Source organism: Lycium barbarum, chromosome 3 (genome assembly GCF_019175385.1).
Source record: "Lycium barbarum isolate Lr01 chromosome 3, ASM1917538v2, whole genome shotgun sequence".
Taxonomy (NCBI): Eukaryota; Viridiplantae; Streptophyta; class Magnoliopsida; order Solanales; family Solanaceae; genus Lycium; species Lycium barbarum.
Window position 1 is genome coordinate 17622864 of NC_083339.1, and position 72089 is coordinate 17694952.

The window sequence follows — 72089 nt, forward strand, 5'->3', positions numbered from 1 at the left end:
ATAGGAAGTTTGATTTAAGCTTACGTATTGGTACTTGTATATAGAGATGCCAATGACTACGAAGACTATGGCTAGTCAAAGGGATAATGTAGCAGCAGGTGAGAGGACCAGTAGGGTACCCCCAGCAGATGGGGCCTAGTCTCAGGCCTAGGGTGAGATACCTTCTCGGCCATCACCAACTCCTCTACCACCTGAGGAACTTTTGAGGGAGGCAACACCTCCAGTTACCCCTTCTGTGCCATTTGATCAGGACATCAGGAGTTTTGTACAGTTGCTGACAGAAATTGTTGCCAACCAGAGGCAGCCGAGTGCACCGGCTAGTGCAGGACCTTTTGAGGAGCCTGGTAGTTTGAGGGTTTATGAGTTTCTAGATTTAGACCCTCCAAAGCACACCGGGGCTAGGCGAGATGAGGACCTACAAAACTTTATTGATCAGCTTCACCGGATCTTCATAATGATGCATGCTTTGGAGACCGAGGCAGTAGAGTTAGTGGATTTCAGGTTACGAGATATAGCCATCCTGTGTCATGAGGGATGGGAGAGTTCGAGGGGACTTGAGGCATCTCCCGCATGTTGGCCTAAGTTTTCAGAGGACTTCTTAAATCACTATCTGCCGCTAGAGATACGGGAGGCTCGGGTTGATCAGTTCCTATCTGTTCAGCATGGTAATTCGAGTGCCCATGAGTATTGTCTCCTATTTGATTCCTTGGCCAGATATACTCCATCTCTGGATGATACAATGAGGGCAAGGATCCACATATTCATAGCAAGACTGCACCTAAATTTTGTTGAAGCTTGCACCACAGCCTCACTTAATATGTTCATGATATTGATAGCGTTCTTATGGTTATTCCTTGTCGATTATCATATCGATGGGCCGCTTGTGGCAAGTGTAAAGGACTTCTACGAACAAGGTATGTAAGGATTTCTTTTCTTTCTTTCGACATGATTCCGTAGGTTATGTTGCCCTTATAAGAAGTTCAAGGGGACGAGTTAATGTATACGTTCCGATCGATGGTGGAGGTACGTCTACGAGTTTATAAGAGTTAGTACATAAGGCTGAAATTGTCCTTAGTCGTAATCCTTGAGTACTACCCAGAAATGAGTAAGACTCTCAAAGGATTTTTACATTAAGTACGACAACGGGGCTAGTATCTGATTAATGGTTATATAAGCACGAGTTAACGAGCTAGAAGTGGCATAGAGTTATAGAAAGATTGAATCTGATTGTAAAGCTCTAAGGAAGGTATTCGCAGGTTCCCAAGGGTATCCACAAAACTCCTTAATGTCAAGGAGTTCAGAAATAAGGTAAGAGGTTTAGCGGGTCACTTAACCGTTAAGTACTAGTTCCAAAAGAACAGTTGAGATGCTTCTTTCGTGTATTAGACAGTTTCATAAATTTTTTCCAGGCTTCATATATATATTACCAGTCTTGTGCCTTTGTCAGTAAGCATGTTCGAGCCATAATGGCTCCCTTGTAAGAACTTATATAGCATGACAATTGTAGCAAGAGTTACCGTTACTCATGTATAATTCCTTTGGTAAGATTATAAGTTGATAGAACATAAGCTCTTTGTCTATTGCTCTGTTGTATGATGATTATACGAGCCCTATGGATGGAATATGAAATGCATAGAAGCACAAAATAAGTATGAACCCAACAGACTATCTATGCACGTGTAGGTGTACAGTGAAGCTTAGCCTAAGAAGGTCTATGAATGCATAGGTATAGATGGGGGTTAGTTATGGACGGCCTCAGTTGCACGCATAGTCCAATCCGAATATTGTGAGTTGTCGAGACGGTCTGCTTTGCTACGCGTACGTGGCACTAGATATTAATATTGTAGTGCGCCTTACGGACGGTCTGCCTTACTATGCGTAACAACCACTTTAAGTTCATCTTGTATGTATAGATGATGGCATAATAAAAGATCAATAATCCGAGTTAATAGAGATAGTTCAGGACCTTATGACAAGATGAGTTGTATAATTAAATTGAAGGGCCAAGCGGTCAAGTGATAGCGATCTAGTAAGTCGATCTAGAGTACGTGGTAAGTCTATTCTTATTCTTATCTTTTAGTAGTGATTCCATTGTATTTATTGATGTTCTTCTGTTTCAGAGTTTAACTTATACATATTGTTTTCTGCCTTACATATTCGGTACATTTCTTTGTACTGACGTCCCATTACTGGGGAGCTTTATTTCATGCCTGCAAGTCTAGGTAGCCAGTTAAACGAGCCCTCATAGTAGGCAGGGTTGCTATTAAACTAAGGTTCGGTCAGACTCATTTCATCCGGAGTGCAGCCGAGTCTACAGGTCATTTTGGTAACTTATGTATAAAGGTTCATGGGTAGGTCGGGGACCTTTCCCAACCATGTTATGAGATACCCCTTGAGGCTTGTAGACGAGTCCTGTATGTTAGTATAGTGGCCTTGCCAACCCTTGTATATGTTCATTTATGTTTTGCTGTTAGTAGACACTCATGGCGGCCTCGTCGGCTTGCACAATTATGTATATATATGATTTTGGGTGTGTTTGCCCTTCAAATGATTTAAATGTAATCTTCAGATTATTCAGGATGTGGCCTTGCCGGCCTTGATTGATTTGTCTATCTGCAGGTAGGCCTTGTCGGCCTAAATTGAGGGTTACCTCTAGGGTTTGCAGTTATAGAGTGGTGACCTCGGGGTCAAGTATGGCACCGGGTGTCGATCGCAGCCCTCCAATTTGGGTCGTGAAATTTTTTGGTAATAGAATAGGTCTGTCCTAAGGAGTCTACAAGCCGTGTTTAGCAAAGTCTTGTTTATAGATGTGTTGTGCACCGCATTATATAGACAAGGAGCTACAGGGCATTTAGGAGTTAGTTACCCTTCTTTTAGACCAGAATTGTGCTATAGAGCTGAGTCATAGGAAGTTTTGAGTTAAACTTACGTATTGGTGCTTGTATACGGGGATGTCGGTAACTAGGAACACTACGGCTAGTCAGAGGGATAATGTAGCAGCAGGTGAGAGGACCTGTACGGTACCCCTAGCAGATGGGGCCCAGTCTCAGGCCCTGGGTGAGACATTTTCTCAGCCATCACCCACTCCTCCACTACCTGAGGAACTTTCGTTAGAGGAAGTACCTCCGATTCCCCCTCTTGTGCCATCTGACCAGGACATCAGGAGTGTCATGCAGTTGTTAACACATATTGTAGCTAACCAGAGGCAGCCGAGAGCATGGGTAGTGTCAGACCTTCTGAGAGGCCTGGTAGTTCCAGGGTCCGTGAGTTTCTAGGTTTAGACCCTCCAAAGCATATGGGGACTGGGAGAAATGAGGGCTTGCAGAACTTTATTGATTAGCTTCACCAGATCTTTAGAATGATGTATGCTTCAGAGATCGAGGCAGTAGAGTTAGTGGATTTTAGGTTACGAGATATAGCAGTCATGTGGTATGGTGGATGAGAGAGTTTGAGGGAACTTGAGGCACCTCCAGCATGTTGGCCTGAGTTTTTAGAGGCTTTCCTAGATTACTATCTGCCACTGCAGATATGAGAGGCTCGGGTTGATCAGTTCCTATCTGTTCAACAAGGTAATTCGAGTGTCCATGAGTATTTGTCTTCGGTTTGATTGCTTGGCCAAATGTGCTTCATCTCTGGTTGATACGATGAGGGCCAGGATTCACAGATTCATAGCAGTACTGCACCCAAATTATGTTGAAACCTGCACCACAACCTCACTGAAGGATAATATGGAAATCTCTCGGATTCAAGCGTTCACTCATAACTTAGCGGAGCGTAGAATACAACAACAAATAGTTCAGACCCGAGATGGGTCAGCAAGAAAAACGAGGCAGGTCGTTGGATGAGAACGAAGATCCACAGAGTAATAGTAGGTCTTAAAGGAAGTCAATGATTCTGGGTTAGTCAGCAACTCAAGCGGAAGGCAGTTTGCCTAGGCATTAAGGGCCCAGAGTGGGTCAGAATAGCCAATCGGGGGCAAGTCAGAGATCGAGAGCACGAGGAATGCAACATCAGGAGATTGCAGGACAAATGAGGCCACCCCTTTCTTGATGCAATCAGTGTAGGAGGAGACACGCTGGGCCATGTCTTTGAGGTGCAGATGCATGCTTTCGATGTGGGACTCGAGGGCAAATTGCAAAAAACTGCCCGACCTTAGTTCAAGATGGCACCGGCACTTTGGGGCAGCCACAAGATCGTGGTAAGGGTAACAAGACCAGTGTATGCTTTGAAAGGTCATTAGAACCCTGAGTATCCATTCGAGAGGCATTTTGGTATGTCATCTATGTTAGTATGAAAGATTATGGGTTAGTAGATCATTGTATTTTATGTGATTAGTTAGTGACAGGGGATATGGTGGAAAGATTAAAGTTTTAAAATATTATATGGGATTAGAATGCATCATTTATAGACTATAACAGATAGCAGTGAAAGACATAGGTTCAAATATGTGAGGCAAGAGTCGTAGGAGTAGCCTCAACGTGAGCGAGAGACATTCGTAATGCCAAACCAACGTTCATGAGATACCTGGATGAAGTTATACTATTAAGAGGGGAAAAGTATAGATTACATAGTCTTAAGTTCGATGACTTATCAAGTAATGAACCCGAGTAAATGTCCAGAGTGATAGCTTATCATAGCTTCGTGAACGTTCGCACGGTTGCGCTTAGTAATTGTCTATAAGTATAGGGAGAAAAGGGAGAGAGCTACTTAGATGTGTGTACGATATATATTGGGTTGAACAAGTTGCGTAACCGAAAACTCTAAAGCTTATAAGTCCAAAGATCTCCGATGAGAAGTTTTAGTATAAGAAAGAAGCCTAAAAGGGGGAATGCCATGGGTTTTGAATATGTTTATGGAATAGACGCCTATTTAACAGAAGTTGTACTAAGGTTTGGAGTAAGCTCGATAAGTCACAAGGCTAGAGTGTGCGCTAGTTCAACATTCAAGGATGAATGTTCCAAAGGGAGGAATGATGTTACATCCCAGCCAAATGGCTGGTGAGAGATATTGTATGCTCGACCCTTAGCTGGTGAGAGATACTGTTGCCTGACCTAATGGCTTGTGAGAGCCCGACTTATAAGTTGGTGAGAGATACATCAAGCTTTATATACGGCCAACTAGCTATACTATTATATTCTTATGAGTTGAGTTAGAGTAGGTAAGTGTGTCTGAGAGTATTCCTGACTTTGAGTATATTATGTATATTAATTCAGTTTCAGCTTACAGTTATTCAGTTGCCTTACATACTCGGTACATTATTTCATACTGACGTCTCTTTTGTCGGAGGCGCTGCATTTCATGCGTGCAGGTTCTGATAGACAGACAGATACACCTCCCAAGTAGCCAGAGCTGGATATTAGTTTGATTTCTAAGCTCAATTTCATTCGAAGTTACAAGGTCCAGATTTTGGGAGTCCTTTGTGTATATATAGACTTAATGGGTAGGCCGAGGCCTGTCCCGATCATAGTACAGTTCTGTAATCTTTAGAGACTTGTAGACGAGTCCTGTATATTCTGTATGCTAGTATAGCAGCCTTGCCGGCCCTTGTACTTGTTCATTTTGGTATTACTGTTTGTTGACGTTTATGGTGGCCTCATCAGCCTACACAGTTATATATATTCTTGGGGATGTGTTACCTTCAATTGAGATAAATATGATTCACAGATGATTCAGAATACGGCCTTGTCGGCCTAGATTGGTATTGTCTGCTTGCAGGTAGGCCTTGTCGGCCTATTTTAAGAGTTACCTCCAGAGTTCATAGTTACAGAGTGGTACGTTCGGTGTCAAGAAAAGCACCGGGTGTTAGCCACGCCTCCACAGGTTTGGGGTGTGACATAATTGGACATTTGATTAACTCATCATACACTCGACCATGCATTGGCTATGTGTTTAGTCAATTTTTGAATAACTCAAAAAAAGTTCAGATAAATGTTGCGGTAAAGATTTTAAGGTATTCTGAAGCTAACCCTAGAAACGGCCTTATGTTTTTCTTAGAATGATAGTTCATCTGTAACTGAATATTATGATTCGGATTGAAGTCCCATAGAAGAGACATGACGCTCAACAACCAGTTACTTAAAACTTGTTCGAGGTGAACTAGTTACTTAATTGGAAGAGTAAAAAATTAGAAGGTTGTTTCATTGTCTAACGAAGCTAAATGTATAGAGAGTTAAAGAAATTCAGAAGCTATTATAGTTTAAACGACTTATGTCGGAGCTCAATTTCCCTCCTAAAGGTGCTATGAAATTATACTTAGAATTGCAATTAGAATTGACAATTTTCCAAGTTGAGTAAAAATACAATTATATGTTTGTGAGTAGCACAAATAAATGCATTCTCCAGAGATATATGCTTCTGTTGAAGTAGAATGAATTATCCAAATATGTCACGACCCTAATTACCGATCGTGCGGGCACCTACCTTATTATCCCTAGTAGGCGAACCTTTACCCGTTAACCCATTAATCATTAGCCAATTTCAACTTCTTTAATCATTTATACTTAAACTATCAATGAACATCTGAATGAATAAATAGTCTACCAAGTCATAAATAATAAATAATATAAGTGTGGAAGTCTTAACTATTACACCCCCAAAATCTGAAAGTCATCGTACAAGGACTCTAACTAACAATGTCTAAAGAATGAAGTATATCTCAAATATAATAACAAAGAATGTCTGAAATAAAAATAGACATCTGGAAAGAGAGATCTTCACGTGGCATGGCATGGATAGGAGCTCACCCTCGGATCCGTTCAAGCTAACTAGCTTTAAGCTAGAGATGTAGTCTGGATGAAATCTCTGAAACACAATTTGCACTCAAAAAGGGTGCAGCAAGGTAGTATCAGTACAAACACTATGTATCGGTAAGCATCATAGGCCGACTAAGATTAGTTCACGCATGTAAGTATAAAATCAACAAGATAAACAGATAGGCACTTAACACTCAAATCCAAGTCACATAATATCCCCTAACAGAGTCACTAATCCACAATTTAACTCAGTCAATGGTCATCATTATATTACAATAGGCATTCAACATCCATACCAAAATCTAAAACAAACAAACATATAACAAAGCAAAATAAAATGTAATGATGTGCAATGCAAAATATGATGATGTGCAATGCAATGCACTGTCCAATCACTCGAACTGTACACACATGCTAACTGATGTCATTGCTCAGTAGTCATGACCTGCAGGGGACCGATGGGGTCCATGTACCACTCGTTCCAGATCCACTCCTCGAACCTGAGCATCAACCTCCGCTCCGGAACGAACCTCGGACGCGGGCCACATTAATGTATCCCTCTTTTTCGGAACGAACCTCGGACCACGAGCCATAATCTAGGTCATATATGTGTCTTTCCATATATATGTACGTAACGGTATTTCCTGCCCTCTTATTATCCATGCTCAAATCATCAAGTATCATGTATCAAATAGTATCACAAGTTCAACAAGAAGATTATATTAACTTCTTCACTAATTTCACATCACAATGTATGTCTCAACGTATTCCAGTTCACTAGTATGTATGGACTATGAACAACTAGCAATATCAATGTCAAATACAAGGCATTATGCCGCAAGTCTTCCAAACCATTTCCATCATGTATGAGTGTATGAATGCATAAATGAGTGTAAACATGGTTGGCAAACCAATAAAGCAACAGTGAAGGTACAAGTCACAAAGCCATAAGTCATATCAAGACTTGGATCAACTCAGCCATAAAATGAATCATACAAATCGTCTCAACCAACATAATAGTCTATGTCCCTCTTTACTTCCACATGTAGCAAGTACGCCTCATAACTAAGTCTTGTATCACCAAGAAGCTCCATTTTTCTATATATTATCATCAACAGTAAATCATACATCAAGTTTCCATCTACGTACTATCATAAGTTTATATCACGATTCAAGCCTAAACTCATTATCCTTCCTTTCTCCGATAATATATGTTATAATGAGAGAGAACTGAGTACAACACGACAATTTAGGCAATAAGTCTAATCACAATGACAGGGCAACAAGCCACGATCAACAAAAATCAATCTACTAGAAATCCATCCCGAATCACTACAGTATGAATACAACTACACCTTATATTTCAGTATATAATGTAATGGCGACGAGCTCACAAAATCAGAAGTCATACCAACCTAGCTAATATCTAACCAAAACACCATGTCCAAAGACCTAATCATGCTTTCTCCCGTCAATTCTACACAATACATACGTTTCGCTAATCAAAGTCTAACTAAAGTAAGCCGTAACCTACCTGGAATGCCGAAAACAACAGTCTCGAATCGCCAAACCTTAGCCTTGCCTTCCTCTTTGGAGAACCTCAAAATGATTAACATCTATCAAATATGAATTCTATGTCAGAATACAAATCTAAGAATACCCATATTGTCATAGTTTTACCCAAAACCCAAAAATGGACCTAAAATAGCCAAGCCTGAGCCACAAGGGCAAAACTATAATTTTATTGAAAATTCAGATACAATATAGTCAAAATAGTACTCTACGAGTCCAACGATAGCCATAATGCTATACCATTAGAAAACTACCCAAAATACCCCTACAATGTGAATCCAGGTTCATGAGGGTAAAACGGAAAATTTAGTGCACAATTATGTTACTCATCATCTAGTTAACCTTCAATCTTAATTTCATAGAATTCTATTCATCACAAGATATCCAAATTCATCTTTTCTATTTTTAGCCCTAGGGTTCTTAACCCATTAGTTCTTCACAATTAGTGTGTAGGATGACTATGGGATGATGATAATCGACAATTATATAATGAATACTAGGTTAGAATCTTACCCCAAAGTGTTTGTGAATGATTTTCCATTGTTATCTCCCAACCCCTCAACTATTGAAGGTTTCATCAATTCTCGCGTTCTAATCTTGCACACACCATTAATGGAGCTTTAAAATAATCATGGAACTTGGAGAAGAAAGGAAAAGGAGCAAATAAAGATGGGGACTTACCCTCCAAGATGCTTTCACCAAAGAATGGAATGAATTTTGCCTCTTTCTCTCTTGAAACTGACTTTGAGGTCTAGTGGGTAATGGTTCGGAGTTGGAGTATAAAAGTACGACTTTCTGACCCTGTTGGTCGCTGCGGCGGTCTCCAGACCGCTGCAGCAGTACCGCTATAGCGGACCTGCTGGAACAGTCCACACTAAAAAGGGCATAACTCCCTCATCCGGAGGCGAAACGCGACGATTCTTTTTGCTATGACTTCGTAATTTCGACACGGATCTAATGGTTCAAATATCACTAAAAAAAAGGTCGTTTGATCAATCTGGAGCCATTTATATCCACAACCTACAGCGAAAACATCAAATACAGCGTGACAAAACCCAAACCCATCCGAAACTCTTCGGAACCTCACCAAAACTTGTGGACAAGTACAAAATCATCATATTAACATGTTGGAACTTCCAAAACATTGACACGGGGTCATCCTAACCCGACGTTGACCGTAGTCAACTCTAACTCGCTAACTTAACTAGCTTCTCCATCAATGACTCAATTTACACTCGAACCTTGCGGAAACCAACCCAATGACTTCATTAAGTCATAGATCATACTAACGGGACTTGGGAAAAGGGTCAACAATGTTAAATGGATCAAAACACTATAACGACCAAACGGGTGATTACAAAATAACTCTTAAGATCGATTTCAAGGCCAATGTTAAAAGGAGGAAACTCACGTTGATACATGCAATGTACTAATTTCATATATACTAATTAATGCTAGGTGAGGGAATTCCTATTTGTCCCACATAGCTCGTTTTGGACATTTGGGGATTTCTGATTCGACTTACTAGGTGGAAAACCATCCATGTCTAAATTATCAACTACTAATTGCAATTCCAAGTCAGCTTTACATAACTAGTTCTCCTCTATATTAGCATTCTCGTCCTCTTCCTCTACGTCATTTTTACTTTGCTCCATCTCTTTTTTCTGCCCCCAAAGAAAACCATAGAGTCCAACAACTGTCAAGATTGACCCCACCACTCTGTGCAAAATTGAGAAAGAGAAATAATCAATTCGACGCACAAACGTTAAAACTTGAGAGTAGAACATTAATACAGTACTATATGATCTTTTTCTTCACTTACATTCCAACGTATAATTTCTCTCGAAGCAGAATCCAACTAAGAAAGGCACCAATGACAAGTAACAAAGGGTTGAACATTGAGACATATAAAGGACCTTTCTTTTCTATACACCAGGAGCACAAGTAGAGTGCCAGTGAAGAGCACACAGTTCCCTACGGTCAAAACAAACCTATTTACATTTACTGGTTGAAACCAAATATGTAGTAGTGTAATGCAGGAGTAATAAAGTGGAAAGTGAATGAGAGCAAACATACGTTATAAACAACAGAGATAGCTCTAATGGGAGTCAAAGCCCATTCAGAAGCTTTTGGTACGACGCAAAAGCTGATGATCATGCATTGGAAACTTGCCATGAAGAACGTCAAAAGGGTGCTAGAGTACGGAGCTGCATACTTCTCATTCACCCTCGCCTAACATCACGAAAACACATGAAAAACAACAAGCTTAGCTTCTTTTTTTCTTTTATCTGTTTTCTTTGTTTCTTCAATTTTTTACTACTATTTAATATAAACATCTTTAGTGAGGGGAGTCAATCATTCACCTATCCGAAATTATCTCGTAAAGTGATGTTTCTTTTATTTGTAACAGAAAAATTACTTAACTATGTCTATATCACTCATAAGATCACTTAACCGGGCAAATACCTATTTTACCCTCTATATTACAACCTTTGTTTTTTTTTTTTTTTTATACATTTTCAATATTTTTCTCTTTTTAATATATAGTATGGACTTACCTGTAGAGCAAATAAATCTTATTTATAAAGAAAAAAAGTGAAATACAATTTTAATATATATATATATATATATATATATATATATATATTGGAATAATAAAATAATTGAGCATAATAAAAATTTAATTAAAATAATTTTTTGTATCATTGGTTTTCATAATAACAACAAAAATTTAAAAACGAATTAACATAATTGAGAATGACAGAGAATAAAGCTTTTAAAACATATATTCAATGCATGTAATTAAAAAAAATCTAAAATAGAGCTATATTCAATAATATAGATTATATGTGCTTGAAAAAGATGCTCAATTATTTTATTATTATCCTTGAAAACTATTTTTTACATTTTCTTTGTAAATAAGATTTATTGTTCTATAGTCAAGTCCATACCATAGATCAAAAAGAGAATAATATTGAAACAATAAAGGTCGATAATATAGAGACTAGAAACTAAGTTGTATACTGCACATAATCATTTTAATCACATGAGATGTACATTTTTCCTTATATGTTATTTTAAATTTTTTCATGTTATAATTTACTTACTAGGAGAATGGAAATTATAAGGTTAATTCATATAAAATGGTAGGTAACAACCCATGATTTTATATTATTGATGTATAATAAATCTAAATTATTTGTTTGTATATCTTTTTGAAAGATGATTAATATACTGAAAATAGAACTAAATATCATTAATTATTTTATTAATTTTAATTTAGTAGTTATTTTATAATATCTAGCAAAGATTTAAAAAAACATGTTCATTAGAACTAGTTTCTAAAAATATCTAAAATACATTATATATGCTTGAAACGATGCTCAATTATATTATTTAATTATTCCATTATTATATATATTTTAAAATTATTTTTCACTTTTTTTATTTTATAAATAAGATTTGTTTATTTTAAAGGTAAGTCGATATTATAGATTAAAAAGAGAATAATATTGAAAATGTAAAAAAAAAACAACAAAGGTTGTAATATAGAGGGTAAAATAGGTATTTGCCTAATTGAGTGACCTTCTGAGTGATATAAGCATAGTTAAGTGGCTTTTCTATTACAAATAAAAGAAACATGACTTTACTAGATAATTTCAAACAGTTGAGTGACCTTCTGAATAATGTACTCTAGTGAGGGGATTCATTAGATGAGTTTAACTCCTATTACCTATATGACAACTTAATTGTTATTTGGGATAAGGCATCATTACGCCCTTAAACTATACCCGAAGTTGCTACGATACATCTTATCTTTTCTTGGGTTCTATTACCCCCCCTAAACTTTTAAAAAATCGAATAATTACCCCCCTGAACGCTGATGTGGCAAGAGAGAGCGCTGACATGGCAAGGAGAGTGTGTTTCACTCTCTTTGGGAGAGTGAGAAGCTAAAAATGTGGAATTTTTTTTTTTCTTAAAAATCTGTATTTTCTTAAATGTGGAAAACTTATTTTTTTTCTTAAAAATCTGTATTTTCTTAAATATGGAAAACTGAATTGTTTTTAAAAAATATGAAAAATTTGTATTTTTAGAAATCTAGTTTTCCAAATTTAGTTTAAACAACGGGTTTTCCACATTTTTAAAAAATAATTAATTTTTATAAAATTCAGTTTTTTCACATTTTGACAAGAAAAACACTTTTCAGTTTTTTTTTTAATAATCCAGATTTTATTTGAAAAATAAAAGTGTCTGAAGAAAATGAAATCATGAAAATCAAGATTTTTTAAGACATTATAAAAAAATAATCAAGTTTTCCATATTTTAAAAAATCCATGCTTTTAGTTTTGTTTTGTTTTTTTTTTTTTTTTAAAAAAAAATGGGTTTTAAAAAAAAAATCAGAACTTTTAAATATCCATTTTTCATTTTTTTTTTTGAAGAAAATTCAGTTTTTCATTTTTTTAAAAAAAATTGACACGTGAGCAAAAAATTAAATAAAACAAATAAATATACGTGTGGCAAGGAGAGTGTATGTCACTCTCCCATATGAGAGTGGACATCAGTGTTTAGGGAGGTAATCATTTCGTTTTTAAAAAGTTTAGGGGGTAATAGGACTCAGGAAAAGGTAAGGTGTATCGAAGCTATTTCGGGTATAATTCAGGGGGGTAATAATGCCTTATCCCTTGTTTTTTTTAGACATTATCAATTTTTTTTTTTTAGAATCAATTACAGGTAATTATCATAATAAGTAGAGTTAGTAACCTAAAGAAAAACATAAATATTTCCTTAGTGATACACAGGGGCGGTCCTATGTGGTTTGAAGTAGTTTCATATGAACCCACTTTGTTGAAAAATAACACTGTATATACATGTATATTTAATCTGTTTTTAAAAAATATATATGTATATACAGTGTTATTTATATATTTCTTATATATTGAACCCACTTGGTAAAAATTCTAGGTCCGCCACTGGTGATACATTTTTATTCATCGGGATATTAATTAAATAAGTTAAGACATTTAGTACATGAAAATGAATAGAGAAAGTTTGTATCTTTCTGTATCAAGCAAAACTAAAAGTAAAGAGGTACTTAAAAGGAAGAAAAAGACCGAGAAAAGTAAAGATAATTACTTGAATGATTAACCATAATGCGTAGGTAACACTGCTGATTATGAGCAGAAAAGGTCCCAATAGGAAGTTGGTATGTCCAGAATTAATATTCTTGTCACTGCTTTCTGCATATTTCCAGTGAAATCCCAATTGGCCGATCACTACAGGTCCACGATACAATGACAATAACATAGCCCCTCCAACGCACACTAACGTCCCAACCAACTTGGCTTGTCCTGCTGCACTTCTCAGTCCCAATTTTTCAAACCTGCTCATGAATTAAGACAACTCATTTGTGATCGATTTAGTGTCACCAAGATTATTTTCAATTCTTGGATAGGAACATAACGTATGTAGGAGAAATAAAAAATACCCCAATGGGACGGCTAGGACAAAAGTGAATGCTGGGATTAGATTATCGATGGCACAAAGAATCGTCGGAGTGGTATATTTTAACCCAATACAAAATGTATATTGGTTAGCAGTTACCCTGCATATTCATACAAAATAAGAAATTAAAGATGAGTTCACATAGATAGTAGAGTTATTGTCATGTATAATATAAATGTAACATTCGACTATCATCAAATTTTTTACTTATTCTTCAATTTATCCAGGATTATTATTATTTTTTTGGTTAAAAATGATATTAAGTACTCCATCACAACAAAATATAAGTTCATAATGATACTGCATGTCCTTCCAAATTAACAATTAGTTTAATAAGGTAATTTCTAATATATCCGTCAAAGTAACTTCATTGACAGGAATTGCCAGGTGAAATACTTATTAAAAAATCTTCGATCTTGCTCCTCCTTTTGCTAATAGGTCAGCCAACATGCATGATTTTCTCCTTGTTAAAGATTATTTACTAACCCTATCCCTTATGTGACTAAACATCGTATTGAGACTACTCTAAGTTCGAATTCTACTGAACATCCTGTTTTTCCTATATTTTCAGGACCTACCAATCCCCCCCCCCACCCCACCCCCACCCCCCCACCCCCAAAAGCTGAAAAAGGAATAATTTGATTAGTTAAAATGAGTAAAGCAGATATGAAAAGCTACAAAGTGTATGTTGTCGGCCAGTGATTTTAATTTACTCCATGATAGGATAGAGGCTACCTTTATTGTGAAGTAACTCGAGGACAATAAAATTATTTCTCTATTCTAATAGTATCTGGAATTATGTGTCATAGCCCACTTTCATTAATTAGTAATATCTGGAAAGAGTATTGATTGCTTACCCGACAATGGAACACAAGAAAATTTGAAAAAGTACAGATAGTGTCAACCTTGGTCTTGTTTTCCTGCATGAAGATAAATAGCTGAATTATATGCTATGATTGGAGAAAATAAATCATTTTTAATAAAAATGATATGATACCATTAGAATTCTCCCTCTCTATATATATTCTATTACTATTGTTAGAAAAGTAATATTTTCTATTTAATATCTCAAAAATAAAAGGACTATCCTAACGTTCTTAACTGATCATTTCATTTTGGTCTTTGAATTCAATATAAAGACCATTGAATACTCTTTATATTATATGCTATAAATATGAGATTACCGTTTTGTTATGAGACTGGTTTTAATTCTCGTTTACTCATATTTTAAAGGCATTTGAATAGCTATCATAAAGTGGTCATTATTTTGGCAATAACGTTGAAGGCTATTAAGAGTTAGCCATTGGATTTTCCACTATATAGATCTAGTTCTTTCATCAGAGGAGAGATAGATTAAGTATAGATTTTGCTCATATATTTTGGTATTGCTGGGTATGTATAAGATAATTTTTTGTTAGATTTCGCTCTTAGTTTTGTATTAGAAGAGCTTGTTGAATCCTGGGGGATACATTCATACCGGGTGAAATATCCTTAAGATTGTTGGAAATCTTACGAAAAATACTTGATAATGAATCTACAATGAATATTATAACCATAGTTTATTTGTGCCTATTATTTTTAATTAAATGACGAAAATATAGTATTGATACTTACTTTTTTCATATTGCTTTCTTAAAATATTTGTTGATGACGACATAATGTGAGTAAATTTTACATAGTTATTTGGGTGAAGTAATATTATTAGTTTGTTATTTATAAGATGAAATGTCTTATGATAAATTAATAATACTTCTTATAAGTTATGAAAATATTATTACCTTATCTTAAAATTTTTGAAAATGTGGGGGTCGTGGTGTCTTACTAGAGTTATGTCGAGAAAACTTTTCAAAAAGAGATAATATTTTATTTGATCTTATTATTCAAAATGTTGAAAATAAAGTATTGGAAAGAAGTCGTTGATGATGAGATCAATTCTACTTTTGGAAGAAGAAAAAAAATTATTTGAGAGGTACCATGAATTATGGTGTTAAATGGATTTTCTAGTGTATTAGAGAGATACAATGATGATAACTGAATCTTTGATTCAAATGAGAAAAAATTCACTAGAAGCTATGTGTTCACCTTTTGTGGGGACAAATAACATCTAAATCAGCCAAGCAAAGAATAATTACTATATCGATAATGAATCTGAATTGAGGCTTTGGAGTTGGTTGGTTATGAGGTTGAGTAGTTAAGAAACTACTTAGCGATATTCAAATTGAAACCAAATCAACATTGTTTGTGTCAACATATTGTTATAAGAGCAGCTGCTGTGAGATGTGATGATTTCAATAATTGTGTGAAGTCTGAGGTGAATTTGGCTGATTCACGGGACTAACAGAAACATCGAGGGGATTGAGACTTTTGTCATTTGAGAAGATTAACAATGATGGTAACCTAACGTATGTGATTGGAGATCCCGTGAATTAGGTTCATATGGGTAATAACAAGTCATTAGTTGATCAAAAGTGCACTATTAAATTATGTCACTTCCAATGGTGTGTGAATATAGTCCAATGCTACAAGGCAAAGTGAGGTTAAGTTAAGCTCTTAACCCACCCATATCCTTTATAGGTAGTGTATTGCATTGCTCTGCAGAATACACTTAATGATTGGAACTATATGAGTGTGGAGTGGTGCCGCTCCTATGAGATTGTGACAGATTTCTAAAGCACTCATGAATACCAAGACACGCGCATGGCCTCTTAGAGCAAAACGGCGATAACGACAACGATTGTGCGAGTATAATGTGTTACAATAAGACCGTATGTAGGCTCACAACAGAATTCTTGGTTAATAGAAGTTTTAAACTTCACCAACTGTTCTATAAGTTTAATCTGGTTTTATCTAGGTCTGATTCATATAGTCTACGAGACACTAGATTCGACGCATTGTACTCTTATATGTACACCCAACAAAATACTTATTTTATTTATTTTATTATTTTTGAGATATATGAGAAATTGTTAGAAAAATAATATTTTCTATTTAATATCTCAATAATAAAAGTTACTATCCAAATGTTGCTTAACTGATCATTTGACTTTGGTCTTTGAATTCAATATAAAGACCATTGAATACTCTTTATATTATATGCTATAAATATGAGATTACCCTTTTGTATGAGATTGTTTTTAATTCTCCTTTACTCGTATTTTAAAGGCACTTGAATAGCTATCATAAAGTGGCCATTATTTTGGCAATAACGTTGAAGGCTATTGAGTTAGCGATTGGACTTTCCACTATATAGATCTAGTTCTTTCATCTGAGGAGAGATAGATTAAGTATAACTTTTACTCATATATTTTGGTATTGTTGGGTTTGTAAGATAAATCTTTGTTAGATTCTGGCTCTTAGTTTTGTATTAGAAGAACTTGTTAAATCCTGGGGGATACACGCATATCGGGTAAAATATCCTTAAGGACAGTGTCTTAATTGACATACCTCAAGCTTTTAAGAATTTCCTGCATGGTTCGTGATCAAGTATTTTCTGTAAGATTTCCAACAACTATGTCATTGGATAAACTCAATTAACCTATTTTGTACTCATGCTCTTAATATTCATTCACCATCGTGCTCTGTCTTGGGAAGTTGCTCTTAGTTACTGAGATAACAGAAAAGGCAACAAGTGAAATATATATATATATATTTATGCCGTGTATTTTATTTTTTATGCTAGGTATAGTTTAACATGTTGTAGCTAATCCAACGTTCTATATTCTTTCTTTAGGTCGATAGAGTAAAGCATTCTTCTAAATAAAATAATTTAGACATATCAGAACAATTATAGACAAATTCTACCATTACACATGAACAATAAATTTTGCGTACTTATTGATGGTTAAAAAATTATAGACTTCATACCGTCGAAATTCGGTGAATCATTCAGTTTAGAAAATTTGAGTTTAAGTATTTTTGCAATCATATATTTACCGTAACGTTGGCCAAAGAATTATTATCATAAGCACAATTACAGGGTTAATTTTTGACATATATATAAAATGATCGTCGGTTTTGTGGGATGTATCTTTCTTGTGGCCAGAAAAAAATGGATCCAAAGTGAGTTTATTTATTTTAGAAATGAATGAAAACACCTTTTATTTTTTTATTTTTTTTTATTTTCCTTTTTGGTTCTTTGGGCGTCTTGATGATGACTTATACAAGTCCTTATCAGCCCTAACTCATAAAATTGCGCTGCTCGAGGGAAATCCATGTTCTTGGGAAGTTATTTTCTTACATTAAATTAGGAAGGTAACCAAACTATATATGCGTGGGTGTGATGACAGTATTAAGAGCTATTCTTCTGTCTCAATTTAGGTGATACATTTTTCTTTTTAGTCAGTTCCAAAAAGAATGATACATTTCCTTATTTGACGACAATTTAACTTTAAACTTTACCTTTCAATTTTAACAAGATCATCAATAACCACACAAATATATTTGGATTATTTTAGACCACAAAATTTAAGTCTTCTTTTATTTCTTAAACTTCGTGCCTAGTCAAATTATATCACATAAATTAGAACGGAGGGAGTATCACATTGTCCAAAGTAATATAACTTCTTGTATTATGTTACTTATCATATCTACTATATACAATTATTCGTAGTTGACATTAAAAGAAGGTTCTTTAACATTGCATTCTTTAATGCCAATGATTATATATTATCTTGAGAAGATTATTGATAACTTGCTACAACCCGTCAAACTACGTTGGCATCTGTAAAATTGTTCGCATAGTCACTATATATAAATTATTAACCTTGATATAAACAGAAAATGGGATAAGGAATTAGTGTTAAACACTGACTAAAGAGTACTTAGGGTTACGTACAAGGAGAGTGACAGTAAGGTGGTGCCACTCCAAGAAGTAAGCATTATTATTGTTCGACGTTCTAGTGACCTTATAGCATCGAATTCTTTTTAATGCCGGTGTGTGAAAACTTAAACTTTACCCGGAAAAAAAAAAGACAAATAACTCGTTGTAACCAGTTAAACTACATTGGTGTGTAATTTTAAAACAGTGACTAAAGAGTACCTGGCGATATTAAGAGTGAAGTAACAAGAGTAATACCTCTCCAAGACGTAAGCAAAGGGTGCAATTGAGATCGTGGCAAATATAGGCCTGTATGCTGTCTGGACGAAAGGGTCCATGCCAGTATCCATGACTAGTTTTGTCACGACATTTGATCCAGCATAGCCTAATTGTACAACCACCATTGCAATGAATGGCAACAAATCATTACCCCTTTTCTTCATCATTAATTCAACAACAATAAGAATATATCAAGCTAGCTTGAATCACTAAACTATTTATGGTAAGTGATCTCTCCAAATTACAAAGTAGCACATATATTAGCTAGTATATATATATATAGATATAGAACTGACGTTGGGCATGTGACAAGTGAATAATGAGTCTATGATTATAAGAAGTGGGTGGGGTTACGTCGACCATTAAATAATGAGTCATGAAGCATGATAGAGACACAATTTTGACCACGTAGAAGATACAGGATCATAAAGTTAAGAAAAAGATACTTCATTATTTCCCACGCAACTAGGACAGTAGGACCTGTGTTTCCTTTAATTCATTTCTTAATAATTACAAAGTTCTGCGCTTATCAGGTTGAAAATTAACGGACATCATTTTCCCCTCTAATCTTACTTTAAAAATGAAATATCTTTTTTAACTTGGCATAACAAACATTCTCCCCCTTTTATCTAAATCGAAAATTTAAATTCTATTTTACCATCTAAATTAATTTCTATCTCTGTTAACTCTCTAATATTACGATTTTTGTTTTCTCTTTTTAATCTATATTATAGGGTAATTTTGTTAAGTAGAGAAGTGAAAAAATGATTTCATCATATATAATGATGAAGTAATAAAATAATTGAGCTAAAAAAAAAGAAATCAATTAGAAAAATTTGTTTGTATCAGTAATTTTGGTAATAACAATCAAAACTCAATTGTTTATTATACCATAAAAAAATGAAAGAGGATAACAACTTTTTACAAAAATATTTTTAATGCATGTGTTACAAAAATATAATAATTAAAATAGATCAACATCTTATAGTAATTTTCTTTATGATTCTTTATTATACTTTAATTGAATTTAAAATATATCAATAATATTAATAGCAATCAAAACTCTAATATCCATGCATATATTAGGGAATAAAAGAGGAAGGGGAGAGAGAGTGTGTGCCGTATATATATAATGCACTTAATATTAAAATAATAACAATCATAAAAGGTAGTGATAGATTTTTTATAAGAAATCGATAAAAGTAAAGCATTAATCTGCTTATACTTTACATGAATTTAAATAAAAATTATAATAAGATATCAGCCTTAAAATTATAGCCTATCGAGCTTGGTGAAAAAATAGTATTATATTTAAAATAAAAATATATATTGGGCAGGATGATATAATTTAAAAAACAAGGAAATATAAATAAATAAATGAGACTGAAAATGGTAAGGGTAAAATAGATATTGTATTAAGAGGAGGGGAAGAATGTCTATTATTTAAAGTTGCAAAGGTAATATATTTATTTTGTTAATAAAGATTGAGAGGAAAATAATTTTCATCCCGTTCAAATTGTATATCTTATCATGTTACAAGTGAGGCTACCTTGATGTTCAGCCTAAAAATGCATATATTTAGCCATTATTACCTCACATTTTAGTACTTTTAATTGTCTTTTGAGTATTAATTATTGTTTTTTTTTTCAAAGAGCCCACCCAAAATCGGGTCAGGCCCAAAATTGAAAAAACAGTAAAACGAAAAACACCCAAAAAATTACATTTACCCTAAATTTTCACCTTTACCCTACGTTCGCGGTGACTTCTCTCCCTCTCTTCATCCCCGTTTCTCTCTGTATCTTTGCCGTTGGTGGTGTGAAGATGATGAAGAGAACCAAATGATGTTGCTTTGATGGTTCATTTCTGATTCGCACCTCTAGGTGTGAAAGTTCTTCAATTTCTCTGGTCAAGAACTCCAGGTAAAGCTTCCAATTCAGAAAGTCTATTCGTTTTGCCCAATATGTACCTGATATTGCTGCCCTTGTTGTTCTTTACAGCGTTCCACTTTATTGTTGATTCGTCGATTCCAGCTGAGTAATCTCCTGAAGCAGATCTGAAGCTGGATTTTTCCTCGTCTTCTTTCTTTTTCTGGTAAATGTTCTGAATCCTTTTGTTCCATTGTTGTTTGTTGTTCCATTAGTTACATGCTGTTGAAGCTGACTTAATCCCCTTCTTTCTATGTTAGGTCGTTTGTTACGAGTTGAAGATTTGACTTGATTTCTATGCTCCCTGAAAACGCTGCTGAGCTTCCATTAACTGATGGAGTTGAACTTCATATCCCTGTAAGCTTTGTAGAAACTATTTGTTTCCCTCCTTGATTTGTTCTATGTATTTGTACAATGTTGTGAATCTCCTTCTAGTCATGGCTTATACTTGTATAGATTTGATTTCTGCCCACTTGAATGAGCATCATAAGATGCTAATACCACAAATAAGGCATCCATCAAATCGGTTTGGTATAGGTCATGACTTAGAATTTGATTGTGTATTCTCCCTCTCTGTTGTACCTGCTGTATGTGAAAAGAAAAAATCTTTGCTTTGTATATATATGCCAGTCCTATGTTGTGACTTTTCTGATTTTTGTGGCCTGTGGATGTTGTTGCATGATATGCCTTCCCTTTACATTGATACAAAGAAAAGTAGTGTGTATCCCTTTGATTGAGTACCATTTGGTACTAATACCACAAAGTAGACCCACACCATCTCTATTTGATCCATGTCTTTTTTGTACCTTTTGTGTTTATATTGCTGTGCAGTAACTGAACTGTTGTTGATAAGATGTAGTCCACAGCAGTTGCCTCCTTCTCTGTATTGTTTTGTCCTGTAAAATAAACCTGTAAAAATAAACAAAACAGTTATTTAAGAAAACAGCCTTATTCTCCTCCTCCAGGATTTGAAAGACAATGTCTCCTAGTGTCCATTCTCCTTTTTCTTCCATCCCCTTCAGTATCTCCTAATTCTTAGATAGGGAATTTGACTCTTATCACTATTTAGGATCTTTCTCATCTGCACATTCAACTCCTCAAACAAGTAGCACTGCAAAGGACCTTCATCTAGGGCATAGTTGGCTAAAGCATCAGCCAACTTATTTGCTTCCCTTAAGACATGATTGAATAAGACATTCAAATCCCTCATATATTCCTCCATCTCTTCCACCCAACCTGCAATATTCCATGGAGGTTTCCATTCTTTAGACAAAATTCTCTGAATAGTTTTAGAATCTGTCTGAAAAATGATGTTCTGATGCCCCTGTTGCTTACAGTACTTCAAAGCTTCCAAAAGAGCCAAATTTTTTGTTTCTATATTTGTGGCATAACCAATTTCCTCAGCTTGTGCTTATATTAAATTCCCTTCAACATCTCTCAAACAAAAACAATAGGCACTCCTCCCTGGGTTACCTCTAGAAGCATTGTGGTTTGTGCTTAATATTATATTTTACTATGTAGGAATAAAGTGTGTAAAAATGACGAGATTTGGAGCAGACTAGAATAAATCGGGAAGTTGCACAAAAATGGGACAAATCTTACGTTGAATTGAAATTGCAAACTAAAAATGAAGACAAAAGAGAATGCAATTGAATTTTGAAGAGGAAGTAGTACCTGGCAGCGAAAAATGGTCCCTGGAATTTCCTCTTGGGGCGCCGCCCGGGGCGGTGCACCAGGCTTATTTTCGGTTGTTTCCCGATCCGTGTTGAATTTGGTTTTTTAAAGCCTAGGCCTTTTAGTACTCTATAAATACATATTCTATACTGTTTTTACACAACTTTGGATAACTTGAAACCCTTAGTTCAGAATTTTGGACCTAGAGACAGCTTGGAGCCGCCATGGAGGTCATAATTACTGGGTTTTATCTTCTCTTCTCTGTAATACTTATTTTGACATTTTTTATTCGGATGATTTGTTGTTTTTCCTCCATGTCTATGTGGAGGTTAACTCTTTAGTTCTAGGGTTTTGACACAAACATGAAAGTTGACGTTTGATTATTGTTTCTATCTATTAAATTTCCATATTTTAGGGTTGCTTATTTATTCCTGTGCTTAATTGTTTAGTTACTTGATCACTAATTGAACACTATCTGTGGTGCGTGAATTGGACTTGAGAAAGGGAATTCACGTACGTAATAAGAATAAATAGAGTTTGTTCGATTTAATCGTTTCGCTACTGAGGATAGAGATATACCCTTTAGCCCTACTTAGTTGAATACGGAGAAATAAATGCGTTCTTGTTACCTCTAACGACCATAGAGATATAGGCATTATAGTAGCATCTACAGGCTTGTGAGTAGTTCGAGAGAATATCATAAAGTTATAATTAACCCGTCAACTAGTAACCCATAGGTAGAACGATTTGAAGACTTAACTGGATTGTTAGTGGTCATAGCCTTAGATCTATCTCTTCTCCGATAAAAATCTGCTCTTTCTTGGTTGAAGTTCGTTATTTGTTTTATTTTATTTTTAGTTAGTTAATAATTATATCTTGAGATTTTACTTCTTGTGTAGATAATTAGTATCGTTTAATTTAGTAAATAGTTAATCATAAGTCTCTATGGGTACGATATATGGACTTAAAAATCCTATATTACTTGTACGACCGCGTATACTTGCGTGTGCGTTTGGGAGTAATAAGTTTTTGGCGCCATTGCCAGGGACTTAGAAATTAACTGTTTTTCTAGATTAGACTTTTCTTTTTGTCTATTCAATTTTTTTTAATAATAATTATTATTTTATTTTATTTTTAATTTAATATTTTTGTTAGCTTTCTTGACATGGCATCTTGGAGTGAAAATTGGTCGAATATTGGTTGTTCCTATTTTGGTGTTCCTTGTCTGATTTGTGGAGGACCCCACTTGTGGCAACACTGTCAAAATATTTTCGGGAATGGGTTGTGTGCACCTTCCCAATCTTTTCAGTGGAATATTTGTAATATATGTGGTGGTCAAGACGGACATTTGAATGGTTGTCCTATCTCTTACTCCCCATCCCCGAGCCCCTATTATGATTCTCCTGTTATTTGTGATGTTGACAGGAGTAACGAAGTGGAGGATGCGGAAAGTCTTGCTCGGATTAGCGATATGATGAAACAAATAGGGGAGAAAATGATGGAACATGATGCATTAATGAGTGAGCAAAACGCAGAAATGTGGAAAGCCATAGAGAGGATTCGTGCAAACTCTCAGAGATGCAGGCCGAGGCTGAAACTTGTAATGATCTACAAGTCACAGGCTTAGCCAGTACTCAAGACGAACCTCAAACAGAAGAAGAGAGGGAGTTCCTGCAAGTAGATAGCTTTGGAGAAGCAGAGATAGTGAGCCAATCTTGGCTAACGGAACAAGCTCAACAAATGAAATTTCATGAGTTTCTCCGTGATGGTCTTACAAGCATGGCTACACAACTGATAGAGGGAAGAACTGAGCTCAAACAAGAGATAGACCAATTTGGCTCAAATATCTATGACCTGCATGCTCAAGTAAATAAAAAGGTTGAGGCGTCTGATGCCCAACCACCAATTGTTGTGGATACTAGCCAACTTGTGGAGTAAATAGAGGAATTCCAACCATTCGATCAGATCTTTGTTGATGATGTCATTGTTGAAGAGGTGTACAAAAGTGAGGATGTTAGAAATAATGCAGTTCTAGAGTTGGGGCGTGTTGGTCCTCATTCTCAACATTTTTCTACATTATGTTTGGTTGGCGACATGAAAATCGAGCCCTCCATGTCGATGAAGAATTGTAGAGATGAGGAACAAGAGCCTTACATCCTGAAATTTGCCACCCCGAAAAGACAAAACAACATTCCTTGCTTAAGGGCCAAGAAATGCAAGATGCGACACCTATTGCTTGGTGCCTTAAATTTTCACACCACCGCCCCAGGAGCGGAGCAGAAAATTTGATGCAAAATTAGGGGCGCAATTCATATCCTCAAAGTGGAGGGAAAAGTGAAAAAAGTTGATTCACATCGTGCCACAACGTTAACTAAGGCGCTTATTGGGAGGCAACCCAATGTGTAATAGTTTTAGATTTTTATTTATATAGTGTCACGTTTTGTTCCGTTTTGTTTTTCTTTTGCAGATTAGGGAAAGTCTGAGTACCCGAAGTTGATAGCTGAGAAGCATGTTTGGAATTAAGTGTGGGGTCGTCCCGACCCTTTATGTTGGGGATTATGCTGCTAGCTAGGCCCTAGAGGGTCTCAGGGAGTATTTCTCACCCTTGTTTTAATATTTCTCTACTATACATGCATCGAGGACAATGCATAATTTTAAGTGTGGGGTGAGTACTTCCGATTTTTGAGGTCAAGGATGATTATGCCATAGGATTTTTTTTCTTAGCCTTATATATATACATATATATTTGAAAAAAAAACTAATAAAAAATCAAAAAGATTTTTTCTTTGTTCGTTTCTTTCATTTTTCTTTTATAGCTTCTTTTTCTCTTTTAGTGGCATTAATCATCCACCCCTTGGGTTTTCTTATGGCCTCGATTCTTTTCCGAGGGGGGTTCTTTGAACTGGGTTATTTTTTAAATTTTTTAGGATTAATTTTTTTAAGAGTAGTAAAAGAGGGAGAAGAATGACCTTTGGACTTGTTTGATACTAGCATATTTAGGCCTCAGCTTGAGTAATATTTTCCTGTGAGTGCTTGAGTAACGAAAAGATAACAGACTATCTGACACCTACACTCATGGTTGTGACTATGTGTATAGCTTATTCTTATTTTATAGTTCGTCATGATTCTATCTGTCCTAGATTAGAATTTATCCATCTTGATTGAGACTTGTGCCATGTGTGGTGAGGATTTCTTGCATATATTTGATGTGTTGCATCTTAGTTTAGAACTTGCCCTGCATGTTATTGAAGCGAAATAAAAAGTGTTGTCCTGTTTAAAAGATGATAATAGGCTTTCTTTGATATGTCTTGTGAATTTTAGCCTTTTCAGAAATTATACCACCAGTTAGCCCTTTGAGCCTGTAGCCTTTCTTTTGTTAGCCGTATTTTTGCCTTGATCCTTTTGTTGAATCTCTGGTTTTTGCATCCTGCTTCCTTGAGCACTGTAGCATAGACTGTGTTATAATTGTGACATCTAAAGAAAAGGGATGGCCGAGTGTAAAAGGTGACCAATGATAGCTGCAAAGTGATGAAAAGGCCCTCTTAGAAAAAATGTGAAAAAAAAGAGAAAAATTGCTTGAAAAAATATATATTTTGAAGCGTTCTTGATATGACGAGAATTACTAGTGAAAACAATTGGTGAAGAGAGGGCTGAAAAATAAAGTGAAAAGATGAAATAATGGGTGATGAAGTCTAAAAGTGCAAAGTGCTTAGGGAAGTGTAAGTCACTATTATATAGTTTTCCTACCCGTCCCCTAGCCAACATTACAACCCATTAAAGTCCTATTTGATTCTATTCGAGCACACTTAATTAGTAGAGATATACATAATGGGCAAGCCTATGGTTCTTTGTGCATACATGTGAAATTTTTTTGTGAGTGTGAGAGTTGTGCTTTGATGCTAAGTCCTTAAGTTACATTCGGTTCTTTGATTTGAGTGTGTGGACTATTTATTCTTGTGAGGGCACTTGTTCATGATAGATAGGTAATGTTATTAGATTTCTTTGACAGAGTAGGTGAGCGAGCTTAAATTTGATGAGTTAGAGTCCATCTCCGAGATTAGGAGGTTAGAAGTTTGTTGACTTGTATATCTTGCATGATGATCAGGAAGTGTATATTTGATGATTTGAGTAGCTATAGAGCCTAATTGTTGGCATCAATCAAAGTGGTGATGTTCCTAGGCTTGAGTTATTGAGAGTGGTTTTAATGCTTACTTGAGGACGAGCAAAAGTTTAAGTGTGGGGTGGTGATGTTCGGCCTAAAAATGCATATATTTAGCCATTGTTATCTCATATTTTAGTACTTTTAATTGTCTTTTGAGTATTAATTATTGTGGCTTGTGCTTAATATTATATTTTACTATATAGAAATAAAGCGGTGTGAAAATGATGAGATTTGGAGCAGACTAGAATAAATCGGGAAGTTGCACAAAAATGGGACAAAGCTTACGTTGAATGAAATTGCAAACTAAAAATGAAGACAAAATAAAGCATTAAGGGGACGTCATGATGGTGCAATGATTGAAGAGTTAAATGAAGCAAAAGAGAATGCAATTGAATTTTGAAGAGGAAGTAGTACCTGGCAGCGAAAAATGGTCCCTGGAATTTCCTCTTGGGGGGCCGCCCAGGGCGGTGCGCCAGGCTTATTTTCGACTGTTTTTCGATCCGTGTTGAATTTAGTTTTTTAAAGCCCAGACCTTTTAGTATTTTATAAATACATATTCTATACTGTTTTTACACAACTTTGGATAACTTGAAATCCTTAATTCAGAAAGTTGGACCTAGAGAGAGCTTGGAGCCACCGTGGAGGTCATAATTACTAGATTTTATCTTCTCTTCTCTGTAATACTTATTTTGACATTTTTTATTCGGATGATTTGTTGTTTTTCCTCCATGTTTATGTGGAGCTAAACTCTTTAGTTCTAGAGTTTTGACACAAGCATGAAAGTTGACGTTTGATTATTGTTTCTATCTAGTAAATTTCCATATTTTAGGGTTGCTTTTGTGCTTAATTGTTTAGTTACTTGATCACTAATTGAACACTATTTGTGGTGCGTGAATTGGACTTGAGAAAGGGAATTCACGTACGTAATAAGAATAAATAGAGTTTGTTCGATTTAATCGTTTTGCTACTGAGGATAAAGATATACCCTTTAGCCCTACTTAGTTGAGTACGGAGAAATAAATGCGTTCTTGTTACCTCTAACGACCATAGAGATATAGGCGTTATAGTAGCATCTACAGGCTTGTGAGTAGTTCCAGAGAATATCATGAAGTTATAATTAACCCGTCCACTAGTAACCCATAGGTAGAACGATTTGAAGACTCAACTGGATTGTTAGTGGTCATAGCCCTAGATGTATCTCTTCTCCGATAAAAATCTGTTCTTTCTTGGTTGAAGTTCATTATTTATTTTATTTTATTTTTAGTTAGTTAATAATTATATCTTGAGCTTTTACTTCTTGTGTAGATAATTAGTATCGTTTAATTTAGTAAATAGTTAATCATAAGTCTCTGTGGGTACGATATCTGGACTTAAAAATCCTATATTACTTGTACGACCGCGTATACTTGCGTGTGCGTTTGGGAGCAACATACCTTAACCATCAACGAATAAGATGGAGGTTCAAATAAGGATAAATTGAAAATACAGTGGATCCTCAAAGAGTTGTGGGAGGGGAACATGAAAGAAATGGTAGAAACTAAAACTTGGAAAAAGTAAATAAGTTTTTTTTTTTCTCAAGAAACTTTTGTGAAAAAGTTTTCTTATTTATTGCTGGCAAAATGAATGGTATTTAATTACTCCCTCCGTTCACTTTTATTTATCCACTTTAGACTTTTTATGTTGTTTAAGAAATAATAAATGAAGTGCATAATTTATCAATGTACCCATATTAATTGATGCATATTTTTATTGGATTTCAAAAATGATTTGAAGTGAGTAATTAATACTATGGGTAAAATAGGAAAAAACAAATTGTCTTATCTTGATATGTTAAAAGTGACAACTAAAAGTGAAAATTTATTTTTGGAATACTGGACAAGTAAAAGTAAACGGAGGTAGTAAAAGACATGAAATTAAGAGTTATTACAAACTGGGGCTGATCGTTTGATTCATAAAACGAGTAAATAAAGGTGGTTAGTCCCAAAAACGATCTTCTTCACAAAAGTTTTCTTATTTATTGCTGGCAAAATTAATGTTATTTAATTAAAAGACTTGAAATTAAGAGTTATTGCAAGCTGGGGCTGATCATGTTGATTCATAAAACAAGTAAATAAAGGTGGTTAGTCCCAAAAACGATCTTCTACAGCATGTCATGCGAGCCCTAGATAACTCCATGTGTTGTTAGACTATGTGCCACTCCATTTAAAAATTATTTCTACTCAAAACAACTTTTTTTATTTAATACGAACAAAAGATAGAATTATCTTAATACGTGTTCTTTACGGACGAACCTCTTAATTATCAACAAAACTTTTCCCAAAATTGACAAAACTTTTGAAAATGTTTGAAAGTCCAATTATAATTAAGGAAGATGTAACCACATCATAGACTACTTTCTTTTGAAAAGTCATTCGAAGGGAGATATGATTCTTTAAGCATTGATGGCCCGACAGAGATAATGCTAAATGATTATGGAGAACTTGTCCCACAAAGGATTGTCTGCGAATTGCCCTCTTTTGGAGTGGTCTTTAATTGTTGCCCTCAAATTGCTGGGTCTTTAATTTTTGCCCTTAACTAGAAACCCTAAGGTTCGCGTAGAAACTCCCGCTCCGGCATAAAAATAAAAAATAATTTTGTAAGGCAAGCTTGGGGAAAGTTATGCCGGAGTCGGCATACGCGCGCTTAAGGCATAATTAAAGTCTGTCGGAGGGGGCAGATTTTGCCTTAAGGCATATATTTTATTTTATTTTACTTTGCAAGGCAAACTTTTAGTTATGCCTTAAAGAAAAGTTTCGCCTTATGGGACATACTTTTATTTATGTCTTAACTAAGAGTCTGCTCCATAAGGCATAACTAAACTATGCCTTAAGGAAAATTCATAAGGCGAAACTTTTCCTTAAGGCAAAGTCTATGCCTTAAGGAAAGATTTCGCCTTATGGGGCATACTTTTAGTTATGGCTTAACTAAAATTCTGTCCTATAAGGCACAACTAAACTATGCAAAAAGTTCTGCCGGATCCAGCATAACTTTAGTCATGTCTTAAGCGCGCATATGCCGGCTCCGGCATAACTTTTTCAAGTCTTGCCTTGCGAAATTATTTTTTATTTTTATACTTGAGCGGGGATTCGAACCCAGAACCTCAGAATTTTTACGCGAAGGGCAAAACTTAAAGACCACAAATATCAGGGGCAAAATCTAAAGGCCACCCCAAAAGAAGGGCAATCCAGCGCAAAAAAATGATTGTCAATTTCTATCAGATAATGTGAAAATAATTAACCCCATCTGTCATAAAGAGCAGAGCTATTAGAGCACCTCTTGACTGACCTAGTCCAGTTCAGTTCAGCCTTAACAAGTTATATAATTTAATAGTACTTCAGTTTAACCCTAGCTCTTCATTAGTGGCTTAGCGAAAATTTTAACTAAGGGTGTTCAAACTTCCAAAAGGTAATAAAAAATCGATGAATTAAGTCAAACTACATACTAATAAGTAGATAAATCATAAGAACACTTGTTATTAAATTAACAATTGCATAAATCAAAACTAACATAAAAGATGATAAAAGAAATTCTTATAGGAAAAGAACAACAACAACAACAACAACAACAATAACATACCCAGTGAAACTCCACAATGTGGGGTCTGAGGAGGGTAAAGTGTACGCAGAGGAAATTCTTATAGGAAAAGTAAAATTCAGATATATTATTTCAATTGTACTCGGGAGGTTTCATCTCGTAAACTATTTTTATCATTGGTTCATGAGAAACATTACTAGACACTTCTTTTTGCATAAGACACTACGAATTCGCCTCAAATTCATCACTCATTGCAGGACATTTAATACTTTGTTTTTACTATTAAAGGAAAATATTTTCCTATTAAAATTTCAAACGAATTTTGAGATATTCTAATGAGAAGAATAATTATAAAAACATAAAATCATAACCTAAACGGGAAATTGAAAAATGTAGCTAGATCTTTATGTAATTGCCACAAAAATATTTACGTACTATGAGGAAAAACGTCTCTATTTTGCACCTAATTTTGTGATGCCTATAAATAGTTATTTTTAATGTAAAGATGATAAATTAATTCTCTTTGTTAGATGGAAATACATTATCTATGTGATTTGAATACCAGTGTTCATACAAAAATAACACAAACAGATTTTAAGAAGAACAATAATATATGTGAGAATCATTTTGTTAAGGAAAATGAAAAACATAAAAGAGTAATAGTTATTTCAAATGATAAAATTTTATTAAATAAGACCAGAAATTATTCCATAAAATTTTGGTGATATGAAGTATGGGCCTCTTAGGATGCGGTCCAAATATCTCGGCACAAGCAGCACCACAAACAGCATCAGGCAGCCCAACAAATAGCATCTGGTTAATGCACCTATTATTATTTATTTTTTTAATTCTTTTGTAAAAAAAAAACAAAACACGATTGAGGTATGTGAGAGTCAAACCTACACAACTATGGATATATATTAACCTTGATCGCTAAGCTATCGATATCAGTTACGTTAAGGGTAGGTTGAAGTATTTATCATACATTAACACCCAGATGTTAGATTGACCAACCTTTCTCCACTGTCCTCCAATATGACAAAATCATGAAAAAGCCAACCCTGCCTTGCTCAAAGCAGGATGCAAGCTAGCTCGCAAACTTGCACTGGAATTCTTTTGGTAAAAAAATCTTAATATGTCAATCGCCATGATAAAATCACCTCTATGGCGATAAGTAGTTTCTGGTTTTACTTCTTGGGAATTGAAAGATTCAATACAATCATCCATTTAACATCTAAAGAGACAAGAATAAGAAGACAAAAGTTGATTTTCAAGATGGCGTAAAAATATGTTGTGGAAGAACCGAGTTTGACTAGCACACAATAACACAAAAAGAAAATAGAGAAGAAAAATAACTCGAGTGTTTTCCACTATGAATGAGAAGAATAATATAAACATCTCCAATTACAATCTGCATATATAGATTCCAAGTATTTTTCAAACCTGCAACGACAATGTCTCCATACTTCTCACATATTAATATGATGTTTTGGTACTTGTTGTTATGGTTTGAGTTGGGACCTGAGAAACTCGATGAGTTTCTAACAAGAAAAATCAGATTTGGACATTGTAGATCTTATTTTTTCCTGGTGTCTCGTGAACACGAGAGATCTCTCGCGATCGTGAACCACTTACAAGAATGCGAGGTGTCTCTGGTGAACCCGAATCCCTATAGCAGTACAAAATGGGCAGAATCAGAATTCTCGGTTTATTTCACAATTGTTGAGTTTGGGGAGCTCGGATAAGGGGACTCAGGAGGGAGTTTCCACTTACAAACGCGACTTAAGTGTTCTAATCACCTATTTCGATGTACATCATTGATTTTCATGGTTTTTACGCCAAAATTACATATTTAGTGAAGTGAATTTGAGGGACTTTGGCCTAGGTTTAAAAATATGTTACTGGGGATTTGAATATTGTATTATAATCCGATTAGAAATCTAATCACATATTTAGACTAATAGGGTTATGGTAAAGTAATTTATTTCAAAATTTGACCATGGGGCTCGGCCTTGACTTTGTCTTTAACCTAGTCTAAAAAAACAGAGTTGACATTAATGGATGCCTCTAACATCATGGAGTATTCTTTTAATAGATCTAGCTCGAGTGGTGGAGTTGGAGCGTGAGTAGGTTGTTCAAGAATGTTAAAGCTACTTCGGACCAAGTCAGTTAAAGCTTTGACCTATGGGTGTCAAGTGGGCCGGGCAGGGTCATTTAAACGTGGGCCACAAAGGGCCGGGCTGTAAGTTAGGGGGCCGGGCTTGAGAGGGAAAAGGGTGTCCGGCCCAACCCACCCTGGATAAGGGCTACACTTCGGGCTAACCGGGTCGGGCTGGGTTATAGTTAGTGGGCCGGGTTTTTTTTTTTTTTTTGTTAAAGTTCTAATACAAAAATAGACATTTACATCTAATGATAAAATTGCTAAATTAAAAAAAAGTTTAGTCGTCGTCAAATTCAAAAAGCAAGTCGTTGTAAATTTAAAAAACTAGTTGTTGCTAATTTTATTTGAACTCCTAAATTTATGAATAACTTCACTTTGGTCATATTTTCAAACTATAAGTACCCATCCATTCTTCTTCATTTTCACACAATTCTTCCACAATTCTCTCTTTATCTAAATTTGTTATTCAACTAGTGTACATTACTTCACCTCCACCTTCTCCTGGAGTTCAAAGATCAACTTCAAGTGCGGTGTGGATGCATTTTGAGCGAGTAAATGAGGAACATGTTAAATGTCAACATTGTGGTGACATATATCTTCACAAGTCCGGAGCGTCTGGTATTAGCCTATTAGGGGGGTGGGGGTGGAGGGGGGTACCGGTGTGTTGCGTAGACACTTGTGAAAAGGCATGAAATTGAACTGAATGATTTATCAAAGGTATATTTGTTGAGATAAGTACTATCACAATCTAATATATACTATATACTGAAAATGTATCAAAGGTATATTTGTTGAGAAAACAAAATTGTCTAGCTTTAAAATTTAAGGTGTTGTTTGACCATAAATACCAAAAACAAATTCACTTTTTTTTGGAATTTTTGAAGTTGGAGTTGTGTTGGGCCATAGTTTTTGAAATTGTAGTTTTTGATGAAATGTAGTGTAAAAAAGTGAAAGTATTTTGAAAAACAAAATTTTCTTGTTTTTGGTATTCCGGAATACAACTCCGGAGTTGTATTCCGAATATTTATGGCCAAACGCCTAAAAGTAAAAAAAGTGAAAAAAAAAATCAGAAAAAAATGAATAATTTTTATGGCCAAACGGCTACTAAAGTGCTCCGTAACAAGAGACTCCTAATTTATTGGGATACAATGTTTTTAAAATACTTATTATTAGTAATAAATGTAGTACTTATCGTGTTTTTTATTATTTTGTTTTTATTTGAAGTGGGCCGGGTCGGTGCCCCGGTGGGCCATCACCCGAGCTACTGGTGGGCCGGGCTGGTGGGCTGTCCACCTTGTCCGGCCCAGCCCCCTAATAAAACCCACCTAGCCCAACCCCTTACACCTCTTAGTGGGTCTGGGCCGGGCCGGTGGTGGGCCGAGTTTACAAGGTCGGGTTCGGGCTGGCCCGACCCACTTGACACCCTTACTTTGACCTCAATAAGAGAGTTTTCCTATATTGATATTGTTTCACATATGCTATCTATATCGGGGTACCATATATATGAAGAGACGATCATATATGTTGATGCGGGGGTATAGGGTTGTAATGACCCGTCAGATCATTTTGGTGATTTTATCTACTTTTCCCTAAACAACCCTTTCCTTAGGTTTAGTTTGGCATTTTTGATTTGCAGTGATGGGTGGCGCGGTTATCAAGGCAATCAGCAGGGAAAAATCCTAATTTTGGGTTCTTAAGTTTTGTTTTGGATAAAACTTTGATCAATAGTTGACTTTTGGGTAAACACATTCGGAATCGAATTCTAATAGTTTCATTAGGTCCGGAACATGATTTTTGACTTGGTAGTATAGTTAGTTCGGGTCCTGAGGCGTTCGGGTGTGATTTGGGTCATTGGTTGGAAAGTTAGGATTTTGATATTTTGGAATCGGAAAAGGGCCAAATATAACCCTGTACTATTGGAAAAGGGCCAAATATACCCCTCGTTATACTTTGAGTCTAAATATACCCTTACCGTTATACTTTGGGCACAAATATACCCCTCCACCGTTAAAGTTGTCCACCTTAGGCATCCCATCCTACGTGGCAATGATATTTGATGAGGTGGATGCCACGTGGCATTACCACCTCGTCACCCTTAACCCATTTTATTCCTCCCATGTTCCACCACTAAAATTTCCATCCTTAGTAAAGGTATATGAAAAATCTGAGGTGAGGCTTAAGGAATAATGGTTGTGGACCATTCGCAGTTTTGCATCATTAGCAACCAACTACCTGAAAACACCATTGAACCACCACTGCTTCACAATTCTCAACCACCTCTCAACCAGATCCGGTCGACTCAAGCAATAAAAAGTCCACTTAAGTTACCTATTTTAATAGTATTTGTCACATATTCAATAAAATAACGGAACAATGAATTATAATTTTAATATACTCTGAAAATCATTATGTATATTAATCATTATTCAACATATATATGGTTAAAGAATTAGGTACCATGTATATTCAAATAATATAATATAACAGACCAGTAGTAAATTACTTTTTAATACTAGGCAGAATGGATAAAAAAAAATTCTAGAGCTCTAACTATATGGTGGTAATAATGGAAATGGTGGTGGAGGGGTGGAAGTTCTAGTGGTGGAAGATGGGAGAAATAAAATGGGTTAGAGGTGATGAGGTGGGAATGCTACGTGGCATACACCTAATCATATATCATTGCCACGTAGGATAGGATGCCTAAGGTGGACAACTTTAACGACGGATGGGTATATTAGTGCCCAAAGTATAACGATAAGGGTATATTTGGACCTAAAGTATAACGAGGGGTATATTTGACCCTTTTTCAATAGTACATGGGTATATTTGGCCCTTTACCGTTTTGGAATTGACCTTGGTCAACCCCAGGTCAAGATGACCTTTTTTTCTAGAATTTCGAGTGCGCTAGCAAGTTCGTAGCATGTTTTGTGACTGAAATGCATGTTTGGTTTGTGTCCGAGGAGTTCCGGGTGAGTTTCATGTGTCAACTAATTTTGGAAAACACCAAAAAGGCTGGTTTTCCAGATGTTGGTTTCCATCGTTGCGTTCACGAAGAAGCGACCACGATCACGAGACGTTGACCAGGGTGGTCAACGCGATCGCGGGTCCCCCATCGTGTTCCCGAAGGGGAAAGGGGGTCTGGGCCTAGTCGAGCCCAGGCATCGCGATCGCGATGCCCTTGTCACATTCGCGATGGTTAGGCCGGGTCATGGCCCCGTTCTGGAGCTCAAAGAAGGGACGGTCAGTGAACAGTGATTTATTTTCCAACTTCGGGACTAAACCCCATATTCTCATAACTTAAATTCAAATGCTTGATTTTAGGAGAAATTAAGTGTCAATATTAAGATTCATCATTGGGGTAAGAGTCTAACCATCTCCTAGGTGATAAATCATGATTCCATACTTTATTTCTAAATCTACTCATGGTTTAAGGTTGTAGAATAAGGGTTTTTCTATAAAATGGGTTTGAAAGGAAATCAATGAAATTGAAGGATCATTTGTGAATAGAACTCCATGATTTTTAGGATTGAATAGAACTCCATGATGTTTAGGATTATGATTAGTTAGACTATGGGTAAGATGAATTTAACTTACATTTCCAGTTTTACCCTTAAGGATCGGTTTGGATATTCTGGGCTCATTTTGTGCTGAGGACTGAAACATAGAACTATGGGTGTGGTTAGATTGGAGTGACCTCATAGAATACTAATTTGACCATGTTAAACTCAATTTCGTGATATAATTACCATTTTGACCTTCTGAGTTTGGGGATGGGGTTTTGGGTCGACTTTTCAACTCGAATCTCTTTTATTGCTTTATGGGTACCGTTGGACTCGTGTGTTAACATAGAATTCGTAATTGTTAGACTTTGGTCGTTTGGAGGCGCTTTGGAAAGGGAAAGCTTAGGTTTGAGTGTTCGTGGCACCTGCTCGGCATCGGGGTAGGTTACAATTTACTCCTTTAGACTCCAATTTGAGTGCATATTTTGTCTATAAATTCTGAAAGGGCATTGGACATGATGGGGGTCTCACCTTAGTGATTGCGATGAGCACGTGGGTGGGTACCAATTATATTGTTAGGTAGTTAGAATGAGGGGGAGAGCATGTTAAGCCTTCGGGCGTGCTTGCGGTGATAAATCCACTTAGGTTGGTATGATTGCTTTTTATGTGGCTATGATTGCCGTAATTTGACTTATACTTGCTTGATTGAATTGATTACCTCATCAATCCATATCTCGTGTACTTGTTGATGGGAATTTTGTGGGTTATGAGTTAGTATATGTAACTAGTGTGACGATGCATATTCATTCTTGAAATTTATAATGTTGTTGACTTGAGATAGTACGCATGTTGCACTCATTTCCTATTTATATGTGCATTTGGGTAAGTTATGATGAAAAGATATACGAGATGGTAAAAGGACAAGAATGTGGTACGAATATTGTTCACACAGTTCGGCGGTACAATGAGTGGTCACAGTCCAAAGGAAAAGGACCTCGGGCGGTACAGTGACAGGTGTATAGACCTCGCGAGTCCCCCATAGGTCATTACTATATGGCATGGTCTATAGCATGTGTGTACCAGGTTATTTCTTGGCCAATGCATTGCATTTTATTCTCATAATTCATGTACTTCTTCATTCCTCTATGTGATATGTACTTAACTGACTATTTGATTTCTCGTTGAATTACATGGAAATATGCTTAAGTGTTCATAGTAAAGGTGCTATAGATTTATCGTTAGACTTGATGCTTTCTTTAGTATTTATATGCTTTATACGCTACCTACCGTTGTCGGCCTATGACACCAACACGGTACTAGTGTTGTACTCATACTACACTTCTGCACTCTTTTTCTGATGTGCAGATACCGCTCCCTATTCCAGCTCAGAACATTGTGGTTGATCCCGACGCATTGTGTTCAAGACACTTAGGGGAGCTACATAGTTGACTCGTGGCCCTTGCATATCTCTTCCTTAGTTATTTCCAGTTGATTTCACAAACAACGTATTTTGTCCTACGTGACTTGTATTCGACAAATTTAGTGCTCTTGTACTACTAGACCAGGTTTTGGGTTGTATAAGATTAAGATTACTTTTCTCACTTCTTTTATTATATAACACTGTTGGTTTACGTACTAGTGCATTGTTGTTCTTTCGTTACCTTTCGAATGTCTTCAAGACTTTTGGTACGTAGACGTCCGTACCCATCCTTGAGAGGCTATAAGACATTTAAGAAACTTCCATTCTTTCATTTCTTTCGTGTTAATTTGTTCAAAGCTAAATATCTGACTTCATAGTCTATTCTCTCACAGATGGTGAGGACACGTATAGATGTGGCTAGGGATGAGGCACCAGTACCTGCTGCCAGAGCTGTGGCACGTGGAAGGGGCTGAGGTAGAGGTTGTGGTAGGGGTAGATCCCGTGGAGCAACACCGACCACAGGTCGGGCACTAGTGGCGGGTCAGACCCGAGCTAGATCAGTGGCTCTCGAATCAGAGATTGAGCCGGAGTTGAGCCGTGGACGAGCCTATTGAGGAGAGGGAGCTGGAGCCAGCCCAGGCACCACCTGAGATCATTTCTACACCAACTATTGTGCACATTTTGAGTCTACTTGGGGGCTTAACCCAGGCCAGAGCATTCCAGGCTACACCAAATGGGTCATAGACTAGGGCTGGGGGTCAGACAACCGATCAGTTGATTGAGTCAGACACCTAGTTCTATGGTACTCCTGAGGAGGATGTGTATGAGTTCATCATCAGTTGTCATGAGAGGCTTCACAAGTTGGGTGTGGTGGAGTCGCATGGGGTAGACTATGTTTCATTTCAGTTGATTGGGAACGCAAAGTAGTGGTGGAGGTCTTATGTTTAGTGCCGATCAACTGGGTCGCCTCCTTTGACTTGGACTCGATTCTATCAGGTATTTCTAGAGAAGTACGTTTAGCTTACCAAGGACATGACCTTAGATAGGAGGTTTTGGAGGACTCAGATTAGGGTAGAAGGCTAGTAGGTAGTTGTTGTTTCAATCTATAGTCTACTGTCCTTTGTTTCTTGCTACTATATATGGTTTCTTGTACTTCGATTATCTTATTTATCTGTGATAGCTACTGCTCCCTTTTTTCATACTGCTCTATTTTGACTTATTCGCTTTCTTTAGTTTCATTTGCATTTTGCTTTGAACTGCTTTTGCTTATCTAACCTTTCTCGTTGTGATTTCTCTTGAGCCGAGGGTCTTTCGGAAACAGCCTCCCTGTCTTCCGAGATAGGGGTATGGTCTGCGTACCCTTTACCCTCCCCAGACCCCACATTGTGGGATTTCACTGGGTATGTTGTTGTTGTTGTATTTCTAGAGAAGTACGTTTCTTGTAGCTTGAGAGACACGAAGAGGGACGAGTTCCCTGACTTTGAGTAGAAAGGGTTATCTATTGCAGAGTATGAGTCTCGATTTCATGCTTTGGCCCATTATGCCGTGTTGTTGCTTCCCACTGAGGCAGAGAGAGTGAGGCGGTTTGTGAAGGGGTTGACCCTTACACTTTGATTAGCGACATTGCAGGTGGTAGCCTCTGGGGCTTCATTTCAGGTAGTCGTGGATCGAGCCAAGGACGTCGAGTCAGTGAGGTGGGAGGCTCAAGGTGAGGGTGATGACAAGAGGATTCGCAGATTTGGTAGTTTCAGTGGTTTCTCCTCTAGGAGGGAGGGACACTATGGCAGAGATCACCGTTATCATTCCAGTCGCCCCATTCAGTTCGCACTTTAGAATTCAGCAGGTGGTTCTTATAGGTATAATGATTTCAGTTCTAGCTAGACATCTCAAGGTTCATATCCGAGGCATTCAAACTGTGGAGGTTATTCAAGTTATTCCTTATCTGTTCAGCAGCCCATGTTTGGCAAGTTTTGTTTCGAGTGTTGTGACACAGAGCATTTCAAGAGGGAGTGCCCAGACTTAGATAGGCTGGAGCCCAGCAAGGTTCTTAGGCTCAGGTATCTAGACCAACTGCACTGCCAGCTAGAGGAGGCGGATATTCTGGTAGATGGGGTTTGCAGCCTAGTAGAGGTGGTCATCAGTCCAGTAGGGAAAGTTCTCAGTCAGCCAGGGCTGGAGTTCAGTCAGGCCGTGGTGGTTGTGGAGGTACACAGTCCGAGGGCGGACAAGGTCACTTCTATGCTTTTCTTGGTAGGCCAGAGGCCAAGGCTTCTGATGCAGTTATCATAGGTACTATTTCGATCTATCGTCGGTCAGCTGTGACATTACTTGATCCAGGCTCTACCTTTGTTATGTGACTCCTTACTTTGCTTCTAGTCTGGATATGGTTTGTGAGTTTCTTGGCTTTCCTATTATTGTTTCTACTCCTGTTGGGGATTCTGTAGTGGTGGATCGAATGTATATGTTACACCTTGTAAAATCCCGCGTCGTTGCATCGTAAGGAAACTAACATAAGCCCGGAGAGGCCATGGAACCCCATAAGGTTAAAAAATGTTTGAACCAAGTGTTTAGCATGTCTCTTGAGGTTTCAGGGTTAAACGAGTCGAAGAGAATACGTGTCGTAAAAAAATCGAAAGTATAGAGTAGATGTACGGACTGTACATAGAAGTACGAACCACATACTTCTTGGGGGTGAGACCATATATCTTAGACAAAATGATGGAAAAATTATTGGTGAGGTATAGCCTAAATATACGGCCCGTACATGGTGTATGGCCCGTACAGGTTGGTCGTACATCTTGGAAGTGGCCAACTTATGTTTTAAAAGCATTTTGAGAGTCATTTTTGCTCATTCTCATCCAAATCTCGTCATATACTCCCTAAAACCCCGTTTAGCAGTTCTTGGAGATTGAAGGGTGAAACTAAGTGTTTTGATCCAAGATTAATCTTAAATATTAGCTTAGGTGAAGATTTGCACTTGTGTAGTATTGTATTGGAGTTAAGGGTGACTGTAAGCTAAGAGCAGCTTGGATTTCAAGTTGTGGCTACTGTACAAGGTAAGTATATCATTTTATTGCTTGTGCTTAAGATTATTTGGTGTTGGTTGATATAAATGGCTGAAATAAGCATGAAATACTGTGTAGAGTTGCCATTTGGGAAGTCTTGAATTCATGGGTTATTTCCTTGTTATGTTTGTATGTATGAGGCTGGAATTCTTGATGAATGAACTTGTTATCTTGTTAAAGATGTTATTAAGTTAAAGTAAGAAATTCGTAAGGGGTGACAGGGGTCATATGGGTTCCAATCTGAGCTTGCCGCTCGTCGTGACATGTTAATGACTTGTTGTTGATGTATTATGCTTGTTGTTGGTGCATGTCTTTGTTATGTTGCTCTGGTTGTTGCGGATATATGGAGTTGGAGGAAGTCAATGTTATAGGGGAGATGCTGCCCAAATTTATATAGACGAGCTACTAGCTTAACGTTATGAACTTAGCCCCTACCTACTATTAATCATGAGTTATTGGGATGTTGTAGATTGAATTATATTGTGGGCTACTTGAAAGGTATTGAGAAATCAAGGAGATTGAGGTATGTTAAGGCTAATCTTCCTTCTTTTGGCATGACCTAAGGGGAAACGAAAAGTAAACAAAACGCTATGCCATAACGAATCTACTCCTAGTAGCTAGAAGTAGTATCCATGTTGTTCAATGTTTCTATAGTATTGTTTCCAGCAAGTCTATTTACATCATTCTTAAGTTCCATAGAGTCAAATAATGAAAATGATGTTAGTTCCATATTGTTAATAGGAGGTGTAACGACCTTTCGTCACTCCGACAGACTCATAATGTATTCTTATCATACTTATGCATTTATACATATATGATATCATGATACTGATGCCATAGAGGCCTAATGGCATTATATATGTCACAGATCACTTTTACGCGAGGCATAAAAGCTACTTCGAATTTGTGGACTCTATTGGATTTATTTGTTTTTAGAGTCGTCACCTAATTTATTAAGGGAAATTAGGAAAATGAGTTAAAGGATTTATTCAAACAAGAGAAAAATCCTTTAAAACCAGAGTTCAAGGTAAGGGTTCCGATGATCCCCTAAGGAAGATTTTAAGCACCCTAGTATTAAAGATTCGTAAAATACGATTGACCTTCGAGCTTCAATGTGTTATTATTGTAATTATTTGTCTAAAATGGTTTAGTTTCTTGTATAACTTGTCATGGCATATCATAAATCATTTTGACAAAAAGTTCCTTTATTTGAGAATAAAAAGAGTTGAATTTTCCATTGAAAAATGCATATAAGGCTAAAAGTTATTTCATTTTCGGATTAAAACACACTTAAAACTTCTCTTAAGTAGAGTTCAACTGAACTTGGTCCATTGTTGTGTCTTTTTGTCCTTATAAATTTATTGAAAACTTTGAGTATATCTCCTTTGTAAACAAGCCATGGATTTATACAAGTATGAAAGTGTTTGTTTCAAAATGCAACATATTTATCCATTTTTAGTCATTTTGAAGGTCAACCACATCCTACTTTAAAACCCTTTCTTCAAACAAAAATTTAAGTATATTTTCTTTTCCTTATTCATGTTAAAGTGGGGCTTAGCCCAAAAATAAACTTAAACCATTTTCTTCTTTTCCAAACAACTCTTCTTCTTTTTTTTGAAATATATATCCCTTTTGATTCCTCTTTTTGTGCCAAATTTATTTGTCGGACAATGTTGATTTTATGAAAAAAGAAAAAAGACCATCTCTTTGAAAATCATTTCAACTAAGTTCTAACTATTGGTTCAATATTTATACAAGCATTCTGTATATATACATGTACACAAATATGAAAATAAAAGAGAAAAGTTAAGTTGGTGGGCCTACCGAGCCCACCAGTTGCCATTTTCACCCATAATTGGGCCTTCAATTTTTTCGGACTCGATGGAAGGAGAGTGTTGGGCTTCTGGCCCAACAGTGGCTTCGACCCAAATGAACCGTATCGCGGAGTATCATGCGAAGAAGGAGAAGGGAAAAGGGGAAAGATTGTTAGAGAGTATCTACACTTAGCAAACTATTTAAACAAAAATTAATTCTTAAATGTAGTCTAAGCAGATATGTATACGACCCTATATATACCGAGGCACAATCTCATATACTTCACTAAACAGAAACAGCACAATGAAAGCCCAAGACATGATTGGCAGGGGATACAGGCCCAACATATTAATATGACGCAGCAAAGGAAAATTCAGAAAGGCCCAAATGAAAACAATACATGTGAATAGGCAAGGCAAGGGCCAAATCAATTATTAGAATAGTGGCATTAAGGAGATGGGCTCAATTTAGTGGATAACAGTTCAGTTCGCAATAAATATCATGATATACCATGGGCATACATGATATATAACTCAATATATACTGGGTATATAAGGGGGATGCATATCTAGTATACCTGGTGTATATCTAGTATACCTGATGTATATCTCTCATCACAGTACATCACACAAAAGGGAAAAAGAGAAGAGAAGATAATCTCGAGCAAACAAAAGCAGCATTCATCTCAAATCAATTTTAACACGTGTATGCATCCATATAAAGAATATGTATCAGTGTACCCAATATATTTTACCCCTCCAAGACTGTCATAACACTTATATGTATAAAAACATGAACACATGTCAAACTTCATCTTTTTATCCATTAAAAGAGGGAAAATAGCATAAAACTTCGATAAACTATGTCCATCTAACCAGTATACGAGCGTCAAAGGAAGCAGGGGATATTTATTGACAATCATTCAAAGTTCAGCTTTACGTAAAGCATTCTAACAAAGAGAATCTTGATTCTAAGCAGTCAATGCTTCAAGAAGACTAAACAAAACACTCATTTTGACAGAGGGTATGCACCACCACAGGGATCTTCTTTTCTTTCAAAGTTAAACCACTATTCCATCCATTCCACAATCCTAGAGAACAAAAAAGGAAAGGGGTCATGCTGATTTATCATTATACTTCATTAATTATCTTCTTATTATACTTTGGGAAAATCACAAAAGGATTCAAAACTAGTTGGAAAATATCCTGAGCATAAGGAAACATCCCAGTATGGTCATATTACAGGCAGGACTATTCTAAAAGGAAATAAGGCTCCATCTTCTCAAACTCACAACATTAAGATAACCACAAAGGTAGGATATGAAACAGAACAAACAAGAAGTAAGAAAATACACATATTCAGTATAGAAACCTTCAACATTTGAGGAAAAGAAGTAAAATTGCATTACTACATTCGCTGCCTTGCATTCAAGCTTCATTTTAGCATACAAACACACATGATTTTCCCTTTTTTATACTCACTAGGACCTTAGAGGGTTGCATGATGTTTTCATCCCATAAAAAGGAACCCCAATAGCCTGGGATGGGTAGTAATAGACAGAGTGGTTACTCAATGTCCTTCCTAGACCCTCCCTAGCCCTAGGTAAGTCACTTTTCATGTTCTTACAAATCAAGTGACAACCTCATAAGTTCTCTTTATAGTTAAAATGATCAAGAACAGTGTCATCATTTACCCTTTAAATGAACCACACTAATTCAGTCTATTATGAGAAGGCAAACATTTGACCTTTAAGCTTTAAACTGTTAGAATAGCAACTTACCCTCAAACAATCAAGTCAACATCAATCATGAACCATTTTAACCCAAACTCTTTGGCATAGAATCAACATTTCTATGTTTTTGACCAAACAAATATCATGGTGTCCAGTCAGACAAAGCAGTCATATTCAGTTTTCAGAGATAGCCATTGAAAACAAGGTTTGTGCGTTTGAACTTACTTACTTAATTATAGTTTCATCCCTATCTTGCTACAATTAAACAATTTCAGAAAAAGAAGAAGAGCGGCATAACATATATATCCCAGGTATTATCCATGTAGTGCAAGAGAAAAACTAGACCTTTAGACAAATTATGGAAGGATGACCATATTTTCTTCATGTTTAAACTAGCTTATGGGAGTCAATTTAGAACACTTTAAGCTCATTTATACACACAATATACCAAATACATATGGACTCAGTTCTATTTGACTCAGACATGATGAATACTTTGCAAGCATTTAGCTACCTCAGGGGTTAGAATCAATTAATTCATTTAATAGGGATATCAACATTACAGGGATTTCAAACAGAACAGGTCTTGACCCAACAAGGTGCACTTAAATAGAAGATACACATGTTTTGAAATAAGTCATTTACAATTTATTCAAAGACAGATAGATCATGTATTTTCTTCACAGTTTAACCTAAATCTTGTATACACAAAGCAGTGTTTAGTTTTTTGGGTTAGTTATCAATCGTAACCTACTCATAGTTGAGAACTATCCTAACAATCATACAATGAATGGGAGAGGAGAACAACTCAAATCATGCTTGCATTCACCTTAATACATACTTTGTTAACCATGAACCACACCCAAGCTATATTATGTACTAATAACTGGACTAATCTGGTAGTTGAATTGTAAGTGAACTAAACTACAGGCATGTTAATAATTAACCTAGAATGTTCTCAGTTTAAACAGTAACTGAATTGATTAAGCAAGGCATGAGACATGTTAGTTAAGCTAAATTAATGAAATTACAACCAAACAATATTCCACTAACCCACATTAATCACCCTAATGATCTAGCAGGTATCACACAAGTACAAGATTAGACATCATTTGAACTAAACAGAAACTATAAGCACATTAGCTAAACCAAATTAACTCAGATAACTACTTAATCTAAAATATCTAAGCAATTAATGCTTAACCTAAACTGCTTAAACAAAATGTCATTAAACTAAATGAAACTAAGCTAAATGTCATTAAACTATATTAAACTAGGCTAAATTAAGCACATATAGACTACTAAACTAATATATCTAAGTATAAATATGATAATAACTAATTAACGCATAATTAAACTAACCAACACACAAACACAAGCATATTAAAACTAAAAATAAAAGAAGGAAGAGTATTTTCCTTTCTTATGTACAACCCTTGTCCAGATTTGGAGTTGGAATCTTATGCTTCTTACCTGACACTCAGCCACAAAAAGAAAACACAAGTTTTTAGACTAAAAATTCCAATTAGCTAAGGGTTTCAGCTTAAAGCTAAACCCTAAATAAATTGGAACTATTTTTTTGCTCTATTTTAAAATACTTGTGTAAAATTCAAAATTTAAGACTTGTAAGGTGTGTGTAAAACAATGGGAATGTATAGAACCCCAAAACCCCTAATTTTTCTGTTGAAACTCGATGTGGGACTGAGTTAACTTTTGGGATTCCTCTTGAAATCCCGTCCAAACTCAATGAACCAATAGGAATCAACGAATTCAAATTGCAAATAGACAAATCCCATTAAGGTATTTGAGCTCGTTTGACTTTAATTTGCAGAAAAGTAAAAGATGAGAAGGATTATACCTCGTTTGGTTGAATTGCGGTGGAAAGAGGGCAATGCATTTATTGATTTTCCCAAAATGGCCATGGATGACCTACGTAAAGAAAGACTACACTGCACTCATGCCATCTCCTGGCCGATAACGATGAGAGAGAGTGAGTATCGTGGTGGCGGCTAGGGTTTCACCGAAAAACCCTGCCTTTCAAATAAATGAGACCTTAGAGATCTGTTCGTTTTGTTATGTGCGTATATGGTGTTATGTTGGGTTGGGTTGGGTCTGGTCTTAATGACTGGCCCAGGCCATCTAAAAATGAGGAGGGAAAGCCCAAATGCATATATATTCACCTGTATATGTGTATACACGTATATGCGTATATATATATATGTATGTAAAAAAGGGAAAAACATGCCATTTAGTTAATTTGACAAATTAAAAAGTGTGAAAATTAACTCCCTTTTAATTATGGACACATTAGAAGCAAAATCAATTGATCTTTTCAAATGTGACCAATGCAAAAGATAAGTTAATTATTTCAATTGTTGCCTTAATTAACACATAGCAAATAATTATTGGCTATTTCAATTATAGCCGCAATTAGAACATAGAAAGCAATTGATCCATGCAATTAACAGAAAATCAATTGTAATCAATTTGTTTGGAAATAATTTCAATTATAACCAAATAAATCATAAAATTGAGACGTAATTTATTATCTATTTAATTAATCATTTTTCTTGGCTTAACGGAGTAAAATATTTATCAATTGACTATTAATTTTTTAAAAACACTTAATTGACTAATTGTTTCCACTGTTTTTGAATTAAAATTATGATAAGCGTGTTTGAAATTCTTAAAAATATACTAAATATGCTAGATGACATACACTAATATATTTGATGATATTTTACCAAATGAAATGGAAAAATGTCACCAAAACAATTTTGTAAAATCATTTTGGCTTGTAAAATGTACAGTTTTACCCCGTTTGTGATTCAAGAACTCCGAATAATTAAATAAAATTATTGAAGATAAAAAATTAGGTATCAACAACTGCCCCTTCGGTGTTCGGGGATGGCAAGCCCATCCCTGATCATCAAAATTGGACGAACCTAATTTTTGGCCGACTAATTTCAAAAGACCTTTTTTTTTAATGCAATTTTCAATTTTGTGGCTGGACCCTGGTCTCTGGATTTCCTACATATCTCGGGCATTATAAGAATTCAGGCAACCTATAGTTCGACTCAATTAAACTTTTAATGCAAGTTTCAAAAAAAGTCTAGAATCTTCTAGTATCAAAACTAAGAAGACCGGAGTGATCTATTGGAATGTGACTGACTCTCTGATATTGAGTCCGCCTATATATCCCTGGTCTTGGGAATCAAGTCACTTGTAGTTCAACTCAATTGGTCGAAAAAGGTATCACTTATGAGAGAATGCCTTTGTATTTTTCGGTGAGTGCCCGACCGGTTGCAGATTTTAAAAAAATAAAATAAAGCAAATTTCAAAAATCAAATTTGTGTGGCTGAGCATGGGGTGGAGCAATCTTCCAATTCCTGGTCGGAGAGCTTGACTCTCATGGATACCCTACCTCGACCGGCTACATAAAACAAAGTTCCATGTTTGCTCCACATGTATCTGGGTCTAGTTTTATCAGTATGCTCCTTTTCTTGGCGGTTGCAAACATATTTCCATTTGCTCGGTAGTATTGTGGTTGATCTCTTGGTCTTTGTTTTGTTTTCACCACCCTTTCATGGCTTTGTGATCGTACCTTCTTGGTTTGATTTTGTGAGGTAACCTTCTTGACACCACTTGAATGAAACGACCATCTTGGTCTTGCATAATGTTTTACCATCCTTGCGTGGTTTTTGTCTCTTGTTATTCTCTTGGTTGATGTCTTCAACATAGGTGACCCTATTGGCAACGTCTGAATTGATTAAACCTTTTTTGGTCACTGTTTGTATGCAATGGCTCTCTTAACAATTTTTGATGTGATGGCCCTCTCAGCGTGTTTGATATGAATGACCCTCTTGGCAGTTTGTAAGAATGGTCCTCTTGGAAGTTTTTATGAATGGCCCTCTTGGACATTTGTATGAATGACCCTCTTGACAGTTTGTTTGCATAGCCCTCTTGGCAGTTTATATGTGAATGGCCCTCTTGGAAGTTTGATATGAATGACCCTCTTGGCAGTTTGTATGAATAGCCCTCTAAGCAGTTTGTATTAATGACCCTCTTAGCAGTGTTTGTACGAATGACCCTGTTGGCAATTTTTGTATTAATGGCCCTCTTAGCATGCATATGAATAGCCCTTTTGGCATGCATATGAATAGCCCTCTTGGCATGCATATGAATAGCCATCTTGGTAATATTTGTATGAATAGCCCTCTTGGCAGTTTGTATGAATGGCCTCTTGGTAGTTTGTGTGAATGACCCTCTTGGTATGCATATGTTTGAATGAATGGCCCTTTGGATATGACAAATATGGCCCTTTTGGACGGATCGTATTTCTTTCATCCTTTATGCCTGTGAACGTCTTGGTTCTGATATGTTGTTTTATTCATTGCGTGACCCTTTTGGCTTGATATTGTTTTCCTTATGACGTTTTGTCCATTGTAGCCCTCTTGGCTAGATTGTTACCTCTATGGCATTTCACTCTTTGTAGCCCTCCTGGCTCGAGTGGTCCGTCCTTGCGGATCTTTAGTTTTTGTAGCCTTCTTGGCTCAAGTAGACCACCCTTGTGGCACTTTTATTCTTTTGTAGCCTTCTTAGCGCGAGTAGGCCACTCTTGTGGTGCTTTCTATCTTTCTGCAGCCTCTTTGGCCTGATTAAGCCACCCTTGTGGCGTTCTTCGTTTCTTCATTCTTAGTGCACTAGACGCGAACCGGGTATCTCTTTCGATGAGCCTCTTCTTACCTGCTTTGTCAATATGAACAAATAAGGTTAGCAATAAATGGTCGTCCTCCTAGTGACACTGGGGACCTGCATTCAAAAAGTGTTAGTTTCCTATAAGGTTGACTCATGTCATTGACTCTTGTTGCACCATTTGTTTGGTTGCACTCATGGGTCCGATCCTTTTGGATTCGATAGTTCGATAGACGAATTTATTTTATAGTAAAAACATTTTCCCAAATCGTTGATCATAAGTTTCTTTTTTTTCAAATTTTTGATTGTAAAGAATGTAATTTTTTTTTTGGAAAACTACTTAAATTAGTCGTCATGACAGAGAATCTTCAGTGATTGGCCATATTTTGTGGCGAAATTTTTGATTCCCTTGAGTGGAATAGTTGAGACCCTCTCAAAAATTCTGCCTCAGTTTAAAGTCTCATTGCACCGAACTATCATGCCGAATCTTTATGAAGGAATTTTGAGATCCTCTCATAACCAGTTTAGGGTTTGGCTCGGCTGACTCTCATACCGGACTGTAGTGAAGGAATTTTTGAAATCCTCTCAAAAATGCTACCCCAGTTGACTATGTGTGGCAAACCCTCATGTCAACTTCGAGTTCCTTTGAAGTCCTATCTCTGTGGCTTCCTCCGAGTGTCTTAGGTTTTTGGATCGGTACTGTAGCGGTTCTATTTTTTCCGATTCATATTTGCACTTGCCTCATTTGAAAAGAAAAGTGTCCCGGGGAAGTACGGTTGTCAGTTGTATCGGGAAAAAGGAAAAAATATACTCCTTCAAGTAAAAGTTAGTCATTCATGCAAAATATCACATTTTTCAAGAAATGAAAATGGTAGAGTTTTGCCTAAAATTAGGCAATGGATTTCGGACTAGAACACCTAGGTTAACTCTCGAAGGCCTTTAACCTAAGTAGAACACCATGTTAGCCCACCCGTTTTAAGTTTTTAGGTTTTAAAAGATTTTTAAGTGTAGAAAAATCATTTTTTAGGCGTGTTAATTTAGCATTTTTATTAGTCCAATTTTACTCTTTTTATATTTTATATTCCAAGTCTTTAAACAGTCCAAAATAGTCCAAGAGAATCTATATCAGTCCACTGTGGGTCAATAGTCCACAGGTTTCAAAAATGTTCCAATACGTCCCAAAATTTTTAAAATTGATCTTTTTCAATCTGATTTATACTTAATCAGTCCGTCCTTTATTTTAAAATCGTGAGTTATTTTTTTTTTCAAAATCAATTTTGTACAATATAGAAAATTGAATTTTTTACATCTTTAAATGGTGACAATTCTAAAGGTTCCAATTTATAAATAAATACACAAGTAAAATTGAAATTGCATAAAATAAGGATGAGTAATTGGGCCAACCAAGCCCAACAGAGGTATATAAATGCAATGTCCTCGCGATCCAAGCGTATGCTCCATTTTTTTTTTTTTTGCTCCAAGGTTGGTAGACTCGATCTAAATTGTTAGTGGGCCTCGTTGAGACCCACCAATGGGTTGGATGGACAAAGTATGCAAAAAGGGTATGAATGACATTAGAATACATCCATGAATTAAACTAAGTAAAAGAATTAAATTTTTACAAAGCCAAAAATTGAATTACAACATCATTGGGCCAAGCCCTTATAATAATGAATCGCATAGGCATAATTTAGACAAATAAAGAGGATTCAAGTTTCAGAGACACGTATAATAGGCCCAATCACAAGTAATAGGCCCAAGCCGTTCTCTTTTCTCAAAATTTTTTCTAAGTACCAAACTATGATTTACTCGATATACCCCTAATATACCTCATATGGAGAGAAAGACCCTTTAAAGGGCATACCCTCCATATACACTAATATATACTAGGTATTCAATAGCTATCCACCTTTAAGCACCCTACTTATATCACACAGAAAAAGCTCAAGTATACTATGACTCCAGACTTAAAGGTTTAAGCTGCTAATTAGGACTAACAAACAATCACAAAGTTTACTACAATTCACAGTTTCAAGGCCAGTCTCCAACATGTTCAAAACAAGAGTGTCGTGGAGTAATTCATCTAGCACAAAAGGGAAAACCAAGCAGCCTCAAGCAAACAAGCTACACATGAACTAAGTTTAAAAGCATTTTTCAGAGGTGTTAATGCAGAGGAGTAGCATAGAGATGCATTATCACATTAACTATGTTGCAAATTTAAATAAGAAGTGAAACAACACCAGTTTACTCTCAATGTGATTTTTAGTTTTTAGACTTTCCAAAATGTGCACTCAATAGGTTTTTAAAAGACATTTATGCAGCCACAGGTCCAAACTGAATCCCAAAGCCAAAATCCCAAGTTGCATTTTTTATAGAAATGTAAAGAGGTTGGCAGCTCTTAAAATGATGCACAAATGGGTTTCCCAAACATAAGCTAAGGCAAAATCCCAAGAGAATCAACAATGCCAATTTTGTGAGGTATTCAAAACCTTAATAACGAGGTGATATCAAACTGCCATATAGCAAGTTCAATTTTGGTCTAATTAGGATCAAAATGTCTTATGAGTTCTTATCCTAAGTCAAGAGTCAAATCCAAAGTATAACTAAGTGTAAACAGTTAGCACACAAACTCAAGTATGTTCAAATGGGAAATGATCTAGACAAGGTTTCAGATCTATAAAACAAACAAGGCAAAGCTACTGTAAAGAAATCTCACAAGAAACAGTCTCACATACATAAAACAAGATGAAAGTCCAAATTATAGGGGGAAAACAATAGCATAGAGAAGAGATGAGATAAGGGAGTGTCAGTTAAGCCAACAAAATAAGCAAGGAAAGGGTATGAACACCAAACTATTTTTCAGTTTCAAGAAATCCAAGCAAATAAGGTAAGGTCAGAGGATCAAGTTGACATGAGTGTGTTTTTAGAGCTATTCCTAGATTAAACTAATGTCAAGTTCATTTTTTAATCTTTGATTACCAAAACAAGATATCACAGAGCAATCATAAGTGTAGGAATCCATGTCAGCCTAGTTTTTTAACCTATCACATGATTAAAATGCTCAAATGATACAAGCAGTAGGTTCTGGTAATTCCAGATGCCCTAGTTTCATTGGTTAAGGTCAAAACAAGTTTAAGTTCAGAATTTTTCTAGGCAAAGGTTCAACTGCAAATCACAAAGTGTCTCTAACAACATCAGGTCTTATAGGGACATTGGTAAAATCTTCAAATGATTGTCTAACTCAGTTTTACTCCCTGAATCACACAGATGAGCCAAAGGTACAAAATAGATAACAAGTAGGTACATATAGTAATCAAAACTAGTTATAACCAAAAGAAATTTTAAACAGAGGCACTAGCAGTTTAGGGAATCCAAAGTGAGACTAAAAAGGAGCATGATACTATTCCTAGGTGCAATACATTATGCATAGTTCAGTTTGAATCAAGCAGATAGGGGAAACATAACATAAGAGACAATCTCAAATTTCTCATATGGATAGCAAAGGGTGGGAAATCACAGAACAAGTACCACACTTAGTCTTTTTACATAGGTTCAATCTTGTTTTAGACACTATTTAATTAGCTTTAGATGACCACATCAAATCAGAAATCCGGCAGACTATAATAAAAAACCAATATGGATACACAGGTCCCAAAAGGCAAACCACATAGATGCTACAACCAAATGACCAACATGACACAATATAGTGATTTAGAACTCATAAGCAAGACCAAACCATCAATTCATTAGCCAATTCCCAGTTCCTCTTATTCCAGTTTTAAAATAAGAAAACAAGTCCTTTACATTTCCCACCTCCTATACCTTCTAACTGTCCACCGAAACAAGATCAACAAATACACAATGGGTTAAAAAAAATTAAAATCTTCAGAGATTAGCAAGACAACCTACAACTCTTTAAGTCCTTATTTTAAACAAGCATCCAACCCAAACAGGCTCAGAATTCACTAAACCAATTCAAGAAAGATCATTTTTCACATTTTTGAGTAACTTAGCTAGCCTAGCACATATAGACAAGCAAGATAGGATCCAATATCTCAAATTCAATAGCTTATTCTAAGTTGCATTGCAACATTTTAGCAAACGGTCACACATAAATAGTTTTGACACAGAAAGCAAGCTCCATTTAGTTTTGAAATTCCAGATTCAAGAAGAGAAATAAATTTCAAGTTACAAGGAAGCACATAACCACAGTTCATCACTCCAAGATAAAAGACAGGTTCATCTATACAGCTTTTAATCCTTAAAGACCATATTTGGTTAATGACAGTCTCAGTTTTCAAATAATAAGTCTAGGAAGGTGTCAAACTATGAGTTGGAGTAAATAGTAACAATCAGAGGCAAGTTCTTATCCTAAATGGAATATCATGACCCTACATAACACTTAAATGAACACTGCATGGTCAAGAAAGAAAACTGCAAACAAGTTTTCCATATCAAGTCACATATCTCAAAATTTTCCACGGCATTGTGTCAGTCCACAGAGAATTCAAATATAAGAACTCACATAGGGTAGATGATCCTATTTTAAGATACTGGAATGAACACATTAGCAAGTTATGTAATGACAAAATGATTAGGTTCACATTTTAGAATATTCATAAGTGAAGAGAGATTAAACTAAGACTTTATAAGGTTCTTACTGTGTTAGAGCTATTTTTCTATTCTCATATGCCTAGTTATGCAAATTCAAGTAAGGCAAGCTGTTTTTTGAGGCAAATTGTTAGTTAAATGATCTAGGTAAGAACTTGGTTATAAAAGGGAAGCAGGTTACACACTTAAGATGTACAAAGGAAGATGAAATCAACTTTTATAAATTTTGAAATTTCACAACCAATATAACACTAACTTAGACCTTTTTGCTTATTTCTTCAAACTGGATTCATTTATTCAAACTTATTTGACTTAAGGGGTCTTCAAAATAGAGTAAATGTCAAAATAAAGGAACTTTCCAACCTGTTTTATATCATCAACTCTCAAAACTTCAAATAAACACACATAAGCCTATAAGAGCTGATTAGTACTTTATTTTAGCCAAACAGGTTTTAATTTGACAACCAGCCTTACACTAGCAACTTTGTGATTTCAAAAACCTTACAAACTACATTCCAAATCAGTTTTCGATCTTCTTAAACTTGCTCAGTCAAGTTGATAAGGCAACAAGCTACTTACTTTTTAGTTTCAAATAAAAAAAATGAACATGTAATAGATTTCCAAAGTTTCAGGTTTACAAGCTAACTTCTAGTTAGTGACTTAAGGTTTTGAAATCTTCTTTTCACATAAATGAGGATGCACAGTCTACAAGTCAAGTTAGAGGTCATTTACCTTATCATGTATCAGATTTTTAGCAACTTGACAACAAGAAAATGATGGACATAAGCATCAAACTAAAACAGACTCCTCATTCATTTTAAGACCATGTCAAGACATCAAACACCGTAAACCACATCAAGAAAACAAACTAACAACTACCTTAAGGTTTACAATCAATTCCAGATACAAAAACAAAAAGGAAAAACAAATGAAACTATAAACTCAGCACCGACCCTGTCACCTATCTAAAGCTATTTCCAAAGCAAAAAAAACCTTCAAACAACATCATGCCATCACTCATAACCATACTATAACTCAGAATCTACAAGTCCAAGCTTCCATAGTCTAAAAGAACCAATAGAACAGTAAGGAGAGGTTTCAAATAACTCTTCCATAATCAAATAGCCATTTTTAGTTCTAAACTATATTAAACAGCACTAGAAACATTCAAACAACTCCATTATCTCATTTTACACACCTAAACAGTTTCAAAAGCTAAAATAGCACAACATGATTCAAACAATACAAATAACAATATAGGCTAGAAATAGAGTAAAGTAGGCTAGAATAGCAGTATTACCTTTTTGTAGGGCAACCTAAGGATCAAAATGGGCATTGAATCTTCAAACATCAAACACCAACAACCAAAAACCTTTAAACAACGCTTAACTCTGAGATTTTTCCAAAAAATAGTAGTGTTTTTATGTGGTATTGTAGTATATTGATATGATTATAGTGTATATTAAGTAATATTACATTTGTATAGGTACTTTAAGGGGGTAGTATATTAATATGTGTAAAGCTAGTATAGAAACTTAAAAATTTCAACCTTAGCCGTGGGGAATGAAAAGTTGGGGATCTTTTACTAGTCATGACCACTAGATATTTATATGACACAAATGAGAATCCAAAAGACCAAAATGGAAAGTTCTAGGTGTTCCCCTAAAACAGATTCCCCCCCCCCCCCCCCCCCCCAATTCCAAAATATCCTCAAATAATTCTCAAAATCAGACAGGACAAAAGGAATCTTCTCAAAATTGTACCAATTCATACTATTTCCAACCACAATTTCAGATAAATCACATAATACAACTAAGAATCCAACTAATTATACCCTATACATTCAAATAAAATCTAATAAAATCGAAAATCCTAGGATAGTGCGCTTAGTCACCAATAAAACAAAAACCAGTATGTTCCAATGGTACAATAGTATCAAAATAGGACAGAATCCCCAAAATAGTACTCGAATTGAATGGACTCATGGGAAATTATCCCTGGGTCCTTCACTTTGTTGTGTTTGGTGCACAAGATGGACAAGAGCTCGAGGCTCCGCCCATGGAAACAACACACATGAAGGAACCGAGCAACATCCCAATATACGAGTCAAATTTGCGATAAAAAAATACGAGTTACACAAAAATAAACCTGGCAATCATGAGGAAACATGGTAGAGGAAAAAAGCCCTCAAAAATATGGCGTAAAACAACCATGAAACGCCACGAATTTGATCGCTAATCAAACCTTAGAAAAGTCACCATTTTCGCTTGTGAAGAAAAAAGAAGGGATCGGGGTGGAAATGAGGAAATGGGTGGGGGGAGGGGGGTGAAAAGTTATTTTATTAAACTTTTCACTCCCCTTTTTTAATATAACCCCCCCCCCCCCCTAAGTTTTTAAAGTATTTAAAATGAACCCCCAGTTTAAATAAAAGACCTTTTCCAAACGTTGTACCTCGCTTTTGAAAAATAAATACATCTTCTATTTAAAATGTATTCGTCTAAAACCCTTTTTGTAAAATAATTTTTGACGGAAACAAAATTTATAATACGTCGTTTTAAAATACGAACGTTAATATGAGCCCAATATTGACATGGTTCCGGATAATATTTAGAAATGTGAAAAATGTGGTCAAAATGAGCCGTAATTCGTACGTTGTTTCAATTAACAATTTTTTCGAGCTAGATGGAGCGAGATATGTATCTTTATTTCAAATTATATTTATGAAAGCAAATAACTCATAGTTTTCTTGCAATCGTCAATTTTTATGAAATAATAATTAAGATGCCAATTTTTGCAATTTTCTCGGGATTTTTGATTTTGTTTTGATTTTTTAAGAGCATCCTTACTCTGTCTTGAACTCGAGAACTTTGAAAATTAAAATACACATTTTATGAGGTGAAAATTAGGTGTCAACAGGTACGACCGAGCTCGAGGAGCCCTATGTATCCTATCGCAGTAGGAATCAGGTCGAACGTAGTTCGGAATAACATGATTGATTTTTTCTAATAATGCGACCAGGTCCTACATAGACTGCCTACGTGTCATACCTTAAGAAATCAGGTCATTGTCCAGTTCATGTTACTAGAAAATCATTTGGTTTTTCTATCTATTACAAAAGAGAAGACCAAAACCAATAGGGATTTTCTACGCATCTGTGTCATAAGAGATAGGTCTTAATGTAGTGATTACAAGCAAAAAATATGATTATAAACTGAAAAAACGTGTCTTCATTCATAATACCGCTTGATTGCGTCTGAATTGATTGCTTTGGGCCACTCTTGGCCATCCATTTCTGTCAGTGTCAAGGCTCCTCCAGAGAGTACTTTACGAACCACGTACGGGCCTTGTCAGTTTGGTGTGAACTTTCCTTTGTACTCGTCTTGGTATGGAAACACTCGCTTGATTACTAGTTATCCTATTTGAAAAAGTTTAGCTCTGACTCACTTGTTGAAGGCACGAGCCATTCTTTGTTGGAACAATTGGCCGTGACATACGACAATCATCCTCTTCTCATCGATTAGAGCTAGTTGTTCATGTCAATTTTGAACCCATTCTGTGTTGTCCAACTCTTCCTCTTGAATGATACTTAGCGATGGTATTTCCACTTCAGGAGGTATGTCCATTTCGATGCCAATACGAGCAAGTACGGTGTTGCCCCTGTTAATGTCCGAGCTGTTGTTCGGTACCAAGCAATGCATAAGGCAACTGTTCATGCCAACACTTGTAGTTGTCTGTCATTTTCCTTAATATTCTCTTGATATTCTTGTTGGCTGCCTCTACGGCTCCATTCATATATGGTCGATAGGCGGTGAAGTTCTGATGTCACGACTTATTTTGCCTAAGCCGTGCGGGCACTTACCTTCCCACCTTGGTAAGCGAACCCTCAACCCAACAATGCATAAATACATAACAGAATGAAATTAAGCAATGGAATAGAACAAATACGTAAGTCTCACGATATAGATATATAAGTAGTAGAATAGTGCGGAATAATAACAACACCCCAGGGTCTAGTCTAAATAACACAAGAGCATCTAAAAAGGAAAATAGCACAAATCTGGAACACTAATACATAAGTATCTATGTCTCTGAATAAAATAGGACATAAAGATAGAAAAGTCTTCAAGGAAGCAGACGACCATGCTCACCCTGGAAACTCAAAGAGAAAGCTGAAACGACTATCAGCCACGCATCACAGAAGTGAATCCGACCTGATACTCTGCATTCATAAAAGAATGCAGCAAGTGCAGGTTAGTACCAAGACAACAGTACTGGTAGGCATCATCGACTGACCAAGCATAGCTAACACAATTCAGATAATAAAACAGATAAGCAGATAAACCAACAAGTATAAATCAAGTGTAATCGAATCCAAGTACACGTCATTGCCTAAGTAAGCATCTAATCCCAAATGTGCCAAGTCTGAATGTATCAAGTCCAAAATCCAACATCACAAGTATAACACCAAAGCATCTCAAAATCAAGCCATAACGCAATGCAATGCAATAGTGTATGAATGCAATGCAATGCCATGCAAATGTTGTGTACACATGTACTCTGGACGGAAATATCGACATCTCGGTAGCACAATCCAGTGTTACTCGCGAAATCTAAGTGCCCCCCGTCCCGGATCTTTGCCCAACAGACAGATGGGACCCCGGATCTTTGCCCACGGGGGATTCTCACCGGCACCACTCTGGGGGACCCGAGGAGTCCATGCACTATCAACGATTTAGAAACTAACATCGAATATCGGCCATGCAATCAACGATTTTGGAATTAATCATCGAACATCGGCCATCTTATGTCACTTGAGTAAAAGAGTTTTATTAAGTATCAATTTCACTCAATCAATGATTCCGGGATGAACATCAGACATCAGCCATCTCACGTCACTTAAGTAAAACTGAGCCCAGCTCATCAAGGGTTTCATCAAATATCATCAATATCTCAACAGTGTATCATGAAATAAGAGTGTGTGCAATGCGTGAATCATATCAATAATCATGCTCAATATCACAAGTACAAACAATGGGTACGCCAACAATATATTCAAATCACAAATACCAACAGTGGGTATGCCAATAATATAACTGAATCACAAGTACCAACAGTGAGTACGCAACAATATATCCGAGTACAAATACCAACAGTGGGGATGCTAAGTATATCATAATCAAGATGATAAAATAGAATCCAATATCTACCTACGACTCATGGCATCAAGCAGGCATAATAGAACAATAAAATCACACATAATCGGGTGGCTAGCCCCAAACACACAACAGGGCCCAACCTAGGGCAATATCCAACCCGACTTCATACCCGAAGGTTCACATGCTATCTCCAACAATATAATCTAAATATGTGCTTCGCTATACGAAGTCTCACCAAAGGTAAGCCATAACCTACCTGGATGGCCGAACCGCAACACCAACAAATCACTCATTTGCCTTGTCTTTCCGCTGAACCTCATAACCAAAGTAGTCTAAGCATAATCGAAATCTAGATTAGAAATCATGAAGAATGATACTAATATTGCTACTATTCAATTTAGGTCAATTCCAACCCTAGAAATTGGGGAAACAGGCCCACTAGGGAAAAACGAGAAATTCGGAAGCAAAATATCAAATTAGGCACTAGGTGATCATAACCCAATCACTAATTGCTGATTTAACTCAAGGATTAGCCTAATTTCTGATTTCAAGCAAAACCCCCAATTTGGGTATAAACCCTAACTCTTTGATTCCGAAATTCATCACTAGAAATGGAAGATATAGCATTAACAAGCTTAGATGAATCAAATCTAATATAAACATCATCAATTTATCATTACTACTCCTAGAGAAAGTGTTCATCAAAATCCTCTTCCAACTTCCATCACTAAGGGATTATTAAAAGGAAGGGGGGAATCTAGGATGATTATGATTAAAGGAAGAGTAAAGGAATAAGCAAGATTTACCTTCAAGAATATCTCCAAAATATTTACAAGAACTGTTTCTAATTTCGAAATTGGAAATAATGAGGGTCTAAAGGCTTATTTAAATAACACTTAATGAAAATACATGGCCCGTCACCGCCACGATGGAAACGGCACCACAACAATGGCGCCGCTACAGCGCCCCCCAGATTGCCCCAGCGGTTTGGGCTAATATACTCTCTGCCGCCCCAGCGACCAACATACTGTTGTAGCGGTGCCGCCAATGCAGGCACCAAGTACCAAAATTTGCCAATTTTTCCTAAGTCCCTGTCAAAATTTCAAACATTCCCGAGGCCATTTATTCATAAAAATATGCTACGAACGTGCTCGTGGCCTCGGGAGTCCCAACGGAGGTCTCGTTGACCGAGTCAACCCCCGATACCTCATTCCTATTTCCCAACCCAAGTCTCAAAATACATCCGAGTGCATTGGGAGCTGAACCAAATACACACACAAGTTCTAAACAACCATTCGAACCTCTCAGAATCGATGAAATTTCGAAAAAGATTCGTTTGCTCAAAAGTCAACTTTGGGTCAACCATTTTTCACTTTAAGCCTATATTTCACAAAGGTTGCCCGAATCCGGTCTAAACATCTTGCGAAGCATGCCAATGGTCTTCTCGTGTAAAAAAATTAGCTAATCAATGCTCGGGAAAGGGAAAAAATGCCGAAAAAACTATAACGACCAAACGGGTCGTTACATCTGATACCAATTGAACCGTCGCTTGTCCTCGAGCGAAGAAAAGAAAAGAAGCGAGGGAATACTTGAATCAGTAAAAAACTGAGGATATCAGCTATGCATGTCAGACTCGACCTCCCAAGTAGCCTTCTCAACCGGGCAGTGCCTCAATTGCACCTTCACGGGAGCAATCTCTTTTGACCTCAACTTTCGAACCTGCCTATCCAAGATCGCGATAGGCTCCTCCTCATAAGTCAAATTATCATCAAGTAATATAGAATCTCAATGTAGGTGTCGTAGGCCCGGTACTTCTTCAGCATCGAAATATGGAAAACCGGATGAACTCTCGCCAACCCTGGCGGCAATGCTAACTCATAAGATACATTACCCATACAGTCAACAATCTCAAATGGACCGATATACCTGGGGCTCAAAGCCCCTCTTACCGAACCTCATTACACCCTTCATGGGTGAAACCTTCAATAGAACTTGCTCAGCAATAACAAACTCCAAATCCCTGGCTATCGTAGCTTGAGTCCTCACCATCTATGAAAGAAGAGATAAGAGTCAGATACCAATTTGATCTTTCCAGATACCAATTTGAATAAAGTAGCATGAGGGAAGGAAAGAAAGTGAGATTTCCTAAATGTCCTATAGCCTCCCGCAAATAAGTACGAAGCTCATCGTATCGGTCCACGAGACTCTACTAGACACGCTCTTGTATTAAAGACCGGGTAACCTAGGGATCTGATACCAACTTATCATGATATTATATCCCGTATTTTGCACATTCGGTAAAATTTGAAATAATTACGACAAGTTAAAGACAAGGCCATATCTTGATTTCATGCAGTATGTACATGTGTTGTTCATGATTAATATTAATGCGGAAGTGTTGAGGGAGGTTAAGGGTAAAATTAGAAATTCGGAAATTAGTTTCGTAATTACGAAATATGAACCAAAAGAGATTGGGCTAAAAAAAAAATGAAAACAAAAGGCCCAATTATGGAAGGTGGCTGGCCATAGCTCCATTGGCCCAAGCCCATAATTAATTAAATCCATGTGAATTAAATAGATGACCATCCTTATTTTCTTCATAACTCAAGAAGTTTCAAGAAAATAAAAGCTTGGAGGAGAAAGACCAAGCAATTCGGCCAAGAGGTGGAGAAAAAGAAGACCAAAAATGTTGCCCCAAAAATTTGTTTCTCATAGTATTCCCACTAATTCAAGGGTCCCCGTTAACGTGGTATAATTGTTAGAGCGAGAAAACCACTAGTTGTCACAAAGTCATAACCCTAGCCAAGTGAAGAGTTGAGGGAAAAAGGTAAGAATTAACTTTCTTTTTCTATGTTATGGATGCTTGTGAATGTTGTAGTGTAGAGAAATGATTGAAAACCATGAAAAATATGTGTGTTGTGAATGTGGCCGTGTAGTAGTAATATGGCCGTGTGCATGTGTGGTGGTGAGAGCAATGGTTCAATGATTTCATTTAGTGTTTTAGTTGTGGTTGTTATGAATTATGTGTTGACAATGGAAGTTTGATGATTTTGGGTGAAGTTGTGAATGTTGGGTGTAAGTTGTGCATGTGTGTGTGTGGCCGTATGCATGTAGTGCATGGGCAGCTAATGTGACTATGATAATATTGCTTGAGTATATGGAAAACAATGCCGCTAATGTATGAATTGTTAGTATAATTCTTGATTTTGGAAAGAGAAAATATGTTGTTGTTGTTGTTGTTGTTAATTCCATTTGGAAGAATTTAGGTGGCATATCATACAAATTGAATCATTTGAATATTGTATGGATTGTTTGAAGAACCTTTGAATATAGTTTGGATGGTTGTGGATTTGAACTTGAACATATAGGTGATTGTGAATTAAACGTAAATGGAAAGTCGCCAAAGTGAATAAAAAGAAATTGTTAAAGTTAGTATGCGTTTTGAATCGATTGTCGATGATGTTGGAATAATTGTTGGTATGGTTGTTGATGTTGTGGCCGAGTTAAATTCTCGGATTTGTTGTTGTATTTTGGCCGAGTCGAATTCTCGGGGATGGCGCATTTACAGGGGAAATGCTGCCGAAATTTCTGTAGACAAGCGTTACTTTAAGGTTGAATTTCTAAAGACTCTAATTAATGTTTGGTAAATGTGACCATTTGTAGATTTTGAAGAGTTTTGAACTTGAATTTGGAGTAGCGTAAGAAGCGGAAAAGGTATGTAAGACTTCACCCTTCCTTCTTTTGGCATGTCTTAGACACATTAGGTTTGGATACGAGCCTCGGGGGCGATTCTATTCCTAGAAATCCGAGTTTGAATTTGACCCTTTTTCATTCAATAGAATTGAATCAAGTTCTTCATGCCTTGTGGGAATAAGTGTTGAAATATCTATAACTTGCCCAAATGGAACCGAATGACACTAAGACCTTCATAAGTGACCCCATAAAGTTTAATGTACGTAATTTGTGTACGCTACCTCGACTTGACCCGAGGTGGGCCCAAAATTCCCGAGACCTACTTGTGTTGTCTTATTTGATTCATTTCCGCACAATAATCAAGGAAACATTTTGACTATTGTTCCGAGTTGTTGTGATTCATATGCATCCTCTGAAATAAGCATCTAGAACTCCGATATAAGTATTCTGATTCGACTTTTCTGATATAACTAGTCCGGCACAAGTGATTTGATATGAGTGCTCCCAACCCCGATATAAGTAACTTGATATGAACATTTTGATACGAATATTTCGATATTAATATTTTGATATAAGTATCTTGATATAAGTGCTCTAATATGAATATTCTAATATGAGTATGTAATCTGATATAAACAATCCGTTATGGGTATTCTGATACAAGAATTCTGACATAAGTATTCTGATACAAGTATTTTGATGTAAGTATTTTGATATAAGTATTCTGACATAAGTATTTTGATACAAGTATTCTGACATAAGTGTTGAGATAAAAGCACTCTGATATGAATATTCTGATATAAGTATTCTGATAAAAGTATTCCGATAAAAGTATTCTGATCTCGGTATGTAATCCGATATAAGAATTATGATATGAGTAATCTGTTATGAATAATTTGCTACGAGCCTTCTGATAGGAATATCTTCTATAAACTCTGATGTTTTGGTTGTCAGACGACAGCACGTACGATTATCTTATTGAACCTTCTGACGTCGGTAAGTGTGTACATGTACTGAGTCTTGATTTGTGTGCATCTGGTTTCGCACTACTCTATTCGTGCAAGTTTGGATATGCCTATTCACTGAGCCCGGGACAGGATATGTTCTCGTGCGTACTCCTCAGCATTATTCACCGCGTCCCTCTCACTTGCGGACCGGGGCATGTTATACCGCGTCCCTCTATAGAGGGCCGGGGCACGTATATGTATATGATATGATGACGGGGAGGTGGCCAGGATGGCATACGATGACTCTATTCACCGTGTTCCGCAAAAGAGGGCCGGGGCACGTTACATGCATATGTTATACATGACATTGGCATATATGAGCTATGATTTACCGCGCCCCTCACGGGAGGGCCGGGGCACGTTACATGCATATGTTATACATGACATTGACATATATGAACTATGATTCACCGCGTCCCTCACGGGAGGGTCGGGGCACGTTATTTGATACATGTATATATGACATATGACTTTGACATGCATGATCCGTGTTCGGACGGAAAGTTCATTTGGCACTCTGGATGACTCACTTATTTTCTGTATTTCCTTTGACATACGATAGCGGTATATATATGATTTACGCCTGGAAGGTAAACGTTTGGTATTTTGGATAGTATTCTTACTCTGGTACTGTATGTTTGATTATGGTTCTGTTTTTTACATTTTCCTGCCTTACATACTCAGTACATATTCCGTACTGACCCCCTTTCTTCGGGGGCTGCGTTTCATGCCACGCAGGTACAGACGCGTATTGAGGTGACTCGTCGGCTTAGGATATCTGTTCTGCTGTTCGGAGTTCTCCTTTGATCCGGAGCCCACACTTTTGGTACAGATCTTTCAATTGTACATGCCTTTGTGTCTATGACTATTTTGGGTACGGCGGGGACCTGTCCCGTCATATGATTCTGTTGTCAGTATTAGAGTCCTGTAGACATGTATGTGGGTCATGGGTCATGTTTGTTCAGAGATGCTTGTTTGAGTTGTGTCCGGTTCTCCCCTACACTACGTTAACATAATCGGTTTATGCATTATGATATAAATAGCGGTTTGATTGATACGTTTATGATTTGGTACGCACGAGATTCATAATATGTACACGTAAGCGTAATTCGGTTAGTAAGTATATACGGGTGCCCATGTCGGGTCCTAGTCGCGGCCTACGGAGTTGGGTCGTGACACACGACCCATTTTTACTAAGTCGTACGGGCACCTGCCTTTTCCACCTCGGTAGGCGAGCCCTTAACTCAACATTCAAAATAATAGAAATTAGCGGAAGAAAGTAGAATAACATAAGTCTCACAATACAATATAATATAATATCAACGAATGCGGAAGTAAATGAAATCCACCTTAGTATCTAGTTTGGTCGTACAAAAGCATCTAAATCCAAATACTAAAAGTCTGAATAATAATACATAAGTAGTCTCAAATCATGTCTCAGAATAGAAAGCAAGACATAAGTAATAGGAGAGTCTTCAAGATCAGCGGACGCCATGCTCACCCTGGAAAACTCAAGTGGAAGCTGAAAAGTCGATCAACCATGGGTCAGAGAAGTAGATTCGACCTGGTATTTTGCATTCATAAAAGAATACAGCAAGTGCAGGTCAGCACAATCAACAGTACTGGTAGGCATCATCGGCCAACTAAGTATGGTTAACACAATTCAGAAGATAAAGCAGATAAATAAGGAATCTAGCAAGTATAAGTCAATATAATCAAAATTAGATATCCATCATCACCTACGTAAGCATCTAAACCCAAATCTGTCAAGTCCGAGTGTACCCGGTCTAATCCAATCACTACAATAGAATCATCACGATCCATCATCATAACAAAATAATCACAATCCAGTCATCATAACATCTCAATCAAGTCATAATGCAATGTAGTGCAATAATGGTATGAATGCGATGCTATGCCAGGCAAATAATGTGTACACATGCACTCCGGACAGAAATATCGACGTCTCGATAGTACAACCCAGCGTGACTCGCGAAGTCTAAGTGCCACCCGTCTCGGATCTTTGCCCAACAGATAGATGGGACCCTGGCTAATTATTCATAGGGGGAGTCTCACCGGCACCACCCTGGGGGACCCGTAGAGTTCATGCAATAACAACGATTCTGGGATAACATCGAAATTGGCCATGCAACAACGATGCCCGAATATAACCATCGGACATCCGCTTCCTCACAGTTACTCAAAGAGTCTGTCAAATATCAGTTTCATAAATCAACGATTTCGGAATTGAACCTTTGACATTGGCCTTCTCACAATCACTCAAGTAAAAGAGTTTATCAAATATCAATTTCATCTAAACAACGATTCCGGAATGGGTCTTCGGACATCAGCCTTTTCACAATCACTCAAGTAAAAAAGTTTATCAAATATCGGCTTCGCTCAATCAACGACACTGGATCATCACAGGTATCAGCTATGCATGAATATGTGAGAATACGTGCAATACATATGTCAATCATCAACAATCAGGTTTCATATCACAAATACCATAACGAGGTATGCCAACAACGTATCGCCTCACAATACCACAGTGGGTATGCCAAAATATATCAAGTACAGTACTAACGGTGGGTACGCCAACACATATTGAGCACAAATACTAACAATGGTATGTCTATTCTATTCCAATTAGGACGACAAGCAGGACTCGATAACTATCAACTACACATGGCATCAACCCAACACAATTAATCAATCAAACACACATATTGGGGTGGCTAGTCCCAACACACATCAGGGCCCATCCTAAGGCAATATCCATCCCAACTTCATACCCTAGGGTTCACATGGTGTCTCCGACCTCATAATCTAAATATGTGTTTCAGTATACGAAGTCTCGTTGAAAGTAAACCATAACCTACCTGGACTGCTGAACCGCAACACTAACAAGTCACTTTATTGCCTTGCCCTTCTTCTGAAGCTTAAAACCAAAGTAGTCTAAGCATAATTGAATTCTATATTAGAAATCATGAAGAATGATACTAAGATTGCTATGATATCAACTAGGTCCATTTTAACCCTAAAAATTGGGGGAAACGAGCCCACAAGGGCAAAACGGGAAATTCGCGGGCAAAATACCAAATTAAGTACTAAGGAATCATAATCCAACCATTAATTGTTGATTTAACTCAAGAATTGGTCTAAATCTGTTTTCAAGTAAAAACCCCCAAATTGGGTATAAACCTTAAGTCTCCGAATCCGAAATTCAATGTTAAAAGTGGGAAATATAAGATCAATAAGCTTAGATTCATCAAATTTTAGGATTAACATCATCAATTTATCATACATGACTCTAAGGAGAAATATCCCAAAACCCACCTCCAAATTCCATCTCTAGGGAAATGTTAAAGGGCCAGGAAGAATCTAGAATGATTGTGATTAAGGAAGAGTAAAGGGTTAGGCAGAGTTTACCTCCAAGAATTTCTTCAATTTATCTCCAAGAACAGTTTCTCTAAGCCCCAATATCGAGATATGAAATAATGTGGGTCTAAGACTTAGTTAAGACATATTTAATGAAATATAACTGCCCGTTACCGCCACAGTGGTTGGAAGGCCGCTACAGCGGCTAAGTTACCACCACAACGGTATGGCCCATATCACACATGACCGCCCCAGCGGTCATCACACCGCCACAGCGGTGCTGCTAGGGCTGCTTTGGTGCCGCCATTGCGGGCACTAGACACCAGATTTCCCATACTTTTCTAAGTCTTCAATCGAATTTCCGTGTTATTCCCGAGGCCATCTGCTCACAACTCGACCACCTAAACCTATACAAAAATTCTCTGCGAACACGATCGTGGTATCTAAATTTCCAACGGAGGCTTCATTGACCGAGTTAACCCTCGATGCCTTAATTCCAATTTCTCATCCTAAGTTCTGAAATGCATCTGAATGCATTGGGAACCGAACCAAATACCCATACAGGTTCTAAACCACTATCTGGACCTCTCAGAATTGATGAAATTTTGAAAAAGGTCCGTTTGCCCAAAAAGTCAACTTTGGGTCAATCATTATTCACTTTAAGCCTATATTTTCACCAAAGTTACCCGAATTCGGTCTAGGGACCCTGGGAAGCATAACAGAGGTCCCCTCAGGTCAAATGCGAGCTAATCAATGCTCGATAACAGGTGCAAAATGCTGAAAGAACTATAACGACCAAACGAGTCATTACATCAGATACCAATTGAACCGTTGCTTGTCCTCGAGTAAAAAAAAGAAAAAAAGTAGGAAAATACCTGAATCAGTGAACTACTGGGGATATCGGCTACACATATTGGACTCAGTCTCCCCGGTAGCCTCCTCAACAGGACGGTTCTTCCATTGCACCTTCACAGAAGCAATCTCTTTTGACCTCAACTTTCAAACCTGCCTATCCAAGATCGCGATAGGCTCCTCCTCAAAAGTCAAAATCTCATCAAGCAATATGGAATCCCAACGGACAATGTATGTACCGTTGGCATGGTATTTCTTCAGTATCAAAACATGAAAGACTGGGTGAACTCCTGCCAAGCTTGGCGGCAATGCTAACTCATAAGCTACATCACCGATACAATCCATAATCTCAAACGGGCCAATGTATTTAGGGCTCAACTTTCCCCTCTTACCAAACCTCATAGTACACTTCATGGGTGAGACCTTCAATAGAACCTGGTCACCAATAGCAAACTTCAAATCCCGGACCTTCCGGTCCGCATACGTCTTTTGCCGACTCTGAGCTGCCACGAGTCTGGCCTGAATAACTCCCACTCTATCAAAGGACTCTTTCAATAGATCCATGCTCTTAGGTTGAGCCTCGAACCCATCGAACCAACCAATCAGAGATCTACATCTCCTACGATATAAGGCCTCAAAAGGCGCCATACCAATACTCGAATGATAATTGTTGTTGTATAGAAACTCTTCCAAGGGGAAGTGCTGATCCCAATGACCGCCAAAGTCAATGACACACGCTTCAACATGTCCTCGAGCACCTGAATGGTCCGCTCGGACTGGCTATCGGTCTGGGGATGGAAAGCTATACTAAAGTCTAATCAGGTACCCAACTCGTCATGAAATGCCCTCTAGAATCGGGAAGTGAAGATAGTACCCCGATTAGATACCACCGAAATAGGGATCCCATGTAATCTCACAATATTCAGAATATACATCTTGGCTAGCTTCTCCGCGGTATAAGAAACCTAAATCAGAACAAAGTTAGCGGACATAGTCAATCGATCCACTATCACCCAAATAGAATCAAACTTGCCAAGGGCCTTCGGAAGACCCGTGAAAAAATCCATGGTAATCCTCTCCCACTTCCACTTGGGAATGGGCATCCTCTGAAGCACCCCACTGGGTCGTTGGTGCTCATACTTTACCTGTTGATAATTTCCACACTTAGCCACAAAATCAACTATATCACTCTTCATACGGCGCCACCAATAGTGCTACCTCAAGTCACGAAACATCTTAGTTGTTCCCGGATGAATGGAATAATGAGAGCTATGCACCTCAGATAAGATCAACTGAATCAGATCACCAACACGAGAAACGCACACGCCTCATCTTGTCACAACCCAATCGGAGGGCCATGAGGGGTACCTGGTGCTACCCCACCTGGGCACCTCTTAACGTGCATACAGATTTACATCTAGGTGAGCCACATAGCTAAATCATACTTTATCCATCATTCATACTATTTCCATTGGGCAACAAAACATTTATATCACCATCAACAACTATGCCCCCAACAATGTACATAAGCCGACGAGGCTAACAAAATGATATCCAAAATATAGGCCGACAAGGCCAAATACATCTAACGATATATACATGTCTACGAGCCTCTAAGGAGAGTATGTCATATCATATAGGCGGGACAGGACCCCGCCATGCCCATAAGTATGTACACAAAAGAATAGATACCAAAAGTTGTAGCTCCGAATGAAATGGAGCTCCGCTACGTAGTCCCTGAGTAATAAAGCTATGGATCAAGCCTGTCTCCCTGGCCACCTGCGGGCATGACGCAGCGTCTACAAACAAAAAGACTTCAGTACGAAGAATGTACTGAGTATGTAAAGCATGGTCAACATCATTATAAAAGCATAATAGACAACATAAGAAATAACATAAGAAGGGAGGTAGTAGAACCATCGTCATAAACACTTACTAGCTTTTCATAGGGACCTTACATTTCTAATGCGTGATTGTGTACATACATCCATATCCATATCTGTATTCGTATCTGTACTCATTTATATTTTCATACCCATATTCATATTCATAATCGTATTCATATTCATATTCATATTTATTTACATATTCATATTCATAGCATACCCGACCATGAAGGATCGGTGTTTCACATACCCAGTCATGACAAGGCTCGATGATTATACATACCTGGCCCTACCAAGGCTCAGGGTTATCCATACCCAACTACAGTGGTGTGCGCGCAATACAGATCATACCCGACATATAAGCTTGGTGTTACATAATAGCCATATATAGACGCATATACATGAGAGCCCATAAGCATCTTTGACATCATTACTATCATCGTTTCATTACATCTATCCTTAGAGGATCACTCATCATACAAGGAATTTCATAGAATCGTAACACAACGAGAATCGTGAGCTTTAGTAGCTTTAGATATAGAATTATTTGGAGGACATCATAGGCTCATGAAAGAATAGATATATGGCCAAAGAACCATGCCTTATTGAAATAAGGGTTAGCCTTACATACCTTTTTGTTCGACTATTCTATCGCTTAAACATTCTCCTTCAACGCTCGCGTTTCTACCTTCATTAGAGTTATACTAACATTAGAAAATCGATGGCTTAGCATACTTGACTAAAGCTAGAGAAAATTGGACAGCATCTCCTTTATTTATACGACTTCCTCTATATCATATAGAAACTCCCAAACATCAATAATAACCTTCACAACATTATAACAATAGTCTTTATTCACCTACATTATCCATATTTCCCAATTCACTTCAAATCATCCATATCCATAGCATACTATTACGTTCACTCATATACAATGTTTATCCCATGTTATTAATGTCATTTATAACATAATCATAATCACATCATATCAAGATTCATGACTCAATCCAAGCTACTACTAAAAAATATCACTATTCTCACATTCATGACCCATTTCCTATCTCCTTTTACAATCCAAGTATTTCAGTCTCTCAATACCTTAAACAACATGGAAAGACCATAAAACTTACCTTAGATGGTGTAGGAATGGACTTTTGGTGGAAACACTTCACTTGAGCAAAACCCTAGTTCCACCTCCACTTGGATTTCTTGTCTTGGATGAGCTTTAATGAGTTTCTTACACCTGATTCTCTTGGTTTGATGAAGTTGATCATTAATATCTCTTGAATTCTTGTGGGAGAGGTGTGGAGAAATATTCTTGAGAGTTCTAGAGAGAAAGGGAGTGACGAGGAAATGAAATGAAGTGAACTTGATCCCCTTATTAATAATACTCAATCTGTCCCGACCAAATTCTACGGACCAACATACGGTCCGTATAATTTATACTGACCGTATGTCTGGCCGTAGATTTGGTCCAGTGAGGCTGGAAATCTGGGCTGAATATACTACCTAATATACGGCCAATATATTTTATACGGCTAGTATGTTGGGCCGTATAATTCCCAGTTTCTCTGAACTCGATCTCGTCGACTCGTTTGATCTCTAATGCTTATGGAACCTTCTTAACACTTGTTTAGCACCTCATTAACAATGTAAGGGACATTATAAATCTTCTATAAAACATCATTAAGTCATCATTAATTTGGTACTCGTAAATCCTTTCCGATACATAACGTATACCTTGCCTTCCTTGGCAACTTTCTTCTCTTACCTCGAATGTCTTTGAAATCTCAATTAGGGTCATCAAATGCTATTTCTTACTTATTGAAATATCGAATACTTCATGTCCTTCGTTAGTCTATTCACTGTGCATCAACGGAGAATTTTCTGAAGTGTAACATTCTTCCCCCCTTAAGAACATTCGTCCTCAAATGTTAAGTTCTCGGGGATTCTATAAAAATTTCGCCAGAGTTTCCCCTGTAATAGGACACTACCATCCTATCATAATAGCCCATAATAACAATGCCTCACAGGCCACAACATAATGGCAATAGAGTTTGGCCACACACAACCCAAATGCATAAAAAGGAAAACATACATACCTCATGATCTTGATATCTCATCTTGGATCTATTCCGGGGGTTGGAATAAGTGCAGGTACTTGGAGTTCATATTTTCTTTCCCTTCTCATGTCATTCCTTCTCGGTTATTTTTTCTCCAAAAAACCTTAACTGAGGTCACTTCTTTGTTTGTAAGCCTCCGTACTTGCCTATCTAATATGGCAATGGGTACCTCTTCATAAGTCAACTTTTCTGTCACTTGAACATCATTCACTGGCACGATCCTAGTAGGATCTCCAACACATTTACGAAGCATCGAAACATGGAAAACTGGGTAAACTGACTCCAAATCAGGAGGTAGATCTAATTTGTAAGCCACTTTTCCTACCTTGCGCACAATCTCATAAGGCCCAATGTATCGGGGACTAAGCTTTCCCTTTTTGCCAAATCTCATAACGCCCTTCATTGGCGATACTCTTAAGAATATCCAATCTTTCACTTGGAACTTTAAGTCCCTTCGACGATTATCCGCATAGGACTTTTGATGACTCTGAGCTTCTAGTAACCGATCTTGTATGAGCTTAACTTTCTTTATGGCTTGCTGGACCAAGTCTGGCCCTATCAATTTAGTCTCTCCTACTTCGAACCACCCAATTAGGAATCTATACTTTCGCCCATATAAAGCCTCATACGGTGCCATTTGGATGCTAGAATGATAACTATTATTATAAGACAATTCAATAAGTGGTAAGTGATCATCCCAATTACCTCCAAAATCCAACATACATGCCTGTAGCATA

General features: G+C 36.7%; 1 protein-coding gene and 1 long non-coding RNA gene across 2 annotated transcripts; both read right to left on the bottom strand.

Moving 5' to 3' along the window:
• Positions 1-9645: 9645 nt before the first annotated feature.
• LOC132630601 (WAT1-related protein At1g09380-like) lies at positions 9646-19190 on the bottom strand. The gene is made up of 7 exons (XM_060346172.1): positions 18901-19190; positions 14684-14746; positions 13810-13926; positions 13458-13704; positions 10401-10556; positions 10147-10298; positions 9646-10043 (listed from the first exon to the last, which is right to left on the bottom strand). Exons 1-7 carry the CDS (start codon positions 19086-19088, stop codon positions 9917-9919), a joined length of 1050 nt encoding a protein of 349 aa, XP_060202155.1. The 5' UTR covers positions 19089-19190; the 3' UTR covers positions 9646-9916.
• A 22915-nt stretch (positions 19191-42105) lies between these two features.
• Positions 42106-46062, bottom strand: LOC132630608 (uncharacterized). The gene is made up of 2 exons (XR_009578628.1): positions 45807-46062; positions 42106-43306 (listed from the first exon to the last, which is right to left on the bottom strand). It is a non-coding gene; the product is annotated as an uncharacterized LOC132630608 (long non-coding RNA).
• Between the last annotated feature and the right edge of the window lie 26027 nt (positions 46063-72089).

Bases quoted from the DNA above. Each gene is read 5' to 3' on its own strand.
- LOC132630601 (XM_060346172.1), bottom strand. From the start codon at position 19,088: ATGATGAAGAAAAGGGGTAATGATTTGTTGCCATTCATTGCAATGGTG. The intron at 13,927-14,683 runs GTAAGCAATCAA...ATGAATATGCAG, and splicing joins TTCTTGTGTTCCATTGTCGG to GGTAACTGCTAACCAATATA. The intron at 10,557-13,457 runs GTAATTATCTTT...TCGTGATGTTAG, and splicing joins CATTATGGTTAATCATTCAA to GCGAGGGTGAATGAGAAGTA.